The sequence below is a fragment of the Phyllobates terribilis genome, unplaced genomic scaffold (genome assembly GCF_046119375.1).
Source record: "Phyllobates terribilis strain yellow unplaced genomic scaffold, ASM4611937v1 Scaffold_4__5_contigs__length_816908805, whole genome shotgun sequence".
In the NCBI taxonomy this organism is placed as follows: Eukaryota; Metazoa; Chordata; class Amphibia; order Anura; family Dendrobatidae; genus Phyllobates; species Phyllobates terribilis.
Genome location: NW_027362764.1, coordinates 781,495,032 through 781,567,120, shown reverse-complemented (window position 1 = coordinate 781,567,120; position 72,089 = coordinate 781,495,032). Strand labels below are relative to the sequence as shown.

The following is a 72,089-nucleotide window of genomic DNA, read 5'->3' as shown; positions in this document are numbered from 1 at the left end:
CACACACTAATACTATGCCCAAAAGGTTTTATTTGGCTAGGTGCAGTAAAAAATTCGTATTAGATACACAGGTGGTGTAGCTTGCAACACAAGATAGTTTATGCCACTGACTAACACCCTGCAAGAGGCCCAAAAGGATTGGCTTAGCTAGATTTAGCCAAATGCTGTGAAAAACACTTGCACAGCACTAAAACAGACCTGCCTGGCAAGAAGTGCTAGGAAATGCTGTAACCTAGCCCTCAAAAGGGCTGCAATTACAACTAGTCCCTGCTCCCAGCCTTTCTATTTAAGAGCACAGATCTGCCTGGCACAAAGTGATAGGAAATGCTGTAACCTAGCCCTCAAAAGGGCTGCAATTACAACTAGTCCCTACTCCCTAAACCTTTTTTTTGTATTTAAGAGAAAATTCGCTTGCAATTCACAGTTACACAATACAGCGCTAACAGCAGCAGTGGTGCTGTCTAACACTCAGCTGCAGCAGTGAGAAAATGGTGGCGACGTGGAGAATGTCTGGGTCTTATAGGGCAAGGACATGTGACCTACAAAGCCAATGACACATGCCCTTGCTTGTGTGAAAAAAAGCACTTCGCTCCGTGTGTGCGCTGCTGATAGGCTGACAAACTGCACCTCCCCACTGCAAATGCGGGAAAGAGAAAAAAAATGGAGATCGGCATTATTTCTGCAGAGATCCATCCCCTGCTCCTCCTCCCGCCCACTCTACACTGAAACTGTCTATTAACATTGATTAACAGTATTACTGTGAAAAAATCCAGTTACGATTTTGGTGCACGAACAGTTATCGAGCATAACCTCGAACAGCCGGATTTTTTTCAAATCATTTGGGTTCGAACACCGCCAAAACAGCTCGAATTTGAGATTGGCGTACAGTTCGAGTCGAACACCGCTCAACTCTACTTACGATGAATGTGCTGCTCCTCGGTCCTCGTCACTTCACCCCTCACACACTCTGCTTACTTCCGTGGCCACCTGCTGTCAGGACGGAGAAAATGAATATATACAGCCACTGACACTCCACGCTCACTGTGCATGCCTGGAGTGTGAGTGACTGTATTCATTCATTCTCTCTGTCCTGACAGCTGGCGGCCACGGAATTAAGCAGAGAGAGTGTCGGGTGCAGCGCCAAGGACCGTGGAGCAGCCCATCCATTGTAGGTTACGAAAGGTATTGGAAAAAATAAAAAATAAAATAATGAGGTTGTGGTGTTAAATGCAATATTCACTAACACTTTACAGCTTAACTCACCTCTCTTCTGACTCCTTGTGAGGTCATTTCTTTCCTGGGTTAACGGGACAACGCTTTGCTGGCTTCCTGCGACTATTTTATCGCTCTCTGGGATATCCCTTAGCTGGCTCATTGGGACATAATCTGCCTCCATACTGCAGGATGCAGTGGCCTAAAAAAATGAAACACCAAAGAAAGGATAAGGAGGCTGCTGAGTCAATATGGCCTTGAGATTAATGATGAATACTTCTCAAACTTTGTGCAAACTCACACACACACACATATATATATATTTATTTATATATACACTGTGTTCCAAATTATTATGCAAATAATATTTTCTCAGATTTTCCCAAATTACCTATAATTTAAGATGTAGCTGCTGCCCCCAGAGCGCCGGGAGAATAGTGTAAATATTGACGTTCAGCCGTCGATAGTTGTTCCTCCCATGTTCCGCCAGCAGGGGCGCTGCAGGATCAGTCTCGGTGCATCGCTGCGACTTGTAGTTTCTGCTCGGGGCTTTCTTCTCTGCATGTGGGTTATAGGAGAGTGGGGGGTGTGAGTAGCAGATGCAGGAGCCCCTCATTGTACCGACCCCCAGAGTGAAGCTGATAACTGAGGATCCTGCTGATGGGACCCCCGCCTGTCCTTCATCACAGCTGCAGCTCTGTGCTGTGCCCAGTGTAGGGGGAACTTTTAGAGAGGCAGACCCCCACCACCATTAGTGGACAGTACAGGGGCGGAGGATATACACGGCCAACACGGGGAGGAGGATGTACGATTGGCCCACGGGGGGGCGGAGCCAGACCCCCCCAGCGCTGCCAAGAGGGTGCATTTTAGGGGTCGGCCCACTTTGAACCCTAATAACGGAGCTATGACCCCCCCTAAGTGGGCTCCCCTCCCCATTGACTTGAATGGGACGGACTGGCTCAAAAGTATCAAGAACCCTCATACATACCTAATATTTGCAGCACGTTTACCCCATAACTTGGAGAGAAGTGTCCTACAGCTTTGGGGATGGTCTCATGTGAATCAGGGTGAAAAAGCCATGTTGATAAAGTACCCTTTTAGCAGGAAACTTTTGCTTCCTATCGACGACAGGCCCCAAGCATCTGTATAAGTCACACCAGACCTCCTATGTTCTGCTTTTCATGATATTTGATGTGCCAAAAGCTGAAGGATTATTAGCCGAGTTTCATGCAAATAAATTAAGTGTGCTGGGGGCGTAGCCCCCTCAACTAGTGGGAGGAGGGGCATGAGCAGCTTTTGTATTTATTCACAAATGTATTAACATATTTATTGTTTCTCCTACCCAAACGCACACACTGATGCATGCGGGTGGGCGTTTAAACCTGGGGATACTCCAGTAAAAAAAATTCAAACAGAAACCAAGATAACCTTTAACAACCTGGTTATTTTATTTATGCATTTCTTAAACAACGAAGCAATTCAATAGAACTTTGTTGGAAAACTTGCAGAAAGGGTTACATTCATTTTTTTTTCATTATATAGGTTGTGTCAATGAGAGTCCAGCATTACTGTCATTATGTAGCATTGGCGTCTCTGCCCCCTGCCAGGCAGAGATGCCGTCTATCTCACCTCCTCGCTCCCCGCGCGGCGTCCTCCAGCGCACCTCTTCCTGCTGCTGCTGTCGGCGCGCTGCTTCCCGGGCACTGTGCTTAGGGCGCGCGCTCCCTCTCTCTTAAAGGGTTCGCGCGCTCCCTCTCTCTTAAAGGGTTCGCGCGCCCTCCCTCTCTCTTAAAGGGTTCGCGCGCCCTCCCTCTCTCTTAAAGGGTTCGCGCGCCCTCCCTCTCTCTTAAAGGGTTCGCGCGCCCTCCCTCTCTCTTAAAGGGTTCGCGCGCCCTCCCTCTCTCTTAAAGGGTTCGCGCGCCCTCCCTCTCTCTTAAAGGGTTCGCGCGCCCTCCCTCTCTCTTAAAGGGTTCGCGCGCCCTCCCTCTCTCTTAAAGGGTTCGCGCGCCCTCCCTCTCTCTTAAAGGGTTCGCGCGCCCTCCCTCTCTCTTAAAGGGTTCGCGCGCCCTCCCTCTCTCTTAAAGGGTTCGCGCGCCCTCCCTCTCTCTTAAAGGGTTCGCGCGCCCTCCCTCTCTCTTAAAGGGGCCGCGCGCCCTCCCTCTCTCTTAAAGGGGCCGCGCGCCCTCCCTCTCTCTTAAAGGGGCCGCGCGCCCTCCCTCTCTCTTAAAGGGGCCGCGCGCCCTCCCTCTCTCTTAAAGGGGCCGCGCGCCCTCCCTCTCTCTTAAAGGGGCCGCGCGCCCTCCCTTAAAGGGGCCGCGCGCCCTCCCTTAAAGGGGCCGCGCGCCCTCTCTTAAAGGGGCCGCGCGCCCTCCCTCTCTCTTAAAGGGGCCGCGCGCCCTCCCTCTCTCTTAAAGGGGCCGCGCGCCCTCCCTTAAAGGGGCCGCGCGCCCTCCCTTAAAGGGGCCGCGCGCCCTCCCTTAAAGGGGCCGCGCGCCCTCCCTCTCTCTTAAAGGGGCCCCGCGCCCTCCCTCTCTTAAAGGGGCCGCGTGCGCCGTCATAAGGAGTCCCCGGCCAATAGTCGGAGGACCTCCCATATAAAAGGCACCTCCTTCAAAATGGAGGTGCCCGAGCAAAAGTTGATGCACAGTATACCTACCTCTGCTTCAGCCCTCAGGTCCAGTCCGCCAGTCTAACTACTCTCCAGCCCGACAGTCTGCCTTCCGTTCTACCCATCAGTCTGTCTATGGGCAAGTCCGCCTGTTTACCAGAAAGCACCTGCCAGTTGGCTGCCAGCTACCTGCCGTGCCGGCTAGCCCGCTCACCTGGGAGCACTCGCCTGTTACCTGCCTGTTCCTGCCCGTTACCTGCTTGCTACCTGCCGTGCCTGCTAGCCCGCTCACCTGGTAGCATTTGCCTGTTACCTGCCTGTTACCTGATAGCCTACCTGGAGGCTCCTGCTGTCACGTGCCGTGACCACCTGTCTGTTACCTAGAGACTTCTGCCTGCTCTGCCGTCACGTGCCGTGACCACCCGTCAACTATCCAGAGACTTCTGCCTGCCTGTTGTGTCCATCCGCTATACCGGTCAGTCCCAGTCTACTGACCCGTGGGAGCCACCTGCTCTCTTACAAGGTCGTCCCCAGAGTAGCACCTGGTCCCTCTGCTCGGTCCCTCCCTGGTCATGGAGTCGTTAGCCGCCGTACGACCAGGGTCGGTCTGAGTTCATACTTAGTCACGCCCCTCTGGGTCCCTCCTTGCACCACGGCAGAGAGGTTCCTCCACCCAGATCCGTAACACATTACATCACTCATATATAACAAAGCCCAGTACTTTTTACATTTTTTAACGCCTGGAACACACAGTCCGATATTCCCTTCCGAGTTCCGTCAATCTCGGATGGTAATACTTGTCCTGGGCACTGGGGCTGAACTCCGTAGCTCATCTGAGCGCTTCGCAGCTCTGGCCTGACCATGGCTAATTAGAGTCTAAACTGCAAGTGCCAGATTACCTAACGCTCGTAGTTCAGTCCCTGACAGCCGCAGCCAGTGCGGGCTGAGTTACGCAGCTCTGGAGAGTTGCGGAGTTCAGCCCCGGTGAACCGCTCCCAGGACAGGAGAGGTATTCCCGTCCGAGCTTGGATGGAAATATCTGACTGCGTGTTCCAGGTCTAAGTGGATTGTCACAGAGATCACGAGCTCTGTGCTCAGAGAAAAAAAAATGGGCATTGATTAAAAAATCATTCATGTCAATAATGTACTCTGCTTTGCCGAAAATCTGACAGGGCAATGTTATAATAACATGATGCCATCTGAGTATAAAATATACCCTCTTAGTACATGAATGACGAGTTCAATTTTGAGCATGGTATTTCCCTCAAAATAGTGAGAAAAGAAATCCTGTGTCTTCTCATGGCCCAGTCCACTGGGTTGCCATGAATAAATTTGTCCCATTCTTCAAAACTGGATATCCCAAAGACAGAAAAGGGGCAATTCTCTGGAAAGTGAAGCCATGGTGTCAAATTTGTGTTAGAGATTTAATTTTCATTATTTTTAGAAAGAACACACTCTAAATTAATGGAAAAAACTATAGCCACATAAATATTGAGCAGATAGTCTTAAATTCGTTTTGTAAACTTGAATGTTTCTTAATAGGAAAAAAACGCACAAAATTATCTTATTTTGAAACAAGTTCCACCCAATAACTATCAGTTGCATTTAACTCTATGATGAGACACATCAGTTCACTACAAATTGCACACATGAAAGAATGGGTAGTTGCATTCTTGAACACTTGAGACTATACTTTAAATTCCACATTTCATTGTCCCGTGCATCACGCAAAATCTTAATTTTTTCTTCTTGTGCAAATAAAAAGTACATACTGTACAGACCAAAAGTTTGGACACACCTCATTTAAAGATTTTTCTGTATTTTCATGACTACGAAAATTGTACATTCACCCTGAAGGCATCAAAACTATGAATTAACACATGTGGAATTATATACTTAACAAAAAAGTGTGAAACAACTGAAAATATGTCTTATATTCTAGGTTCTTCAAAGTAGCCACCTTTTGCTATGATAACTGCTTTGCACACTCTTGGCATTCTCTTGATGAGCTTCAAGAGGTAGTCACCGGAAATGGTTTTCTCTTCACAGGTGTGCCCTGTGAGGTTTAATAAGTGGGATTTCTTGCCTTATAAATGGGGTTGGGACCATCAGTTGTGTTGTGCAGAAGTCTGGTGGATACAGAGCTGATAGTACTACTGAATAGACTGTTAGAATTTGTATTATGGCAAGAAAAAAGCAGCTAAGTATGGCAAGAAAAAAGCAGCTAAGTAAAGAAAAACGAGTGGCCATCATTACTTTAAGAAATGAAGGTCAGTCAGTCCGAAAAATTGGGCAAACTTAAAAGTGTCCCCAAGTGCAGTTGCAAAAACCATCAAGCGCTACAAAGAAACTGGCTCACATGAGGACCACCCCAGGAAAGGAAGACCAAGAGTCACCTCTGCTTCTGAGGATAAGTTTATCTGAGTCACCAGCCTCAGAAATTGCAGGTTAACAGCAGCTCAGATTAGAGACCAGGTCAATGCTACACAGAGTTCTAGCAGCAGACACATCTCTTCAACAACTGTTAAGAGGAGACTTTGTGCAGCAGGCCTTCATGGTAAAATAGCTTCTAGGAAACCACTGCTAAGGACAGGCAACAAGCAGAAGAGACTTGTTTGGGCTAAAGAACACAAGGAATAGACATTAGACCAGTGGAAATCTGTGCTTTGGCTGATGAGTCCAAATTTGAGATCTTTGGTTCCAACCACCGTGTCTTTGTGCAACGCAGAAAAGGTGAACGGATGGACTCTACATGCCTGGTTCCCACCGTGAAGCATGGAGGAGGAGGTGTGATGATGTGGGGGTGCTTTGCTGGTGATATTGTTGGGGATTTATTCAAAATTGCAGGCATACTGAACCAGCATGGCTACCACAGCATCTTGCAGCGGCATGCTATTCCATCCGGTTTGCGTTTAGTTGGACCATCATTTATTTTTCAACAGGACAATGACCCTAAACACACCTCCAGGCTGTGTAAGGGTTATTTGGCCAAGAAGGAGAGTGATGGGGTGCTACGCCAGATGACCTGGCCTCCACAGTCACCAGACCTGAACTCAATCGAGATGGTTTGGGGTGAGCTGGACCGCAGAGTGAAGGCAAAAGGGCCAACAAGTGCTAAGCATCTCTGGGAACTCCTTCAAGATTGTTTGAGGACCATTTCCGGTGACTACCTCTTGAAGCTCATCAAGAGAATGCCAAGAGTGTGCAAAGCAGTCATCAAAGCAAAAGGTGGCTACTTTGAAGAACGTAGAATATAAGACATATTTTCAGTTGTTTCACACTTTTTTGTTAAGTATATAATTCCACATGTGTTAATTCATAGTTTTGATGCCTTCAGTGTGAATGTACAATTTTCATAGTCATGGAAATACAGAAAAATCTTTAAATGAGAAGGTGTGTCCAAACTTTTGGTCTGTACTGTACATATTATTAAATATTGAAATACACTTTCAAAACAGAGTAATAACTAAGATAATATATTTGAAATAATTCCCATACGGTCCACTGAGAAACACAAAACTATATCATGTGTCCCGTGCATCACGGCACATCAAAGCACATTATCTTCAAACTTGTACTGTCGTCTTGAGTTCACCAGGACTGGAGTTGTTGTTTTCTTTAGAATTTGTCCTACTGAGTAAAGTAACTTATCAGCCTTCACTGGCCATTTCCAGTAGGTAGTTTTACCTGCTTGTACCATGATGGATATCTCATATTCAATCTCTACTCTTCCCGTTATTTCACCAGGATAGAGTTTCCCATCATACTTGACTATGACCCAGTCACCCGTTGTATAGCAGGCTGAACTAGCTGCATTCTTTTCTACTCCAGGGCTAAGAGTATTTTTAAAAGCAAGCAAACATTTATTTGGAGAAGCTTTAAGTATATGTGTTAGGAGGGCGGTTGCAGACAACTTTAATATAATGGAACGCAACCGACCCCGGGGTCCGCGTTGCAGCCTGGTGGACTGCTGCCGAACACTTTCCGGGTGGACTGGAAAGCAACCAACTTAAATGTAAAACCCTTCCGTGTCTCTCCACACTGGAACGGGTATAGCAAATCGCACTATCTCCGTTAACAGCACGAGAGATAGGCGGAGAAAAACTATCTGTAGTCCTGTTGTAGCACAGGGACTACAGTGGCGGCGCTAGGATGAGTGTGCGACTGCGCCAACGGGTACACGTGCCTCCAGCCGGCGTGCTACTGGACTGAAGGGTACTACTCCACGTGGCTGACAGGCGATAGCCGAGGATAGGACGTCTGCAGGCTGCTCAGGGTGTTAGGCGACCCCTTTTGGCAGAGCCAGACTGCCTCCATGGAACTAGCCTGCCTCTATGAAACTAGCCTGCCTAACCGACCTGTGCTAATTAGCCAGTGCAAATTCTGGCATCGGCAGGTCATGGAGCAAACAGCTAGGGAGCACGTGGAACACAGTTGTCCACACAGCAGCTTCACTTGCTCTAATGATCAGAGTGCGCCGCCATGTTTGTTGGCGGGCCTTTTAAAGACTAAGCCCTGCCAATCGACGCACCATTAGTGACGCCAGCCGTGGACCAATTAGGCGGAACCAGGTCACCGGGTCAGGTGGGTGCCAAACCACCAATCACGATCCGCCAGGTCATGGGCATGCTCAGTGCGGTTAATCCTGGACTTAGACTCCAAGCACCCTGTCTCCCTCTGCAACCTATGCTTAACCTTGCTAGGTGCCAATACATGGGAGACAATCTGTACGTCTCGTGGACCAGCTAGGCGTTGGGGCTGACAATGATGCTGAGCAGCATCAGCCCTGGCTGGACCAAAATGGGAGACCACAGAAAGTCCTGGACCCATTTTGAATCCAGCCACCGACCAACACCTAACAATATGCATGGACTTAATCCCTGGAATTGGGACACTTTTCCAATTTCTGTCTTTGGAAATGTCTTGGTCATTTATTAAGAGAAGAGAACTCTTGTCTTTGGCATTAGTTCCTTTACTAATTTTGAAAAGTCTGAAGCATTTTGCACAATTGGTGCTGATGCAGATTTACTCATAACATGACTGCGAACGAGAGATTTGGCTCGGCCACCAACGCTATCTACTATCCCCTTCCCGTGAGCTGTAGCAAAATACTTCCACGCGAATGGCTTTCTGTACTTAAAGAATAATTCTTCTAAAAACTCAGTCATGGATCTGTTTTTGAATTCTCAAGATGGGCCATCAGACCATATGACCTCATCAATGTCTGGAATAGCATCTGGTTTCGGTTCAACAATATCATACAGTGCACTGATGAAGCAAGCAACAGTATTTTTCTCTTTATATTTTCTATCTGAACATATAAGATATGTTTGGCAGTTGCCATTGAAAGTTGTAGCTGCAGTAAACAATGTTACACTCCCTCTACTCTATAGAGCACTCTGAACTTCACTTTGATATTCACAGCTAGAGTTCATTGCAAAATCAATTCGCATTGTACGGACTTGTGGGTTGACTTTGTCTTTAGCAAATTCATTTGCCTGAATACGTTTAGTATTCAAGTGATGAGCCATATACTTGAAACTTTCCTGCGCTAATTCTTGCAGCCCTCTTTAAGAGAGCAATGAATCCTGTTCTCACTTGACTTCTCCCATTCTCTCCACCATACATTTTGAGTGAGATCAAGTTCTGTGTTGAGCTTTACTCCAGAGCTGCATACATCACATAAACCAGTCCAACAATTAGAATTCTCATTAGAGTTGCATAGCGTTTTTTCCCAAAGAGATTTTGAATCATTGGGTATTTTTAAACCTTGCAATTTCAAAAAGAAGTTTTCACAAGTCAGACATTTGCATTGATCAGCTGGTGTATCATGTAGGAGGAGAACATTAGCTGGCCGAAGTTTACAAAATGTAGAAAACCCCTCTTCAATTTCAGTAAAGGTATCACAAAATACTGTATAAGCTTCCCTCAGACTAACAGTCAAGTAGTATTTCCTTTCTTTGGTTTTCTTTCCATTTTTCCAAATAGTCATCTCATCTTTCATTCCTGGTGCAGTGTAAACAATATCTGGTTTGTTATAAAATTGAATAACCGTCCCCTGTACTTCAAGCCTAGAACTAAGTGTTTGTTTCTCTGGTGTTTCCAAATTTAAACCTATGTCTGCAACAAGTTTTGCAAGCACTGCTTTCTTTTTTGAAGTAGATTTAGGTAGTGCATTACTGGTTTTTTTTAAAAGCCTTTCCAAATGCCTGGGGTGAGCGATAAGTTCCACTTGAAGTTGATGGGACTGCAGTGCTGGTAGTATGTTCCCTTACATTATCTGATTTTTTTCTCTTCCTGTATTTAGCCTTCCTTAACCTCTCTAGTTTTCTAGTTTACGTTTTTCTCGCATTCTAAGTTTATTGCTCTCTCGCACTTTATCTGCATTTCTTATCCTGTACTGCTTAGCCCTTTCTTTGTCACTGACATTATTTATTTCCCCCATGCTCTGAAAAATACAAACCAAATAAAACTACTTTTATATTATCTTAAAAAAATTAGAATATTACAGAATACCTTTGGGTTCCCTTACACGCATCAACCATTGGCAGAAATTGGTGCTGCCGGCGATTGATGCGTTATCTGCCTGTTAGTGTGCGCTCACACACCTGGCACTGGGTGATAAGTCGCTCAATCGACTTGTGCTGCTGCTAATCAGTTGTTCTTCGGGGGTGTTGCTATGTTAGCTAGGAGCCAACAAGCCATAGGACCTTTGGTGATGTCACGTGTCATGTGAGCGATTTGATTGGCTCAAAAGGGTCATGTGCCGCTTTCAGCCAATTAACTCGCTCATGTGACCCGTGACATCTCCAGGTCCTCCAGCCTCTTAAGAGCTAAAAGCACGGAGAGTTCTGCTGTCGATTATATCTTCTAAAAAAAAATATCGCCCAACAACCCATCCCATTCATAATGAGATAAGACACACTTGTGATTTTTTGGCTCTGCGTCAATTAAAAGAGAAAAAAAAATCTTCGGCATCTCCTACCTTTCGGCTAGAATCGCTGTCCCTGTAGCTAACACAATTTGAACAATTTACTAAAAAATCACCAGAAAATTGTCAAAACCCAGAGATCGCATGCGATAAAGCGGTGTGAAAATCACAATCACCTGTGTGCATTAACCCTTAGAGCGTGAGTACCTGATATCTTAATTCCACAACTCTGTAACATCGAGACAGCTGCAGCCTGTAAGGGCTAAAACACACATGTATTTTCGGTTCATCCGAAAATCGGGAGCATGTCCGAGTTTAATTAATTCGTCCGAAAATACATTTTGAACTCTGTTTAACCCCATTCAAACACATGGGTTTGAATGGGGAGCTATTCTTCATAGAAATTCGCATGCATTGTTAATTAATGATGCAAAATTCTGACACACACAGGGCAGTGTACAGAATTCGTTTTAGCCCTAACCCCCTTAAAACCCATAGGTTTCAACGGTGTCCGATAGTGCGCCGAAATTCGGTCCGAATTTCTGATCTAAAATTGGAACACACTTCGCCAGTGTGTTTTAGCCCTACGGGGGTGCCCTTAGTTACTTATCCACCTGAAACTTTCCTCTTTGTTCAGATTTCCTCAAAAAAAAAAAAAGTTAATCAGTTGCAATATGGAAAATAAAATAACAATATAAACATATAAGGCAGACGACAACTGATGAAGATAAAATTTCTCATCCATCATACATGAAATGTCTCATGTAGGTAGTGTGACAACTGAAGGGAAAAAAATGTCCCGTTCATCACACACAAAATGTCCCGTGCATCACATTCACAATTAGTCCCGTGCATCACATTCACAATTAGTCATTTTTTAAGTGTATATTTAGGAATTTTTTAAAAAAGGTTCAAGCAATATCAAGAAAAACTATCATTGCAGTCCAAGGCTGAATATGGCTGTGAAAAGCTTCTTCAAATCACAGAAGTAATGAATTAAAGCAAGTAATAAGCTTCTAGCTCATTTCTCTGAGTCCCGTGCATCACGCATATTTTATGTATTTTTTAACATTCCTTTTTTGATATAAGAATTTTTCTTTTCCTTAAAATGGAATAACAGGAAGGTGTAAAAACTAGTAAAAGTGATTAATCAGTAGACATAAAATAATCTAGGATGTCATATTCCTTTAATTACATGTGAATGTCCCGTGCATCACGCAGAGAATCACCCGATAAACAAATCTGAGGCTCCAAAAAATTTTAGGATTAAGATTGCAGATGAGTTTTATTAGGGCTTCAGATGATGATCTGTTATTTAGTAGAAAGCACGATACAGACTCTTTAATTATCATATAGTAGAGAAAATCCGATGAATTAAGTTTAAATGTACTTTTAAGGTCTTGGAATGGGAAGAATTTTTCCCCATCATGAATTTCTTTGATCTTTTTTAAGCTCAATTCTGTCCAATATGGGGGGATTTGTTTGTTGTATAAGGAAGTGATAAAGGAGAGATCGAAGTTATTTATAATATTTGGATTTGTTGTGTTCTTATTTTTAATAGACGCTAGCCTTTTCCAAGCTGAAATGGTTGCTTGAAGGATTGGATGAGACGGTACATAATGTGATTTTTTGAAAAAGCTGTTATAAAGTGTAATACTTGGATGAGTATTATTATTTGAGCATATTTCTTGGTAAAGCCAAGCAGGAGAGATTACCTGATTCAACCAATATTGGCTTTGCTTAATATTAGCCCAATAATATGCGTTAGTATTAGGTAGGCCTAATCCTCCGTTCATTTTATTTTTATATATTATTTTTTTGAGCGTTCTTGGTTTTTTTGTTTTTCCAAACGAAAGAATTAATTACATTTTGTATTTTTATAATATGGGAATCATGGATTATAAGTGGTAAATTCCTGAATATGTATACGTTTTTCGGGAGAGTGATGGTTTTAATTATTAAAGTTCTGCCTATCCATGAAAGGTCTTTATCCTTAAAGAAGAGTAGAACTTTTGTTACAGTTTCAATAATAGATTCCATGTTTCTGGTTATTAGGGTATTAATCTTTTTTGTAATGGTCATTCCTAAATATTTTAGTTCCTCTCCCGTCCATCCAAGTTGTGATTCCTCTTAATTTTTTTTATTTAAACGTCGCTTAGGTTAAACTGCATTATTTTTGATTCATCTTGATTAATTTTAAAATATGAGATTTTAGAGAAATCCTCTAGAATGCGCAAAACCTCCCTAATAGAAGTAACTGGATCTAAGAGAGTGAGAAAAATGTCATCTGCAAATAGGTTGATTTTTAATTGTCGGGGCCCAAAGTCAAATTCTTTTATATTCTGATTATCCCTTATTTTTTGAGCTAAGGGTTCTATTGCTATGGAAAATAGAAGAGGGGATAAAGGGCAGCCCTGTCTAGTCCCGTTAGATATCACAATAGCGCTAGAAAAGTGATTATTTGCATGAATTTTTGCTGTAGGGTTGTAATATAGTGCCTAAATTGTTGATAAAAATTTGTTATTGAAGCCAAATTTGGAAAGTGTAATCATCAGGTATACCCAATTAATCCTGTCAAAAGCCTCGGCATCTAATCTTAAGAATGCCGCAGGAATTTTTGAGGAATTAAATCGTCTTAACTATGTTGATTAGCCTTCTTGTTCCTTCAGTTGGTTGTCTACCCCCAACAAAACCTATCTTGTCATTATTAATTATAGAAGGAAGTATATTTTTGAGTTTATTTGCTATTGCTTTGGCATAAATTTAGACATCTGTATTTATTAATGAAATTGGCCTGTAATTTTTCACACTTTCCAGATCTGCCTTAGGTTTGGGAATCAGGGTGATAGTAGCTTCAAGCATCTCTGCAGGAAAAGTATCTGTAACAGATGCATGATTAAATATTTGAGAAAGATGGGGCGTAAGGATCTGATCAAAATTTTTATATTATTCATTAATTAAACCGTCAGGACCTGGGGATTTATATGATTTAAGCTGTTTGATTGTGTCTAGGATTTCTTTTTCGGAAAAGGAGATGTAATCTCTTTTTGATTTTGTTGGCTAATTTGGGGAAGATTAACGGACGAAAGAAATGACTATATTACCTTTATAAGGTTTAAAGCTAAGGTCTTTCCCATTAATGTTGTAGAGATTATGATAATATTCAGCAAAAGTGTCAACTATATCCTGGGGGGGTGAGATGTAATTATATCATTTCCAGATTTAATCCTATCTATTCTATTGTAAATTCTTTTTTGTTTAATTTGGCGTATCATACATTTTGTGGGTTAATTTAGTGAGGAGTATAATTTGAATTTTGAGTTTTTTATGACGGAGTCGTAAGACGCAAATAACTCTTTTTTAAGATCTTGTCTGAGTTGAGAGATTTCTTGCTTTCATTTTTCTGAAGGGGACTGTGAGTTGGCCTGTATATTGTCTTTAGACTTAATTTGGGTTTGGATACGCAATATTTTCGCTCTGCTCTTCTTTTTGTGTGTGGAGGAGAGTTGTATCATAACTCCACGAATTACAGCTTTGTGCACTTTCCAATAAGTGAACGGTTTGAGCGAGTCGTCTTTATTTTCTTTAAAATAGTTTTTTAGACTGTTTTCAATAATGGCTTTGTATTCTGGGGTATACAGAAGAGTAGAATTGCATTTCCATAAAAAAATATTTTTTAAATTAGGGCCTAATTTAATTACAACAGAAACGGGGAATGGTCTGAAAAGGTTTTAGCGTTAATAGAAAGTGAACTAAATTTTGAGATAGTGAACACATCTGTCAGTATCAGATCAATACGGGAAGCTGATTGATGGGTATCTGAGAAAAAGGGGTATTCTATAGATGTGGTATTAATACACCGAAAGACGTCAAATAGCTTGCTTTTTTCAAGCCAGCCATTTAACGTGGCGTATAGATGTCTTTTAGGAGCTGAAGAGTCCAAGTGCCCATAGGGGACTATATTATAGTCTCCCATGATTATTAGATCTCCCCTTTTCTTTTCTGAAACTTTTTTCATAAGTTTATCTAGGAATTTGGTTTGTCTAAAGTTGGGAACATACACGTCGACTATGGTACCGATTTGGTTATTAAACTCACCAATTAAGATATGAAATTTTCCTTGTATATCACATAATTCTTCTAGTTTAAAGGGGATTGTCTATAGTTGCTACATCTGCTTTTTTCTTTTTATTCATTGATTTGAATATATGGGGGTAATTTTTTATGATTAAATTGTGGTTGCTTATCCGCCGCAAATTTTATTTCTTGTAAGCAGATGATTTCTGCCTTATATTTATTAAGCTCTTTCCAGAGTGTAAATCTTTTGGTGGGCTATTCAGCCCTCTAACATTGTATGTAAGTATGTTAAGACTCATTTCGAGTAATTATAGGGAAATGACTTCCTAAGATTGGTTATAAGTTGGAGCCAATTTTAAAAAAGTGGACTGCTTTATAAATAGACTTGGACTATATGAATTCTAGATTTAGCTATATATTTAGTATTCTAACAATAAAAGATTTAAGTGTCACAAAGAGTAACAATGTATTACAATGTATTAAATGTTAAAATAACATTCAAAATTCTAAATAGTTAAATCAGAGTTCTTGGAAGATCCTACCAAAAGTAAAGATATCTATTATCCGGGGAAAGTTCGTGTGAGAGCCCTTGCGGATAACCCCAGTGCTTGAAGATTCCCTCAATTAAGAGAGCAAAATCAATTAAACAGGAACACATTAAGACAAGATAATAGTACTTATTAAACAAAATTGGCTATCAGTAAAAGTGATGTTATCATTAGTTTTCAACGCTTGGGGAGATGTGTTAAAGAGGATGTTGTCTTGGCACCGCAGCCTTCTTTAAATGCCATTATAAATTTTAGCCCGTCCTCAGGATTTAAGAGAGGAGTTGTTTTCCCCTCATAAAAAACCAATAGCTTCAAAGGAAAACCCCATCTGTATTTAATTCCCTTATTTCTTAAGGTAGTAGTTGTTTCCTTAAAAGCTTTCCTGCCTTCAATAGTCTCTTTAGAGAGATCTGCAAACATTTTCAGTTATCAAATGTCTCTGGGAAGGTTTTATGTTCTTTTAAGAAATTTTGAATCTTTACCTTTGTGTTATAAAAATGAACATGCATTATGGTATCTCTAGGAGAGTCGAGTGAGATGTGGTTCGGACTTGGGAGTCTATGAATTCTATCTATTGTTAGTTCAGAATCGGGAATAGAGGGAAGAATTTTTTTACATAGAGATTTAATGTAGCCCTCCAAATCATTTGGTACAACACTTTCTGGGATTCCACGGATTTTCAGGTTATTCCTGCGATGACGGTCTTCAAGGTCAGATAATTTATTTTTAAGTTTGCTTATTTCTTTTTGCGTGTCATAGTTTATTTGAGAATTTTTACCCACTATTTCTCCTACTCTCAATAGCCTGTTTTCACTCTCTTCCAATCTTTTATTAAAAGACTCAAGAGAAGATTGAATCAAAATCGCTTGTTTTTCAAAATTGAGTTTCATATTCTCATTGATGTCCCTGACCAAATTTCAAATGTATACTTCTGTATCATTTTTTGGTGGGGGAAGATTATTGAGACTCCATGTCTGTTGTCCCTCTGGATCTGAAACTTACGGAGAATTCTCTCTTTTTTGTTTATTTTTCTCTGGGCTAGAATTAGGGGAAGAGTCATCATAATTTGGCTCTAAATCAGATTGCTCTCTTAAACCTGCAACAATTTGGCCCCAGCTACCAGGTTTGGATCTTTTATGTGATGTGGATTAATCCATCTCCACACCGGGCGTGTTGCCGGATGTGGACTGTGTTTTCAAGGTACTTTTTGAATCTGATATTTTCATAGGGTTATTGCTTGGAGTGATTTTATTACTATTAGTAGACGAGTTATTCTTTTTTGGCTCTGTTTTAACTTCCTGACATTTAAGAGGTGATCTTGATTTATTGGGGCTAATCAGATTTGGTGAGTCTTCTAAAGAAGAACTATATGAATGATAATGGGCGGCTTTATCTTTACTGTGTTTATTTTTATGCGAGGAAGAGGATGAAGCATATCCCGCTGAGTTGTTTGAATTTTGGTTGGAACTCATTTTACTTTTAGCTAATTTGACTAAGTGACTTAGTGCCTGTTATATTCTATGTAGAATATAAAAATAGTTGTTTATGTAATCAATAATCTAGCTGTAGAGGAAGTACAATTCTACCTCCAATATTTGGAATAAGAAGGGTAAATAAACAAATAAATCTGATGCTTCAATTACAACAAAAAAGTAATATGTAAATGTAATTACACAGCAAGTAACTATTTAATATTGCAAATAGAATTGAGAATAGCTGTAGATATAATTAACTTGGTTATTTAGATAGGTGTTAGTAATGCAGAATCTAAAAAGATATATAGAGTATCCCACACCAGAATTAAGATTTCGTTCTCCTGAGTTATTTCCTAACCGGTGCCGAAGTGAAGGCTTCCAAGGTCTTAGTATAAGTTCTTTAATGCTGTACACTAGGAATATAGATAACTGTAGATAATGAACGCTTCATACGCTGTATCCTTTATTAGCAGATCTATTATTTCAAATAAGGGGTTTCTTAGCAGTGAAATATGATAACCTCGGCCAAGGTGAAGTTAGTCCCCTTTAGTATGAGAGAATAAGTACTGCGCTTTTATAGAGATTCACCACTCTTTAATTAGCGCTGCATAATATATGCAAAGCGCAAAATCTGAAGAGCTAACAATTTATAGTTGCTGATAAATAGGAAGGTGCTCTCTACTTATTAATAATAGCGCACCTTCTTATTTCCTAAGCAGTGAACCGGTATACTGTGTGTCACGATATTAAATGTTACCGGCCTCCGCTGCGTGTTTCCCCTCCTCCGCTGCGTGTTTCCCCTCCTCCGCTGCGTGTTTCCCCTCCTCCGCTGCGTGTTTCCCCTCCTCCGCTGCGTGTTTCCCCTCCTCCGCTGCGTGTTTCCCCTCCTCCGCTGCGTGTTTCCCCTCCTCCGCTGCGTGTTTCCCCTCCTCCGCTGCGTGTTTCCCCTCCTCCGCTGCGTGTTTCCCCTCCTCCGCTGCGTGTTTCCCCTCCTCCGCTGCGTGTTTCCCCTCCTCCGCTGCGTGTTTCCCCTCCTCCGCTGCGTGTTTCCCCTCCTCCGCTGCGTGTTTCCCCTCCTCCGCTGCGTGTTTCCCCTCCTCCGCTGCGTGTTTCCCCTCCTCCGCTGCGTGTTTCCCCTCCTCCGCTGCGTGTTTCCCCTCCTCCGCTGCGTGTTTTTCCCCTCCTCCGCTGCGTGTTTTTCCCCTCCTCCGCTGCGTGTTTTTCCCCTCCTCCGCTGCGTGTTTTTCCCCGCCTCCGCTCCTTCCCTCCCTCCAGCTTCATCGGCTTTAGTTTAAAAAGCAGACCCCCACTTTGCCTCTCACTAGCATTAACAGAGTTCCCGGTCACCAGGGAGATTGTGGAGCTTGTCACCGGCTCGTCGGAGTCATAGGGGTGATTTACTGAGTTCCTGTGTCGGGAGCAGGCTGGGACAGCACAGGCAGCGTGCACCTGCCTGTTCTCCTCTCTGCCCGCCCCCCTCGCGATCTCCTCAGCCTTCCTGCGGTCTGGTGGCTCCGAGAGCCTCTCGCTTCAACAGTGAGGGTTGATGGCTGTCCTGGGAACCTCAGTCACCTGCCGGAATCACGTCACAGACTTTGCAAGATGGCGCCGATGGGAACACCTCTTCCCATGCACACGGCGCTGTTCTCCTCTCTGCCCAACCCGTGTGCAATCTCCTCTCTGCCCAACCCGTGTGCAATCTCCTCAGCCCTCTTGCGATGTCGGCTGTCCGGTGGCTCCAGGGGTGTCTCGCTTCCACAGCGAGGGCTGGCGACCGTCTTGGGTGCCTCGGATGCCTGCCGGTATTGCGTCACAAATTTTCAAGATGGCGTCGATAGGGACACTTTTTTCTTTTGCACACGGCACTGCAGTGAAAATAACGGTCTCTGGTGATTTAGACCCGCCGGCTTTCACAGCTTATTTCTTCGCCATTATTTGGCCAAATTCTGTGATAGATGTCTCAAAATGTTCCAGAGATTCTCTAGAATATGCCCCAATAAAGATTATGAGGGAAATTTTCTTTAAAATGGGTTTAAAGTTGCTTATAAGGGGTTGCCTATAAAGAGCTCCGAACTTCTGCTTCTTACATGAGCAAAGCTCAGGCCATTCCCCCCAAATAAGCTGTACACAACTCGAGCTGTGTGACGGCGATTTCTAAGGCAGAGTAACTTAAACTGCCTGATTGCGATGAGCCCTGGCTGCGCAATACGGAGGTGGGGGGATTCTCTCTGCACTTTAAAAGGCGTGTCTCATTAAGGCAGAGGTTAAGGATGCAGGAGGAAGCCCTACAAGAAGTGAAGGAGGCAGAAGCAGTGGAGTAAGTGTTCGATTTAGAGGTTTGTCCCGCAAACCTTGGGTGTTCCAAGACTTGTGGAGCAGCCCCCTACCTGCCTGTCACCGCAGCCACCCAAGTCACTCAGTGCCCAGTCAGCGAAATGTAACACCCCTGGTCATGCTTTCTCGTCCAGGTGTCAGTGATAGATTGTTTTTTCAAAGAATGCATTATGTTCTCTACGACATGCTGGTGTAGCGCAGGCACAGCTTTCTTAGAGAAGTAGTTGTGACTGGGCAACTGGTACTGGGAGACTGCGACGGCCATCAGCTTTCTGAAACCGTCTGTATCCACCAGGCAATTTCCGTGGCCAACAAATTGGAGATGGTGAGGTTCAAGCTCTTAGCTTTCGCATATGTAGGAGGAAACAATCTTTTATGTGACCGAGAGAGGTTAACGTCTGGTGACGAGAGTCTGCATTCCGCTCGGACCCTACTTCGTCCGTCCCCTGATCAAACTGAAAATTTTTTTGTCAAATGTTGGTATGACATTGCGCATTACCAGGATTGCAACAGATGTATTTTTTTGGTAGAAAATCAGTAGTGTCACAAGTGTGGGATGGTAGTCTCCACCAACTGCTTCAAAATCACGTAAATGTACTTGCATATATTTTCAAGGAAGTCCCCAACCCCAAAAACAATTAGTCTGTCAGGTGATGTTTGTCATTTTTTTGTGTACCTTGGAGAGTAAGTACAGAGTTGGAATTTTGGGCTCCGGTACTATTAGTGCTTCACATACAAGTAATTTGAAATTATGTTCTTTTCACAAGCTCCATCAAGAATTTTCAGGCGCAAACCACAGTAAAATGGTAATGGATTAAATGTCAATTTACGATAAAATTGTCTATTTTTTAATTGAAGTTTTAATTGAAGTCTAACCTCTAGTTCATACATTTTACACTACCAGATCACCTTTAGTTCATACATTTTACACGGCCAGATCACGATGTTTCCACCCTTGTCTTCATCTATAAACATTCTTTTGTTGGTAATATCCAAGAAGCTGCAGTGGAGAATTGCATTGTTGAAGCAAAAGAACCCGCAGTGGGGAATTGCATTGTTGAAGCAGAAGAACCTCCAGTGGATAATTGCATTGTTGAAGCAGAAGAACCTGCAGTGGACAATTGCAATGTTGAGCCTGAAGAATTTGCAATGGAGAATTGTGCTGTAGTAGCAGAAGAAACTTTAATGGAGAATTGCAATGTAATATCAGAGGAACCTATAATAATAAATAGTTCATCATCAGAAGAATTGATAAATGAAAACATTGTTGAACCAAAGATCCTTGAAGCCTCCTCAAGATAACAGCTTAATTTCGCCGTCTTTTGAAAATGTATATGACAGTATTGAGCAGAATGCTTCTCCTGATATTTGCTTTATAGTAAATACAGGAAGTATAAGTAAAGAACAGTATGATCGCTGGTCTGAAACGTCTCATGACGATAGTGAATACACGTTTATATACAGAACCAAGATTTCCAGGAACATATAATCTGAGCCTCCCAGATTATCAGAGGAATTGAGACATCTTCATGAACTGACTCCTGCAAATAGGACAAAAAAGTCCTTTAGAAAGCACTCTGGTTCAAATAGTGGTCTATATGAAGCTGATGAAAATGTTACGGCATCAAAAGGATCTTGAATACAACAGCAAGAAAAATCATGGTAATGTTACTGTAATTAGAAATATTACCCTGAATGTGCTACAAGAACAATCTGCAGAAATTTCTGGGTCTGACTTGGACCTCGTCCTCTCTGGTAACAGAACATTGTCAGATGATCTTACTCAGAACACTCTTGACATGGAAAATGTAAGGTTTACTTGTAATTTAGAGGAGATTTTGCGAAAGTCGTTGAAAGAAAAGTACATATATGGACCTCGTTTTCAGACTATGTCCGACTCCAGGAGGATTCCTAGCTGTTCACATTCTACATTGAAGTGTAGAAATCCTCTGCTTACCACTCAATGTTGCCCATGCCGCAGGACAGACTTTAGGAGACCTGACAGCAGACACTCAAGCACATATGGGATGAACCGGTTACCTATTCAAGGACTATAAGAAAAGTTAGAACTCGAAGATATTCTCCCTTTCACTTCAGTCGATTAAGGTATGAAACGCAATTGGACAAATCAAATTCTGACATCTTTGTCATTCTTAATGAGTGTGTACAATCCAATCACTTAAAGTTGGGTATTGTTGGCTTGGGTAACGCTGCAGTACATAAATCTAGTCAGTTAGCAGAGGAGGACGGCAAGCGGGCAAGGACATATGTTCCAGTGTCCTCCAAGTCCTAATCTTTTAAGAAAATTATATCAGATCTGTGTACGAGTCTGCACTGAAGGTTACAGTATGTTGCAAGAGAGACTGAGCAAAAAATGTCTTTTTACGTATGCAGTGACTGCAACGGCTGCCTAAATGTAGGAAAAAACCCAAAACCAATATAAAGACACCTAGAGGAGGGCATTCGTAACAGCATGTTCACATTAAAAAGGAGTGGTTCTGCTATACAGTTATTGCGTATGCTGTTTCTACTGTTGCTGCCTACATTTTGGAAATAACCCAATACCAATTTAAAGACACATAGAGGTAGGTCTCATTAACAAAATGTTCCTATTATAATGGGGCGAATCTCCTATACTGTTATTGCCTATGCAGTGACTGCAACTGCTGCCAAAAATTTAGAGGTACTCCAATGCCTCTTGGAAGAGATGTAGAGGAGGGACTCATGAAAAAATTGCTCCCATTATTAGGAAATGGGTCTCCCATACTGTTATTGCCTATGCAGTGAATGCAAGGGCTGCCAAAAATTTGGACGCATCCCAATACCCCTTTGAAGGGTCATAAAAGAGGGTCTCATAAAAAAGAATGTTCCCATTATAATGGAGTGGCTCTCTTATAGTGGTAATGCCCATGCAGTGAATGCAAGGGCTGCCAAAAAATGAAACGCACTCCAATGCCCATTTAAGGAGATATAGAGGAGGGCCTCATGAAGAAAGCGGGTCTCCTGTACTTGTAATGCCGGTGCACTGAGTGCATGGGCTTAAAAGCATTTACCCCTGGGTCTATACATGAATATACTGTATAACAAACATCTCCTACGAGCACCATAAACACCCTTAAAAAAAATTATGTGGGTGTTGCATCACCGTCACCCTGGTGATATGGTGGTGGAGCATGAGAAGGAGGTAGACAACAGAAAATAGACAAAATCAGGAAGCGTATACCCATGTCTGTGTGTGAAGAGGTGCATTGGAATAGACACCCCAACTGGATTTGACTTTTACGCTGCTACCATTCGGTGGTGTTAAGAGGTCTGGCCCAATCTAGCCCTTTTCAGTTGACGGGCCGATGCGCCTATCAGTTATAATTCCCCCAGCGGCAATAAAAACCCACTCTGACAAAACACTAGCGACAGGGCCTCCAAGGTTTAGAGAGCCAGTTCATGTCACGCGTCCAGCTTGAATACTCATTAATTATAAGGCACAAAGGAATCACGGATTACGTTGGTACGGTCGGCAAGGTACTCCTTCAGCATCTTCGTAAAATTATCCCTCCTTGTGACCTTTGAGAGAGTTCCCCTGCCTTTGCTGGATCATATTTGTCTCTCTCGCTTTTACTCCTTGGTGTTCGTCTCTTACTTTTACTCCTTGGTTGTCCAACGAACTGTGGCCTCTGCCGCTAGCGTTTTTAAATGGGATTTTTTTAATAATTCCGCAACAAAAGCCTTCTGGTACTGCAATATTTTACTAAACCTGTCCGCAGCGGGAATGAGAGACAGAAAGTTCTCCTTGTAGTGTGGGTCTAGAAGTGTCACCAACCAGTAATGACTGTCACCCAAAATTTGGACAACGTGAGGGTCACGGGAAAGGCAGCACAGCAAAGTCAGCCACGTGTGCCAGACTGCTAACAGGCAAGACTTCCTTGTCCTCACCAAGAGGATGACTGACCATGCTCTCCTCCTCCTCCCTCTCCTTAGGCCATCCAGCTGAACAGACAGTATGACAGTTGTGCAGGTAGTACCGTCTATAGCGCAGGAAACTAGCTCTAGTTCTTCTTCCTCCTCTTCCTTAGTGTCACCCAATCCACGTTGGGATAAGATGAGGCTGGGCTGTGTGTAATGACCCTATATGGTTCCTTGCTCCATCTCATTGAGCTCCGCCTGCAATGCCTCCTCCTGCAATGCCTCCTCTTTAATTGTGAGCAGCGATCATTTCAGAAAACAGTGATGCGGGATGGTGACATTAATTACTCCTCTTGCAATGCCTCCTCCTGCAATGCCTCCTCCTGCAGTGCCTCCTCCTGCAGTGCCTCCTCCTGCAGTGCCTCCTCCTGCAGTGCCTCCTCCTGCAGTGCCTCCTCCTGCAGTGCCTCCTCCTGCAGTGCCTCCTCCTGCAGTGCCTCCTCCTGCAGTGCCTCCTGCAATGCCTCCTCTTGCAATGCCTCCTCTTGCAATGCCTCCTCTTGCAATGCCTCCTCTTGCAATGCCTCCTCTTGCAATGCCTCCTCTTGCAATGCCTCCTCTTGCAATGCCTCCTCTTGCAATGCCTCCTCCTGCAATGCCTCCTCTTGCAATGCCTCCTCTTGCAATGCCTCCTCCTGCAGTGCCTCCTCTTTAATTGTGAGCAGCGATCATTTCAGAAAACAGTGATGCGGGATGGTGACATTAATTTCTCCTCTTGCAATGCCTCCTCCTGCAATGCCTCCTCTTTAATTGTGAGCAGCGATCATTTCAGAAAACAGTGATGCGGGATGGTGACGTTAATTATGGCGTCAGAGCTGCTCACCATCTTGGTGGAGTCCTCAAAGTTTTGGAGGACGGCACAAATGTCTGACATCCATGCCCACTCCTGAGATCTTATGTGTGGAGGCTGACCTGAATACCAACAGATGTTTTGAAGCTGTTAATCAACAACTGCCCTGTGCTGCTCACATATCCTTTCCAACATATGCAACCTTGAGTTCCAAAGCATGGGGACATCGCACACCAGTCCGTGAGCTGGAAGCTACAAATCCTGCTGAAGCATGGCGAGGGCGGAGGAAGCTGTAGGTGACTTTCGAAAATGGGCACAAGCGCGACTTGCTTTGACAAGCAGCTCAGGCAGATCCGGGTAGGTTTTGAGAAACTGCTGAACCACTAGGTTGAGCACATGGGCCAGGCATGGTACATGTGTGATCTCGCCTCGCTTCAGAGCCGCCACCAGGTTCCGGCCATTGTCACACACGACCATGCCTGGCTGTAGGTTCAGCGGTGTCAGCCACAGATCAGCCTGCTCTTTCAGAGCTGTCCACAACTCTTCAGCAGTGTGCAGTTTGTCACCTAAGCATATGTTGCCGCTTGACCGAGGCAGTGCTGCAGTGCTTCCAGCTTCTGACTGCTAAAAAGCAAACAGAACAGTAAAATGTTGAACTCTCTTACTTTTTTTGAAAAAATAATCAGGATTAAGATAATAAAAAAATTATCTGGGGCTTTGTCTACGGATATCTGTAACAGCAAGAGCAGACAGAACGTGCAATGGACCCTCTTGTACTGTATACACTGCCATAAACCCTGCCTAATTCCTGCTGTCACCACGGAATGTATGCCGCTGGATTAGTTCTCAGCAGGACTGTTAGTTCAGATGGATGTTTCTTAATGTAGAATACCTATATCTAACTATTACACCGCCAATTCTGTCCCTCACACAGCAGCATCTCTCCCAACTCTGCCTTTCTGAAGGTTAGACTGTGACGAGTCTACCGTCACCAGGTCTGATATAGACCTGATGACGATGCCACAACCACCATGGCTGCGGCATTACAGTGTGTGGCAAGTAATCCATGCATGTTCATTGCCTCTCTGAAGAGTGCCAAACATGCAGGGCGGGGACCCGAGCTCCCGCCTGAACATCCTGGAAATACGCACCGAACATGTCAACCAGTAAGATGCTAGTGCGAGTACCAAGCAGTAGTGAGCACCCGCACTCATCACTAATAAATGTAATCACATTTGGTGGCAGCAGCTCCAGCCTCTGTCATAACAATGCTGCACAGACAAATCTACTGGATTTTTAGTCTTTGAATTTGTGCTATTAATTTGTACAGTTCACTTTATCAACAGTTGTAGTTTACATCTTCATACTTATAGCTACCTGGAAATCTCAGGTTTGATCCAATTTCTTGATTTTAAGTGCATAGAGCGACTCTTCACTAATTAGTGTCTGAGGCTCCACCTTATTCTTAATGATATCTGGGGTTACAGTTGGTAAAAGGTCAGAGAATTCACACAGGAGAGAAGTCATTGTTCTTTTAAAAAATGTTATATATTTTTTAAACTGTTATAAAACATGTAAGGCAAACAAACGACTTGGCTGCCTCATAAGGCATAAAACAGATATACCTCAACTTTGGTCGAACATTTAACTTCAAGTAAATATAAAGACACTCAAAAATCTCATCCGTGAGATTACTATTATCAAATGTGCATGATTATGTAAACAAGTCAGTGCAATCATGGATCAACATGAGATTAATCCTCCCGTGTTGGGTCCATCAAACCAAAAGACAAAAATAAAAGGTGGTAGGTTGATGCTCGACTGACCTCAGGCGAAAATGCCATGGTATGGGACTTGGGTCCCCTGGGGGTGAGTTGCATCGAGACCTGTTTATGGACCTCACCAAAGGCAGTTATGTGAGCTTGTGATATGCCCAATTCAGCTCCAAATGCTGGGTTTCTAGCGCCTATCGTCTGTGTGGCCATTTCAGAGCCCAACTTGTAGATGTGGTCACTAGAATGCACATCTTCAACATATCCTGACATTGAGGGCGTTACCACAAATGCATAACTCACGCATAAGCATGTAAGAATTCAAAACTGGGGGTTAAACTTGCTTGCAGATGAGTTCCCAAGGAATTTGATGTAAGGGGCCTCCTCACCCAATAGACTGTAAGCTTTCATTAACCGAGTGAAGTGAACTACTTGCTTTCGACAATTGTTCATTGACAAACCATTTGGAATCCTGTTAGCTCAGCCATCTTCAAGTAAGTGCCATCATGAGCTACAGAAGATGTGACCCCTATAGAGCTGCATCGAATGTCTTCGTTTGCAACCGCAAGGTCGGCAATCGCACTTCAAACCGATATAAGACCTTGTATTTTTTGCAATTATCTCTGCAGCTTTATCTGTAAGGAACCAGTTTTGCAAAATAGGCAAAGAAGTGAACAAAGATGTCATCCTCTTGTGAGCACCGTCTACACACTTAGATTGTGATGTAACTGCTTTAGACGCAATCAATATGAGTCGATACTTGTTGCGTAAGCAGTCTCGGGGAAGGAGTTCACTAGACTAAATAGCTTGTTCTTGGATGATGAACTCATCGCTCTGCCTTGTGGTGTCATAGCTGATGCAAGCTATTACATCCTTTGCATAATTAGTCTTCCCGAAAAGGACTCAATGCTCCATAGTGAGGGGCACCTGCGTAATGAAAATCCCGTGCTGCTTGGAAAAGCTGGTTATCACCCCTGCAAGCCCAGATATCGACCCAAAGAGGAAAGAGATCAGGAAGCCTTGTTTCAGTTCATCACCTAGGACATCTGAAAGCAGAGCAGCATCACACATCAATAGTGCCGTCCACAAATATTGGTCCTTTACTGCTATAATTACTGGACAAAACACCTCAGAAGTTGCACCTCTTAGATTTGATGCTATGGTTGCAGTAACTAGGTCATTATTTCTCATCTCTCCAGATATAACAGCATAAGCTAGCTGATGAATGTACTTTGCGGTTATGACCCTTACTGACTCGGTTACCTACAGAACAGACATCGGGAAAAAAACAGATCCTTTATCTTCGTTTTTGTTTTTTTAATCCTGATACAATATATTCTATGGAGTTTGAGATTTATTTGCAGCCCCAAATCAGGCAGTAGTGAAGCTTACCACACAAGTTTTATTTCACAAAAATTTAAACATTTCACTTTTTTTTTTGCAAAATTGTTCCTCATCTGGCAGCAGCCTTGGTTGATCTATAATTCATCCATACTCTGCAAATCAGGGTCCAAGGAACAATTGATTCTTTGTTTTAAAATGAGATTATGGAGGGTGAAGGAAGCTTTAATCATCGCACCATCACCTGCTTCAGGTTTTAGCTGATCGGGGGCTACTGGATAAACTCAATTGTGCCGTCAAAATTCAAAGCAGCGCTCTGGAGTCAGATGCTTGGCCGTCTGTGGTTAAATCAATTTAACAATTTTCTATCCACATCTGGAAGATTTTATCTCCAACTACAATAAATATCATGAGGCACATCGGCCTGAGAAAAATGCCTTTGGTGCAGATACCGAACACTCCAAAGTACAATACTTCCATATCCAAAACATTAGTTGGAGAACCTGATTAATCTAAATCTTGTTTTTTTTTATTATATATATGTATAACTTTTGTCTAAAGATTTTCCTAAAGCTTTTCAATAAGTGAATAAATTGTGCGGTTTCAAAGGCCAATTTCCATTAATACCACATTGCTCCCTTATCAGAAAGTTTGATGACTTATTTCTTACCTTTCTGTAGTAAATGAAGCGACTTCTGTGGTTTTCAGGTCCTCTGATGGTTCCCTCCATTATTTATAGCTAGAACTGCTGTGTATAATTAATGTTAATCATTGTTGGAGTTTTACTTCTTTTTGGGAAGACCCTTACCATTTTCTTCTCATAACTGAGTTGTCGCTGGGTCATAGACTTGTAGCTTCCACAGTGAACAGACATGGAGATTTCTTTTTTTTTCTTTCCTCAATCGTAAATTTAAATGATTTTTTGTTCAACCTATAGTATCTTAAAATGAGAACTGAAGTGTTAGATTCTAGTTGCATCTGACATATTTTACAGCTATTGGTGCCTTGTAGTGATTGTGTGAAAATGTGTTCATTGTTTTAACCCTTGACTGAATTTTTCAATTCTGATCAGCGTCACTTTATGTAGTAATAACTCTAAGAGACTACAACATATCCCAGTGATTCTGAGATTGTTTTTTCTATTTTTTGTTGACATGTATTTTATAGCAGTAGTACATTTAGTTGAATATTTGCTTTCATTTGTGAAAATATCCAAAATTTTATAAAAAACTTCTAATGGAAGATATCAGTGTATACTACTGTGCTAACACATACAGTATATAGGACATATATTGCAGCCCAACAGTGCAAAGTGACCTGTCCCCGCAATGTGAAATAACGGGAGTAATGTTGGATTCAGGGATCAATAGATCGATAGAGTATCCCCTGATCCACCGCAGGGAGACTAACGGAGTTCAGTTTGTACTAGGTATGTACAGCATCTTTGGTTCAAGTATTGAGATGAGTAAAACACACTGTTCAAGGAATTTTGTTAGCAGTCCTCCAGGCTCCATTCTACAGAAGTAACTATGGCAGGGTTCTATGGCAAGGTGGAAACGTTACTGGTGCGTCCTTCGTGGTGCGTCCTTCCGAATCTGCCTGTGTCCCCGTCTGGGGTGATGTTAAACAGTGGAGTGCTGCGACCGGAAGCGTTGTTGCTGAGCCCTTCTTCCCCAGGACTGTGTCTCCTTCTTAACATGTCGGATTGTGGCCGCATCTAGGACCTGTAGTCACATTGTTCACGCTGCAGTTAAGATATATATAATATACACACAGAAATACAGGCGTGTGTGTAAACACACACACACAAATATAGGTGTGTGTGTAAACACACACACACACACACACCTCTTTTTAGCTTTGGAAGGGCCATGCTTAGTTTCCCAGGCTAACAATACCAGCCCTCAGCTGCCCCAGAAATGGAACTTCATGTTTAAAGCGCAAATTCTGTTACTTCTCCCAATCTCATCAGCCGACGTCTTGACTGCAACTATGGCCATTTGTCGCATGGGTGTTTTTATACACTCTCACACTTACCAGCTCAATTAATCTGCGAACATTGATCCCCATGCGACGATACCATTCCACAGCAGTCGCCATGCTGCCACGATGTTCACTTTTCTCCATCCACTCTACACATAATAGTGGAGTTTCCTTTTCCTCCTGCTGACATCACTGCATTTGACCAATTGCTGCGTTCTTGGGGCCAAAAACGCAGCAAATCCGTAATCATTTTTGCTGTGGATTTGACTGACTCAATTGAAGTCAGTGGGTGGAAAATGCGGAAAAAGCGCACAGAACATTGACATTCTGCAGATCTAAATGCTCAGCAAATCCTGATAAAAACATTCCCGATCATGTGCAAAGCATTTCAGGATTTTCATTTACTTAGCTGGCAGAAGAATTCCCTAGCATTTTTGGCCCAATTCCGCTAGGAAAAAATGCACCGTGTGCACTCAGCCTAAGCTTCCCCATTAAATGGGTTAGGGTCTGATCTACTCAGATGACCCTTTGGGGAAAGTAAACCTCAGGAAATGTGTTGTTGATGCTGAAGTGATCAATGATCGGTCTAACTATGAAAAGTTGCTCAAAGTTGGGGTCATTTCTGGGTGGACACTGTGCATTATCGTTAAAATGCAAAAACGTAAAAATGGCTTCGAAGCGTATTCAGGTCATTGTAACGGGGGCACGGTGGTAGTCAGTGGCAAAAGATGCTATGTTTTCTTCTTCACCCTGTCCCTCTACAGGAAATTGGTCTCTACTCACTGTCATACTCTGTTCCTCTAGGAACAGTAATTCTGAGCCTTCAATAAGAGACTAGACAGTTCTTTAAAAACAACACAGTCCAGTTTACTTTGCCTGCGCGGCCTTGAACACAAGTAGGATTACAGGTACAATGCAAGTAGCATATAACGGCATTTTAAGGTGGTAAAATACAGTCACAGTACCCACACAGTTCTCCTCCTCAGAATCAGAGGTGACTCTTGGTCTTCCTTTCTTTTGGCGGTCCTCATGTGAGCCAGTTTCTTTGTAGCGCTTGATGGTTTTTGCAACTGCACTTGGGGACACTTTCAAAGTTTTCCCAATTTTTCGCACTGACTGACCTTAATTTCTTAAAGTAATGATGGCCACTCGTTTTTCTTTACTTAGCTGCTTTTTTCTTGCCATAATACAAATTCTAACAGTCTATTCAGTAGGACTATCAGCTGTGTATCCACCTGACTTCTGCACAACACAACTGATGGTCCCAATCCCATTTATAAGGCAAGAAATCCCACATTAAACCTGACAGGGCACACCTGTGAAGTTAAAACCATTTCCGGTGACTACCTCTTGAAGCTCATCAAGAGAATGCCAAGAGTGTGCAAAGCAGTCATCATAGCAAAAGGTGGCTACTTTGAAGAACCTAGAATATAAGACATATTTTCAGTTGTTTCACACTTTTTTGTTAAGTATATAATTCCACATGTGGTAATTCATCGTTTTGATGCCTTCAGTGTGAATGTACAATATTCATAGACATGAAAATACAGAAAAATCTTTAAATGAGAAGGCGTGTCCAAACTTTTGGTCTGTACTGTATATATATATACTGTATATATACAGTACAGACCAAAAGTTTGGACACGCCTTCTCATTTAAAGATTTTTCTGTATTTTCATGACTATGAAAATTGTACATTCACACTGAAGGCATCAAAACTATGAATTAACACATGTGGAATTATATACTTAACAAAAAAGGGTGAAACAACTGATAATATGTCTTATATTCTAGGTTCTTCAAAGTAGCCACCTTTTGCTTTGATGACTGCTTTGCACACTCTTGGCATTCTCTTGATGAGCTTCAAGAGGTAGTCACCGGAAATGGTCTTCCAACAATCTTGAAGGAGTTCACAGAGATGCTTAGCACTTGTTGGCCCTTTTGCCTTCACTCTGCGGTCCAGCTCACCCCAAACCATCTCGATTGGGTTCAGGTCTGGTGACTGTGGAGGCCAGGTCATCTGGCGTAGCATCCCATCATTCTCCTTCTTGGTCAAATAGCCCTTACACAGCCTGGAGGTGTGTTTGGGGTCATTGTCCTGTTGAAAAATAAATGATGGTCCAACTAAACGCAAACCAGATGGAATAGCATGCCGCTGTAAGATGCTGTGGTAGACATACTGGTTCAGTATGCCTTCAATTTTGAATAAATCCCCAACAGTGTCACCAGCAAAGCACCCCCACACCATCACACCTCCTCCTCCATGCTTCACGGTGGGAACCAGGCATGTAGAGTTCATCCGTTCACCTTTTCTGCGTCGCACAAAGACACGGTGGTTGGAACCAAAGATCTCAAATTTGGACTCATCAGACCAAAGCACAGATTTCCACTGGTCTAATGTCCATTCCTTGTGTTCTTTAGCCCAAACAAGTCTCTTCTGCTTGTTGCCTGTCCTTAGCAGTGGTTTCCTAGCAGCTATTCTACCATGAAGGCCTGCTGCACAAAGTCTCCTCTTAACAGTTGTTGTAGAGATGTGTCTGCTGCTAGAACTCTGTGTGGCATTGACCTGGTCTCTAATCTGAGCTGCTGTTAACCTGCGATTTCTGAGGCTGGTGACTCGGATAAACTTATTCTCAGAAGCAGAGGTGACTCTTGGTCTTCCTTTCCTGGGGCGGTCCTCATGTGAGCCAGTTTCTTTGTAGCGCTTGATGGTTTTTGCAACTGCACTTGGGGACACTTTCAAAGTTTGCCCAATTTTTCGGACTGACTGACCTTCATTTCTTAAAGTAATGATGGCCACTCGTTTTTCTTTACTTAGCTGCTTTTTTCTTGCCATAATACAAATTCTAATAGTCTATTCAGTAGGACTATCAGCTGTGTATCCACCGGACTTCTGCACAACACAACTGATGGTCCCAACCCCATTTATAAAGCGGGAAATCCCACTTATTAAACCTGACAGGGCACACCTGTGAAGAGAAAACCATTTCTGGTGACTACCTCTTGAAGCTCATCAAGAGAATGCCAAGAGTGTGCAAAGCAGTCATCAAAGCAAAAGGTGGCTACTTTGAAGAACCTAGAATATAAGACATATTTTCAGTTGTTTCACACTTTTTTGTTAAGTATATAATTCCACATGTGTTAATTCATAGTTTTGATGCCTTCAGTGTGAATGTACAATTTTCATAGCCATGAAAATACAGAAAAATCTTTAAATGAGAAGGTGTGTCCAAACTTTTGGTCTGTACTGTATATATATATATATATATATATATATATATATATATATATATATATATATATATACACACATACACACTGCCTTGCAGCTCTATATATACACATACACACTGCCTTGCAGCTCTGGGGTCCTGGGTTCAAATCCCACTAAGGACAACATCTGCAAGGAGTTTGTATGTACTCCCCGTGTTTGCTTGGGTTTCCTCCTGGTTCTCCGGTTTCCTCCCACACTCCAAAGACATACTGATAGGGAATTTAGATTGTGAGCCCCAATGAGTACAGTGCCCATGATTTCTGTAAAGCGCTGTAGATTTAATGGCGCTATATAAGTGAGATAAATAAACACTTGAAATAGAGAGTTTGTAATGAATATATAAAGTGAGTTTCACTTTTTCTATTGAAGAGCTGAAATAAATAAAATTTTTGATATTCTAATTTTGTGAGAAGCACCTGTATGTAAAGTTGAGTAGGGATGAGCGAATATTTCAATATTCCAACTGTCAAATTTGCAATATTTGCCGCTTTATTCATCGATTATTCGCCGAACATAGCCGAACGCCATAAGGGGCAAAACCAAACGCATACAGAACACCTTCAAAACGCATCAAATTAGGGATAGAAACCAGGAAAGTGGCCTCAATTGACCCACAGTTCAAATTTTATAATGGCACAGCAGCAAACAACCGTGGGCCATGCATGAGGTTTCAGGGTCTGGGTCAGCATTTACAGCTTTGAATTGAACTTCAAATTTAGACAAGGTGGGTGAGGGATCGGTGTAGGTCTGCTGTGCTGGGAGTCCTGATACCACATTCAACCGCTCTACTTTCTTTTATGCTCAGCCACACTCAGATGGCAGAAAAATCAGCTTCATATATCAGTATTGGTACAAAAGTTTATGAATAGTAACACGAGTAGTTGATTGAAAGTAAGTGGAGGCCTGCCGGTCTGGGAGGCCTACTGGTCTTGGAGGCCTTTTGTTCTTTGAGGCCTACTGCTACAGGCAACAAACATGAAGGAGACCCCACCTGGAGTCTCCCCATTTCCAATAATTAAAGGCTGACACCACCAAAGTGGCATCAATTTCACCCGAGCAGAAATATTATAGTTAGGACCGACACCTCTTTTGGAAAGTGTTCACATTTCCAAAAAATTGTGTTAACACCTGCAGCAACAGCAGGTATAGAAGCCACGCTAAAGATATCACAGACTGCAATTACGCAAGATCATTGCAGCACACTAAAAACTATAACATTGCCTAGTCTGTACAGTCTGCTATTGGGGTGCGAAAGTCCTTGGAGAACCATGACTGGTTCATCTTGATGAAAGTTAGGCGTTCAACACTTTGATGGGACAGCCGGCTGCTCTTATCCGTCAGGACACCACCAGCAGTGCTGAAGACACGTTCTGAGAGAATGCTGAGTGCCGGTCATGATAAAACCTCCAAGGCGTGACAGGCGAGTTCAGGCCATTCATCCATTTTTGAAGACCAAAATGTAAAAAGGTCCAAGCCCTCCCTGATGGTATTGATATTGAGCTCTGGATACTCCTGCACCATCCTCTCCAGTCGTTCACCACGTGTCAGACTTGTACTCTATTGTGCTGGTGTAAAAAAATATTTGAAAGGACTCAATGAAATTGCTTCTGCCACTTACACTGCTGCTGCTCCTAAGTTTTGGAGTTGATGAATTGACGTACCGGAGGTTGAAAGTCTACAGCTGCGATGCACACTGTGTGCCTCACTGCTGTCTTGGGAAAAACCTCTCTTTAAGGTTGTGTAAAAGGATGTTTCGATACTCCAGCATTCGTGGTTGTTCCCTTTTCAGAGTGGGAAGCATCTGGCAAAATGTACTCTTATAAGGTGGATCTAATAGAGTAGCAACCCAGTAGTCAGCACTATTTCTAATCATAACTATACAGGGATCATGTTGTAGATCCTGATTATCCTCTTCATCTTCTGACTGTTACTTGCCCATTACCTCTTCCTCCTCTACTTGTTCCTCGGCTCTTTCACCTTCACTTGTTCCTCGGCTCTTTCACCTTCACTTGTTCCTCGGCTCTTTGACCTTTACTAACAGTTTGTTTTCTATCAGCAGCCCCCCTCGATCGCAGTAATCCACCCTCCCTTGGCATCCGCCTGTGTAACGACAGACTGGAACTCTTTGAGACTTTCTTATCCCTTCCGCATCCTCCTCTTCTTCTGGGACCATCACCTCCGGCTGCAGGCTATTCAAAGCCTGCTCCAGCATGTAAATGACCGGAATTGTGATGCTGATGATGGCATCGTGAGCGCTTACCATCTTTAGTAGCCATTTCAAAACTGTGCAGAGGTCCTTATTCTGTGCCCACTCCGTAAACGTCATATGCCCCATATTCGTACTGTGTTGGCCCAGGCTGCACGACGTGACATGCTGCGTCAGGGCTCGTTGCTGCTGCCACAGTCGCTGCAGCATGTGCAGAGTTGAATTCCACCGTGTCGGCACATTGCATATCAAACTGTTAACTGGCATGGACAAAGATCTCTATCAATGCAAGTCAAAGACATGAAGAATGCGAACGGCGGAAGTGAGCACACCACATCCGTGCTTTCTGCACCAGCTCATCTAGGCCAGGTTAGTGGTGGAGAAATCACTTTACCACCAGGTTAAGGACGTGAGCCATGAAAGTCTTGTGTGAGCTTGCTTCAGTGTAGGGCCGCCACCACGTTCGCACCATTACCACACACGGCCTTCCCTGGCTCCAGGTTCAGCGGAGACAGCCATTGCTCAAACTCAGCCTGGAGAGCTGCCCACAACTCTTCAGTTGTATGACTGCGTCCTCAAAGTCATATTAATTTTAACACTGCCTGATTGTGGTGAGCCCTGGGTGTGCAGTACGGAGGTGGCGTTGATTCACTCTGCACTGTTGGAATGCGTGTCTCATTAAGGCAGATTTTGGGTGCGCAGGGGGAGGTCCAAGTGGAGGTAAAGGACGCAGAAGCAGAAGATTTCTTATGGAAGCCTTGAGGAGCAGCCCCTTCCCCGCCTGCCCCCACAGCCACCAGAGTCACCCAGTGCCCAGTCAGCGAGATGTAACGCCCCCGGCTATGCTTACTTGTCCAGGTGTCTGTGGTGAAATGCACCCTGGCAGACATAGATTTAGTCAAGGAACAGGTGATGTCTGCTACATGTTGGTGTAGCGCAGGCACAGCTTTCTTAGAGAAGTAGTGGTGACTGGGCAAAGAAGAAACCTACTGTAATGCCAACATCTACATAGACTTCTACACCTGAAAAGAGCAACAAGAAACAGAGTGAGAGTAAAGTAGATCGTAAAGAGAAAAGCAAAACAGCAAATGCCTGAAAAAAAGGAAATAAAGAGTCCAAGGTAGACAAATTCCCTGTTCTTCCTGATATACCATGGCCAACTATCCAGTCACATTATCGAGCTTTTCAGTCTATTGACACTGTTCCCTCCATGCTTCATAAAAGGAAAGATCCACTGTACTCTCAAGAGGAGGATGAAGGTAATGGATTTACTGGACTCAAGATGCAGGTGTATTCTGGGTCTTAATCTGCTTACTTGCCAAAGATGATGTCCCTCTACAAGCAGTGCATCCTAGTCCTAGCTAACAACATCGACTCGATCTATGAGGTAGGAGGTGTACCTTATTCAATGCTTGAGCCAGTTTTGCAGAAATGCACACCAGAGGAGTTGTACCAGAAAGAAGATTGTAATCATGTACTGATTGAGGACTCAGATCAACTCTGGAGAAATCACTGTCAAAGAAATTTCAGAAATGAGATTCCAGATGAGTATGAGAGCTGGAGAGAGCTTTATCTCCGTCTCCACGAAGCTCGAGAGCACAGGCTGGTCATGCAAACTCAGAATATCCGCTGTTCACATGCAAACAAGCCTAAAGTCGGACAAGCCAATGTGGCATTTGTGAATACGGAAGTGAAACCCCCACGTGATGTGCGTAGAAGGCAAGAAAAGTTTGGAACAAGAGCAGCAGTTGTCAGTGAAAAAGCAAGAATTAAACCCTTCATGCCAGTCACTAGCAGTTATAGCAGTGTGCCATCTGAGGAACCCGCTCATTTGACAGACCAAGTACTAGGTGTACAGTGTCCACACCAAGCAGTGTTGTCCAGCCCGGACATGATCCATACCAAGCAGTGTCGTCCAGCCCGGACATGATCCACGTAAACCACAAATGAAAAAGGTCGCTCCCATGATGGCCAAAACAATAAAAGCTTTCAAGAACCGGTTTTCTCGGCGATAAAATGAACCGGTTTTCTCGGTGATAAAATAAGGACGAGAATGGATTTTTTTTGTGATGAGGGGATTATTGCACTGGAAATCATTGATAAAATGGCAGAAAGGACCCATTAATTCCTGAAACAGTGTTGCCCTTCACTTTACCGTTTCCTTTTGCCCAACGTCCTAATATACTCATGTTTTAGCTATGTTTCTTTCATCTCTCAATCCTCTGGCTCTGCAGGATTCCTGTTAATTTGTTGATTTATGTCCCTGGGGCCTTAGAATCACTGTGTCTTTTTACGTCACAGATATGGATCCTGACTGTTGGTGAATAATCATTGTACCACACTAAGATGCTCTCATAACCTAGCGGAGTCCTCATTTACACATCAGGTTTTTACTGATTGAAGACAAATTACAGATAAACTATTTTTGTGCAATTTCCTATGACAGAATTAGATACAATGTTATATTTTTTATGCAAAGTTGAAATAAACCAAGAAAGGAATTTTGCGATTCTCTGGATGCCTCAGCTGCTGATTTGTACTTAGCAGTTCTGATTTGATGTTTTCCTGTTGCAGTGTCATGTAATATTTGTTGTGAATTATTTTGTTCTGTGACATAAAAATTGGTGTCTGTGACCTCCATACACACCTTTCTTCATATCCGGGATCTCTACATTTAAGCTCAATATTCCAATGCGTTAGAATCTGTCATCTGGACTCTCAAAATTCTTATAGGGACACAGTTTATGTAATTTAAGTTTCTTGAATTTTCCATCACTGTAGAAGCAAATTTTTGGTCTGCATAGTAATTTCATGCTCTGCAGTCTCAGACGGTTCTGGATTTTTTTTATTTGGACTACCGGGTAACCTGCTAGCCCAGGTAAAAAAAAAAGTTATAAGTTCCTGTGTGGCGGCTGTCAGTATTTTTGACCATTGCAGATGCGGTTTCTACTCCTTAAGAAGTAAATGGCAATGTTAGACACTTGCTCTTTAGTGTAGGTCTTTTGTGAAATGAGTATATTGTGGATTTTGCAGATTTCTCTTTACCTGTAGCTGCTGGGCAGGGGCTATAAATTTAAGGCCTTTATGTGAGTTTTTTGCTTTATGTAAATAAATTCCTTTTTGTGGTTTCAGGAAGATTAAACATTTTAACTTAGACTTATATTTGCAAATGATTTTATCTGGCTCTTAATAAAATGTGAATAATGTTAAAAAAAAAAAAATAGGCTTGAGTAGGAATACTGTCCTGGACTGGTTTGTCCACTGCACAATGTGCATAAGGTTTCCAAAAATTAGCCCTCTGGGCAGAGTCATGGTTGAAGCAGGAAGCCATCATCACAAGGGCCTCCAATCACAAATGGTAGTTAGGCTGGAGTAGGAATACTGTCCTGGTTTGTCCACTGCATAATGTGCATAGGGTTTCTAAAAATTAGCCCTCTGGGCTGAGTCATGGTTAATAAAGGAAGGAAACTTTTTTTTATGGTAAGGGGGTTGATTTTAACAGCAGTAGCATGAATCTGTATTTTTGGTAAATTTAGATTGGCTTGCTGTCATCTGTAGGGATTACAAACTGTGGAGATGTCCAGTCCTTGTTGGTGAATTTAGATTGGCTTGCTGTCATCTGTAGGGATTACAAACTGTGGAGATATCCAGTCCTTTTTGGTGAATTTAGATTGGCTTGCTGTCATCTGTAGGGATTACAAACTGTGGTGATATCCAGTCCTTGTTGGTGAATTTAGATTGGCTTGCTGTCATCTGTAGGGATTACAAACTGTGGTGATATCCAGTCCTTGTTAAATTTAATTAGAATAAGTCTGTCTGCATTTTCCTTGGAGAGGCATGTGGGCCTATCGGTGATGATTCCCCCAGCAGAACTGAAAACACGCTCAGACACCACACTAGCAGCCGGGCAGGCCAGCACGTCCAAGACATATAAGAAGAGATCGGGCCAAGTGTTCAGCTTAGACACCTAATAATTAAAGGGAACTGAAGCATCAGAAAGGACGCACGTATGATCACTTAAGTACCCCGTGACCATGTTATGCAACTTATCCCTCCTTGGCATTGTTACAGGCACAGATAGCCCTTGCTGTTGTTCTGGTTTTTTGAAAATTGCCCAATTTGTGCACATTTTTCCCCCACCTCTGTTGGAGCTGGTGTTAGTGTCCCTGTTATCCCCTTGGTGTTGAAAAGAGCCGGTACCTCTGCCACCAGCATTGTCTGAGGGTGATGTTTTCAGCAACTGATCTACAACGCTCTTCTTGAACGATTCCATTGTAAAACTCTTTGGTGACTCTAAAAGGAGAGAAGAAAATTTCTCCTTGTACCGTGGATCGAGAAAGGTGGCCGTGGATCGAGAAAGGTGGCCAACCAGTATAGGTTGTTAAATAAAATGTGTATCACGCGAGGGTCTTGCCACAGACACTTATACATCAACTGTGCCATGTGGGTCAAGATGCAAAAAGGCAAATGTTCTGTGTCCCCAACAGTAGAAATATTACCCATCCTCTCCTCATTCTGACTGGCCTCCTCCTCTCCAGCCCATCCAGACTGGACAGACATAAAGCTTGGGTGTCCTCTCTGTAGCATTACGAGTCCCCTCGGTAGCACAGAAAAACAAGTCCTCTTCCTCCTCATCACCCATTGATTCCTCAGAATATTGGTTGGGCTGGGTAAAATCTGGCTACATACCAACATGCTGGGCACTCAAAGTTTCTTCTTTAAGATTCTGCAGTGATTGCTTCAAGAGACAAAGCAACGGGATGGTTACGCTGATGATAGCGTGATAACCACTCACGAGGTTGGTGCAGTACTCAAAAGTTCTCAAGAACCTCACAAATGTCAGCAATCCACACCAACTCGACAGTTGAGTGGTGGCTGACTTTCAGTCTGACGGGCATGCTGAAGCTGGTATTTTGCTACTACCCTATGCTGTTCACTAATCCTCGCCAACATATGATAGGTGAAGTTCCACCGTGTGGGCAGGTCGCAAATGAGTCTGTGACTCGGCAAATTCGAGCGCTTTTGCAGCGCTGTAAGAGCAGCAAAAGCAGTAGAGGAATGGCGTAAATGGGCGCTAATACGACGCACCTTCTCAAGTAGGTATGGCAAGTCGCGGTAAGTTTTTCAGAAATTTCTCAACAACTAGGTTCAGCATGTGAGCCATGCATGGGACGTGTACCAGCTTACTGACCTTTAAAGCCGCCACCAGGTTACGCCCATTATCGCAGACGACCAGACCGGGTTGGAGGTGCAGCGGGCAGAGCCACTGATCGGTCTGTTGTTTTAAAGCTTGCCACAGCTCTGCTGCAGTGTGTGCTTTCTGATCTAAACAGATCAGCTTCAGCAGAGCGTGTTGCCGCTTTGCCGATATGCTGCTGCACAGGTCCCAGCTTAGCAGTGATGGGGAGGGTAATTCAGCAGAGGATCAGGAGGAGGGGAGAGAAGAAGTGGAATATGAAGGGTTCGGAAACCCTGACAGAAGTTGGGCCATTCTTGGCATGGGTAGGATGTGTGTTATTCATTTGCGCCATTGTCCCTCCCTCCACCAGGTTCACCCAGTGTGCCGTGACAGAAATGTATCGTCCCTGTCCACAACAACTTGTCCAGGTGTCTGTTGTGAGGGGGACCTTCCCGGTTACGGCGTTGGTGAGAGCATGGTTCAGATTGTTCAACACGTTGTTGTGTAACGCAGGGACTGCACACCGGGCAAAATAGTGGCAGCTGGGAACACTGCATTGTGGGGCAGCTACAGCCAAGAGATCACGGAAAGACTGTGTTCCCACAAGCCTAAACGGCAACATTTGGCAATCTGCGAGTTTAGTATTTGTGCCTGTGGGTGCGTGGCTGGGTATTTACTCTTTCTTTCCAAGCTCTCTGGCACGGACAATTGGACGCTTTGCTGGGAGAAAAAAATTGATGTGGTTGATGTTTATTGTGCGTGAGCAACCGCAGCTTGTGGGCAGAAGGTACGAGCGCCTGCTTCCTGAACAGCAGATTCTGAAGGACATAGCCCAGACGACACAGCATTGGTTTGACCCGCAGACGCAGATTTGATACCCTGGTGATCCGCCCACCTTCTGGGGTGCTTGACTGCCATGTGGTTTTGCATACTGGTGATGCTTAGGTTGCCTTTGCTCAACTTGGTTTGGCAGATGCTACACACTGCAATGTTTTTCTCTGTAGGACTTTCAGAAAAAAAATTCCACACAGCAGCTGAACGCTCTTTTGCCCTGACTTGGCGCACAGCGGGGCTGCTCTTTGGAACAGTTGATCCAATTCTCACTCTGCACAAACCACGATCCCTTGGTGCCTGTGTTGGTGCTACATATCCATCTTCCTCTGTGTTGCTGTCATGTCTATGCATGCCAACGGTCCAGGTCAGATCAGTGGACTCATCATCGACCACCTCCTCGTCCATCTCCTCGTCCATCTCCTCGTCCATCTCCTCGTCATTCCCATCGTCATTCCCATCGTCATTCCCAGTTGACATTGTAGGCTGACCTAATGGCAACTGTGTCTCATCAACATCAGCCTCCTCCTCTGGAGACAGTAAATGTCGTTCTGACAACCAGTAAATGACGTTCCGCCAAGTTGGTTTCTTTTGGCCGTAGGTCCTCAAATACTTGAGCATCAACGCACACCACCTCCTCTTTTCCCTCTTCAATGCTGCACGGTGATAGGCCAGAGCCAACCAAAGGATACGTACCAAGCAGATCCTCGGAATGGCTAAGCTTGGGGTCATGTGTCCCCTGTGACTGACAATGATGGTAGGAAGGAGAACCAGCTTCAAGATTAGATGGGCCAGCCTTCTGTATATCCACAGTAGACTGTGATCGTGGAAGATTTGTTGCTGCTTGACAAATCTGTAGAGGCCTTGTCTGTTATCCAAGACAGTTGCTCTTCTGGCTTCCACACACTTTTATGTTGCAGACTGGGAATTTTTTCCAGGAACATAGTGGAGGCATCAAGCTTCTTCTGACCTGACACAGACTGAATGGCTTCTTGCGCACCACGGACAACACCACGTCCCTTAGCAGCAGGCTATTTTGGCAATTTGGGTTTTGTTGACAGATTTTCAGATGTTGATGGCACAAGCCAAGCTAGCTGACGCTGCCAAAATAGTGGTTAAAATTGCCTGGTGCGTGCATGTTGTTGCTGCAAAGAAGGCGCCAAGACTGCAGGGTGGGACAACCGAATATAGCGAGACGAGTTCATAAATACTTGCCGAATAGCGATTAACCCGAATACCTTACTATTCGTGAGAATAGTAACAAATACACTTGCTCATCACTAATTACCACCTATCCCACGTATACCTTGAAAACCAAGCCTTTTCCCTCTTCTACCACAACCTTTCTTTTTCCCACTCATGTTGCTCAGGTAGTGTGGTAGAAGCACGCTATTAGCAACAAAAAATTTAATTTTCTACTCTGCACCAGCTCTGCACATACCTGAATTTCAGCGGCACTAAATGGTTATCTTTTTTCATTTGGGATCCAATCTTCTTTGCTGGCCAGGCTTTCCAGTATTTCCACTTCACGGCACCTTCTGTACTCATGAAATAGTCAGTGGAGGTTTCGCGCACCCAAACACCAGAGTTGAATAGCCTTCTCAGAACCAAGTTGACCACTGAAAGTAATTCTTGCAGCTCTGACTCATCTAACTCAGTGCTGAAGTCGAGATCACCGGTGCCGAAGTCGAGATCACCGGTGCCGAAGTCGAGATCACCGGTGCCGAAGTCGAGATCACCGGTGCCGAAGTCGAGATCACCGGTGCCGAAGTCGAGATCACCGGTGCCGAACTCGAGATCACCGGTGCCGAAGTCGAGATCACCGGTGCCGAACTCGAGATCACCGGTGCCGAACTCGAGATCACCGGTGCCGAACTCGAGATCACCGGTGCCGAACTCGAGATCACCGGTGCCGAACTCGAGATCACCGGTGCCGAACTCGAGATCACCGGTGCCGAACTCGAGATCACCGGTGCCGAACTCGAGATCACCGGTGCCGAACTCGAGATCACCGGTGCCGAACTCAAAAGCATAGCTGTGGAGTACACAGCATGCCTTAATGACAGTGTCAACAGTTTCTGTTTCCAACTGGATGGCAGTGTGAAAGATCCTCCACTGACTACACGTGATTCCACAGGTGCATTTCACATATCTACGTGCACGACTCCGCCGATAATTAAAATTCCTCCACCGGGCATTCTGTGCCCTTCGTGGGCATGGGCGCAGCAGGTTGACCTTTAAGGGAAATGCCTCATCCGATACCATGACAAATTGAACTGGATGTGTGGAACCCGGCAAAGGTCTTGGGGCTGGGAGCATCCCGCCATCTTAAAGAATTTGCAGACAAATCTGTGATGATCCCAACACCCGAGAGTTCCCAATACTGCCATAAGCACCAAAGTCAATGGCAACAAATTTGTAATGTGCATCAGCAACTGCCATCAGGACAACAGAAAAAAAACTTATACTTAAAGAAATGTGTTTCTGATCGTGGTGGCTGCTGAACTCTCACATCTTTGCCATCAACATCACCTATGCATTTGGGGAAATTGGCCCCAGTTTGAAAGCCTGCTGCAACCCACAGCCAAGTCCCCTCGGTTGGGGAAGGCATCACGATGGGCTGCAACTTCTGCCAGATGACTTGTGCACCTCACAATTTGGCAAATTGTGGATTTACTAATCCTAAATTGAAGATGCAGTGATACATAGCTCTCCTGTAGCCAGAAATATGCAAAAGAAGTTTAATATTAGAAACGCACCAAAAAAAGGAATGCAAGACAACATTATTAAATTAAAATCATATGTAGATTACCTATTCTTTTTTGTTAAAGATCTCAAAAAAAAAAAAAAAAATGAAATGACTGATAAGTCATCAGATGCAGATAATGGCTGCAGTTAATTGCCGCTGACATGCTGTGATAGCAGGATTTAACATATGGCAGCTGGAAGCGAATTCTTGTAGCATTGGTGCACACATGACGTGATGACGTGGCACCAATGCATTGCCATAACAGTATTTGCGTCATATGATGACACCTGTTGATGTCATCAACACCCTCCTCTAAACATTGGCCGTGGCCGCTATTCAAAGGAGACGTTCACTTCTGCTGTTCACAGCGGAGCTTTTGCCACATTTGAAAAAAAAAAAAAAAGGATATCACTGCATTGACAAAAGCCTGATCAGCAAATTTATTTTTAAAAGAGGTAGTGATAAAATATATATAAATAGATTTTAATTTTTCCTTACCACAAGGTGATGAGCAGCTTTTCCTCATCAGAGATGGCCTTTCTCATTATGGTGTTGGTATAGTCCAGCTGGAGTTTTAAGAGATTCAGCAGCCGGTCAAATGCGTGGACAGGAATTCAACAAAATGAGAGAAATTTTTCCGAATATCTGAAAAAAAAAAAAGACATCCTTAGGTACACACGGATGATAATATACTTTTTTTTTACCTCCTTAGATCTTGATTTAGCACATACAAGTCCCCCTTCTCACATCTCTTCTGCACTATTGGGTGTACCCATAGTTTTTTTGAAAGTCATAGGAAACCTTGCGGTAACCTGGTATTCAACTCACCCTTGGACTGAGGATCTCCTCTGCACGGACGTCTTGTAGTATAGCAAGGAACAATGAAGAGAAAAGGAAGGTACATCTAGCACTGGTTCCTCATAAAAAATTCTTCTTTATTGCAAATCCATAAAAAACTCCAGACAGAGTAATCGCAGACGGGTTTCAGACGGTTACGTCCTCAGTCATTGCATACATACTCTAAACTAAAACTAGACAAACTATATACAGGTCGTGTCCTGGAGGAATGCCGCTCTAATTACTCATTCACTATCTGGTCACGATTTAACACTTTTGGGTGATTTTTTCTCATGATCAAAATCTCTTTAATGTGGAATCACTGCAAACAACATACATATCTATATATATATAGATATATATATCTATATATAAAAGGACATGTATATAGAATTAGATCCAATAAAAATAAATAGAAATATATCTACAATCAAAGAGTCAAATATACAGATCTTACTTATAATGTTGTATAATATCTTGCCGCATGTTCATACCTTGCTGTACCCGTGTTTTTAACACATATATCAACCAAGACTCCCGAATGATAAGTTTCCTTTTATGATCACCCCCACGAGCCGGTCTATGGACTTTTTCAATAGCTACAATTTTAAATGTGCTGGTATCGCCATTGTGGTGGTCAATATAGTGTTTGGAGGCTGCAGAACTTTTAACCCTTAATTTGTTATTGGCGTCAGAGATATGCCTTCTTGTGCGTATTTTAAATGCCCTGGTCGTGCACCCCACATACTGTAGGTTGCGTACCGCACATGTGATCAGATAAACCACAAACGCAGTGTTGCAGTTTATACACGATTTAATGTTATATTCCTTGTTGGTGACTAGGGAGGTGAATTTATCAGTTGTGACTACAAAGTTACAACACGTGCACCTCGTATGGCCGCATTTATGGAAGCCCACGTTTCTTATCCAAGTAGATGTAGGGGATTTATTGGTGGAGAATAATGTAGGAGAGAGCATGTCACCTAGTAGAGGGGCTTTTTTGGCTACATAGTTGATAGGTGTCTTTAACATTTAATTTTTTATCCTGCAACAACATTGGGATATTTCTTTGTATGATGTTTTTAATCTCTTTGAATTCAATGCTATGTTTTGTGCAGCAAATTCCTTCTTTCTGTCCTTTATTATCCTCTCTCATGTCTTCTCTATCTCTATTACCCACTATTGCACTCGCCCGATCCAGCATCCATTTTGGATAATTCTTGCAACGCAATTTATTGCACTTATTCACATATTCCCGCTTCTATAGTGTGGAGTCTGAAGTTTTCCTTTTAACTCTGATCATTTCTCCCACTCGCACATTCCTGACTACGTGAGGGGGATGGCATGACGTCGCCAGTAGTGTTGAGCCACCCCCGTAGTGTTCAGGTTCGGTTCGTCGAACACCGTTAAAACCAATGGCAGCCAAACAAAAACACAGAAACACATAGAAAACACCTTCAAAGGTGTCCAAAAGTTGACAAACTACTCAGAAGACACAACTAACACATGGAAAAGTGACAAGTACATATAGTCATGCGAAAAGAAAAGAGGTGGAGGAGTAAAAGGAGGAGGAGACACAGATATAGGCATGTCATGCCCTACTAAAATCAAGAAAGGCTGGAGTAAAAATCTAAAATCAGCCTACCAACACCCAGACATCGTGACAAGAAAATTAAAAAAAGAAATATCTTTAGGTAGAATGGCTGTTTCATTCAGAACACTTTCCTTACAAGACGTAGTGGTATTTCCGTTGGGAGTCATGCCAAAAACGGAACCCAATACATTCGGACTAATCCACCATTTGTCATATCCAAGGGGCAGGTCAGTAAACGACAACATCGACGCGGAACCAAGTACAGTAGTATATACTGTACCTCCTTTGACAAGGCAATCAGGCGGGTCAAGAAGTTGGGAAGGGGCACCCTAATGGCCAAAACAGACATTGAGGGGGCGTTCCGGTTACTTACTACCTGTGCCTCCGACTAGTGTCTGCCTATTGGGCTGCTTCTGGGAAGGAGCATACTATATAGATCGCTGTTTGCCCATGGGGTGCTCCATATCCTGCTCACTATTTGAGGCGTTTAGTTGCTTCCTCGAATGGGTCATCATGGACTTTTCTAAGGGGGCACATATTATCCATTACCTCGACGACTTCTTATGCCTGGGCCCAAAAGATTCGCCACAGTGTGAATACACTCGGTAGTCCACCTGTGAGGGGAGAGCGGACACCACAGAGCCGAGGGGTTAGATGGATAACTGAAGAAGGAAAGAGGGCGAGGGAGGTAAGGGAGTACGGTGGAAGGCCGACCTGAGCTCCCCCACGTTCCTGCTTTGCGGGGAACAGCCCTGGGAAGAAAAGCCGCTTGTGCATCCCTTTGAGGTTACGGGCGTGAGCGGGCAGAGGGACTATGCTGGAGTGCGAGGCCGACACGGCCAGGCCGTTGCGACCTCCGTGTCGCAACGGCCAGGCCGTTGCGACCTCCGTGTCGCAACGGCCAGGCCGTTGCGACCTCCGTGTCGCCGGGTTTGTGCCAGAGCCGCGGTGGACCCTGATGGCCAGCCCCCCTATCCCAATACTGCCTGTCCGCAGGTGGGTCGAGATCCCCCGCGGTGGAGGCAGGTCTAAGCTCTGTAATTTAAATTGGCTCTGTAATTTGAATGAGTACACTTTAAATCCTTTTACAAGGATGTATTGGAGGGCAAGTCTGGTGCCAGCAGCCATGGTAATTCCAGCTCCAGTAGCGTCCACTAAAGCTGCTGCAGTTAAAAAGCTTTTATAATGATCGAGCTTGTCGGTCCGCCGCAAGCCCCGCTACCGCCAGCCCCGCTACGCTACCGCCAGCCCAGCCCCCGCCAGCTCCTGTGGCCTTGCAAAGGATGGTCTAAAAAATTGGTGAAACGATTCCACAAAATTGCTTACCAGCAGATACGGTGTTGGTGTTACTGTTACGGTTTGAGTGATGAAGATTCAACAGTCCCACGGTTGGCAAGTTAGAACTGTGAGATTCACTACGTGCACCACTGGTGTTTTGGTGAAAAGCAGATGTAAGATTCTGTAACAGCCTCTGCTGACACTCCTGCATGCGTGAATCCCTTTCTATGGCAGGAATTATTTCGGCAAATTTACTTTTGTACCGGGGATCTAAGAGTGTGGCAACCCAGTAGTCGGGATTACTTCGAATTCTGACAATCCGAGGGTCATGTTGCAGGTAGTGCAGCAAGAAGACACTCATGTGTCTTGTGCATCCAGGAGGACCAAGTCCTTGTTGTGTTGGTGGCGAGATTAGAATCATGCTTCCTTCCTCTGCCCTCTCCCCCCAACCTCGCACAGCAGAAATGTGATCAAGGTCTCCCTCATCTGATGAGTCTTCCATGCCCATCGCCAGTTCGTCCTCCTCTTCTTCCTCGGATCCTGCACCTTCCTCAACAGTTTGGCTGCTACCATGCGCCCTGGTTAATCCCTTTCCCCCACCCTCCCATGCCTGCCGCCTTGGTGCTGCCAACCGTCTGGACCTTGGAGATGTTATCCCTTCCGCATACGACTCCTCCTGTACTTCCTCCACCTCCTCTTGTCCCACCACCTGACTTTGAATACTGTTTTCTTTCTTTCAACAAATCTTTTTATTAAATTTCTTGAAAATGATATGTGACTATAAAACATTGCAATTTAACAAAGTTCAAATGATGAATTTTGATAGACTCTCATGTATGAGTCTATCAATTAGTAGCACAATTTAGTAAACATATAAAACAGAATTTAAACAAGGATAGAAACTAAGATAAGGAGAGAGAAGGAAGGGAGGAGGAGGAGGGGGGGGTCTAGTGGTCTTTTTACTAAACTGTCATTTGTTGTCTTTCGTTTGAATTATGGCTGTATCGACTTATAATTGTCTCTGAGTGATATCCAGGGGCACCAGTATTCTGCGAAGGCCTTTTGGGAATGATTGACTTTCTCTGCTATCTCACCTACACGATATAGTTGGTCTATTTTTTCTATTAGTTGGAGCTTTGATGGGATGAGAGGAGACTTCCAGAAGGTGGGAATAAGTACTTTTGCTGCGGCTACAATATTTAGGGCTATAGTTGAAGATTTTTTATGATCTGGCCATATGGGAAAGTTCAGGAGAGCCACCTCTGGGGTTAGAGTAGTCGGACTTCCTGTAATTTCATGGATAGTGTATTCAGTTACTTTCCAAAAGGGGCGCAGAACCGAACATTGCCACCATAAATGAAAGAAGCCCCCATCAACTTCCCCACATCTCCCAACAATTGGTCTGTGAAGTTTAATTCCAGATCTTCGATTGTAGAGGTGAGATATACCATCTGGATACTACTTTATAGGAGTTTTCTTGGATTTTTACACAGCATGTCGGTCCATGAGAGTGTTTGTAGATATAGAAGGTTTGTTCGGGTTTAAGTTGGTATCCCAGATCTTTCTCCCATTTAGTAATGTATGCTCTTTTCAGGCACAAGTCACTTGACAGGATAGATTGGTATATCGTGGAGAGAGGTTTGGTAGGCTTAGAGCTTCTGACACACAGTGCTTCAAATGGGGTTAATTTGCGTGTTATATCTAAGGTATAATGAATTTTTTGGAGAATATTCTTGAGAGTTATATTGGAGAAAGTTAAGATTCGACAGACCAGGGAGCTTTTGCAGATCAGGGACAGAGGAGAGCTCCATCGGTTAAAATCTGGTCAATTGTAATATTGTCTATCTGGGAAGTGCGCTTATCACTTGTCTATGACAGTTGATCCGCTCTCATCAGCACATCCGATAGTTTTAGTAACGGAGATGAGTGTGGAACTAGTAATATGTGAGTTTTTGACCAGATTTTAAGCATCGTGCAGGTTAGAGGATTGGTTTGGGTATGGTTAAGGGTATTCCTTAGAGTAGGTTAATAGTAATGCCCTAAGTGGATGTGAGGACAGAGTATTTTCTATATCAACACATGACTTATTACGGTTATTCCGGATTATATCAACTGACCTTGATAGTACTGCTGCAAAGTATTAAGACTTAATATCTGGAGCTCCCATGCCTCCGCTCTATTTGTGTAACATCAATGTGCGAGCATTTATGTGAGGTTTTGCAGTTTTCCATATATAGGGAAAAAAAAGTGAGTTTACTTTTTTGAGGTAAGAATCTGGTATTTGGACAGGAAGCATAGAAAATAGATATATAAATTTTGGGAGAATTACACTTTTAAGAATATTCTTATGTCCTGTCCAGGAGAGGAAGGCATCCCGCCATGTTTTAATTGTTTTTGTTACTTTATCTATTAATGGAAGATAGTTAAGGGCAAAAAGTTCTTTTTGGGATCTACTCAATTTGATACCTAAACAAGATATTTTGTGTTTGGACCAGTAAAAGGCGTATAGAGATTTCAGTTTGGATAAAGTTTGGGAGGGGATATTCAATATCGCTTCTGACTTTGACATGTTCACCTTGAAGTTAGTTAGTGAGCTATAGTCCTTTAATATCTATATCAATGCCGGGAAGCTTTTAATGGGGTTGGACATAAGGATTAGTAAGTCATTTGCGAAGGCAGCTGTTTTGTGTTCTTTCCCCTACTGTGACACCCGATATTTCCCTGTTGTGTTGTATTGCTGCTAAAAGAGGTTGTATTGTTAGAGTAAATAATATTGGGGATAGTGGGCATCCCTGTCTCGTGCCATTGTGGATGGTGAATGGTTCCATTAAAGAGCCATTGATTCTGATGCATGCTGAGGGGTTTGTATACATACTTAGAATGGCCTTGACTAGTTGAGCTGGGAAGCCAAAGCTAAGGAGTGTTTCTTCCAGATAAGTCCAGTCTACCCTGTCAAAGGCCTTCTCTGCATCAGTCCCCAGTAACACCAGGGGGAGTTTCTGTTTGTTATAGTAATGCATAAGGTGTAAAATTTTATGAGCATAGTCTTTGCCTTCTCTTCCTCCTACAAAGCCTGTCTGGCTTGAAGATATTATTTTAGAAAGAAGTTTTGAGATGCGACCGGCGATCAGGCTAGCGAATAGTTTTAAATCCACGTTTACTAAAGAAATCGGTCGATAGCTACTACACAGTTCCTGATCCTTGCCCTCCCTGTAAATCAAGGATATTCTAGCTTTAATAGCTTGGGCCGGGAACTTGTCTCCATCTAATAATGAATTAAATGAAGCCAGCAAGCGAGGCAAGAGGATCGAAGGGAAAGACTTGTAATATGTGGCTGTAAAGCCGTCTGGACCTGGCGCTTTGCCTGAGGGGCATCTTGACAGGGCGGACCTACACTCGTTTAATTGAAAAGGTCTAGTTAGCTGCAGTTTTTATAGTGTTGTAATTTTTGGCATGTCAAGTTTGGATAAGAAGGATTGGATTTTATGTCTTGTTTCTACTTTTTCCTTAGAGTTTTCGTTAGGTCGTAAATTATACAATTGCTTATAGTAGTTTGGAAATTCCAATTCTATCTGGTCATAATTAGATAAATGGGTCCCTTTGGGGCTTTTAATTGTGTGTATGTAAGTTCGGGGTTGTCTTTGTCTTAATCTTGAGAGCATAAATTTAGATGCTTTATCACCATGTACATACATTCTATTCCGCCAAGACGCATACCATCTTGCAGCTCCAGTGTTTAAAGTATCCTTAAGCTGTTGACTTTTTTGATATAGCTGCCTTAGAGTTTGAGAATCCATGTGCTTCTTATGTTTTTCAAGGTCTGCAATTTCCATATATAATGTATTTGTTCTATGTTGCTTTTGCTTGTTAATGAATGTATTAATAGATATCAGTTCTCCTCTCATCGCGGATGTGAGCTTCCCATAGAATCCGCGCCGAAACCTCACCATTGTCATTCTGCTCAAAGTACTGATTCAGTGCCTTGGTGTTGCGATCATGGGTATTAGGTAGGTTCAACATCGATTCATTGAGCCGCCACGATCTGAGTGGGGTAGGGTTTTTCTAAGGTTACTATAGAGTGGTCGGAATACACATTAGGAAGAATTGAGGATTTTTTAATCATGGGGAAAGTATTTTTTGGAGCAATTAAATAGTCAATTCTATGGTAGGATTTGTGCGGATGAGAGTAGAAGGTGTAATCACGATCATTGGGGTGCATGTACCTCCACACGTCAATCACTTGTAGTGACTGAATATGTGATTTGATTCTATTTAAATTCCTCTGAGAGAACTTTTCTTGTTTGTGGTGTCTATTAGAGGTTTCAAAGCTACGTTGAGGTCACCTTCTCTAATAAGAACTCCTCTGAATTTGTTAATTTTCCTCAAGGTCGATATTAGCCATTTCAGAAGCTTTTTATTGGGGGCGTATAGACTGCATATTGTTACCAGATTTCCTGCTAATAGTCCTTTTATGAAAATGAAGCGTCCATTCGCATCTACAGTTATATGAAAAAGTTTGGGCACCCCTTTTAATCTTAAGCTTAATGTTTTATAAAAATTGGTGTTTCTGCAACAGCTGTTTCAGTTTGATATATGTAATAACTGTTGGACACAGTAATGTTTCTGCCTTGAAATGAGGTTTATTGTACTAACAGAAAATGTGCAATCTGCAGTCAAACAAAATTTGACAGGTGCATAAGTATGGGCACCTCACCAGAAAAGTGACATTAATATTTAGTAGATCCCCCTATTGCAAAAATAACAGCCTCTAGTCGCTTCCTGTAGCTTTTAATGATTTCCTGGATCCTGGATGAAGGTATTTTTGACCATTCCTCTTTACAAAACAATTCCAGTTCAGTTAAGTTTGATGGTCGCCGAGCATGGACAGCCCTCTTCAAATGATCCCACAGATGTTCAATGATATTCAGGTCTGGGGACTGGGATGGCCATTCCAGAACATTGTAATTGTTCCTCTGCATGAATGCCTGAGTAGATTTGGAGCGGTGTTTTGGATCATTGTCTTGCTGAAAGATCCATCCCCTGCGTAACTTCAACTTTGTCACTGATTCTTGAACTTTATTGTCAAGAATCTGCTGATACTGAGTGGAATCCATGCGTCCCTCAACTTTAACAAGATTCCCGGTGCCGGCATTGGCCACACAGCCCCAAAGCATGATGGAACCTCCACCAAATTTTACTGTGGGTAGCATGTGTTTTTCTTGGAATGCTGTGTTTTTTTGCCGCCATGCATAACGCCATTTTGTATGACCAAACAACTCAATCTTGGTTTCATCAGTCCACAGGACCTTCTTCCAAAAAGAAATTGGCTTCTCCAAATGTGCTTTTGCATACCTCAGCCGACTCTGTTTGTGACGTGCTTGCAGAAACGGCTTCTTTTGCATCACTCTCCCATACAGCTTCTCCTTGTGCAAAGTGCGTTGTATAGTTGACCGATGCACAGTGACACCATCTGTAGCAAGTTGATGCTGCAGCTCTCTGGGGGTGGTCTGAGGATTGTCCCTGATTGATCTCACCATTCTTCTTCTCTGCCTTTCTGATGTTTTTCTTGGCCTGCCACTTCTGGCCTTAACAAGAACTGTCCCTGTGTTCTTCCATTTCCTTACTATGTTCCTCACAGTGGAAACTGACAGGTTAAATCTCTGAGACAGCTTTTTGTATCCTTCCCCTGAACAACTATGTTGAATAATCTTTGTTTTCAGGTCATTTGACAGTTGTTTTGAGGAGCCCATGATGGCACTCTTCAGAGGAGATTCAAACAGGAGAACAACTTGCAAGTGGCCACTTTAAGTAGCTTTTCTCATGATTGCATACACCTGGCTCTGAAGTTCAAAGCTCAATGAGGTGACAAAACCAAAAAAAGTGCTTTAGTAAGTCAGTAAAAAGTAGGTAGGCGTATTTAAAACAAGAAAATGATAAGGGTGCCCATACTTATGCACCTGTCAAATTTTGTTTGAATGCAGATTGCACATTTTCTGTTAGTACAATAAACCTCATTTCAAGGCAGAAACATTACTGTGTCCAACAGTTATTACATATATCAAACTGAAATAGCTGTTGCAAAAACACCAATTTTTATAAAACATTAAGCTTAAGATTAATAGGGGTGCCCAAACTTTTTCATATAACTGTATAAGGGTTTCTCTGATCTGGAAGGGTATTCCTTTCGCGATTGCTATTGAGACGCCTCTCGACCCTGTTTGTGTAGAGGTGGCATGAAACCATGTGTCATAATGTGTTTGTTCAAAGTTAGGGAGTTTGGAGAGTTTGAAGTGTGTTTCCTGAATTAACAGGATGTCCGCTTTCTGTTTCTTAAGTAGATTTAATGTGTGTCGTCTATTTACTGGAGAATTTTGCCCCTTAGCGTTGAGAGTTGCGATGGTGTATACCTTATCTTGCAAGTCAATCATTGTGCTGGATGTAACGGTAGGACTGGCGACTGGATTGTTGACCACCTAGGGGTGGTAGGTAGTAGTCAAAAGGTATGGGTTGGAGAGGAAGAGGAAGGGGGGGGGGTTAGATGTGAAAGAGAAAACATTACTATTAATAACCAGTATAACATAACACGGTCCTATAGATTTGAACGATGTCTCCCAATTTCTGTAGGCTCTTACTATTAAGATCTTGTATCTCCCTATCATTAAAAGAGTAATAACATTTTCTTAAGGGTTGGGTTGGGGAGGCGGTATGGGGGGTATGGTAGAGGGAGGGGTGGGAGGGAAGAGTGGGGGAGGTAGAGGGGGGTAAAGGGCGGAGAAAGTGAAGGATTGGTTAAGATAAGGGAAGGGATGGGGGCGGGATGGGAAGGAGAAGGGGGGGTATTATTACATAGGGAATCAAGACTGAATTGTTAAATATCAAGCAGGTTTTAAACCATAGAAAAAAAACAGAACTAGTAAAGATATTGGCTCGAGGAACTAAAGGTTTTTAGCTCATGTTACATCGGTTCCCTCGTTGGATGGTGTTCTTCTGGCTGATTTCTTTTTTAGTCTCTGAGATTTGGGAGATCCAACTTGTTGCCATTCAAATGGGTTCTGCAGAGGTTAATGTAGTGATGCAGAATGGAATTCTTCCAAGTCTGGGTAGGTTGGTAGTGTAATATCCAGTTGTTTACAAGCCTCTTATATTTCAGCGGAGGATCTGACAAATTTTTTTATCTCCTGCCATGACGAGCAGACCAAAGCGAAACAGCCATCTGAAACGGTGACCTTTTTGTAGAAGGGCTCCAGTAAAAGGTTTTAACTTCCATCTCTTCTTTAAGGTTGTAGCCGATAAATCTTGAAAGAGTTTTAGTTGGGCCTCTTCATATGTTATCTCCTCTATTTCTCAAGCTCTGCGTAGAATGAGGTCCTTTGTTCTATAGTCTAAGAATCGGCATAGAACGCCTCGCGGAGGTTCATTTTGTTTTGGTCTGGGACTTAAAGACCTATGTACTCTAATCAGTTCTATGTCTTTAGGGTCTTCTTCAAGTAATAGTTTACTGAAAATGTATTTTGTTGCTGAGTTTAATGCTTCTGGGGCGATCGATTCCGGTAGGCCCTTAATGCAAATGTTGTTTCTTCGTTCTTGGTTCTCATGATCCTCTATTGTGGATAGTATGTTCTGAAGCTGAGTTTCATGTGAGATGAGGCAATCCAGTAGGTTATTGGAATGGTGTGTCATTGTTGCTTGATTGTGTTCTACTGTTTCCAATCTGTGGCCTTGTTGTATTAGGTCGTGTTTGATCTCCACAAGTTCCTTGCAGATGGATTCTAACGATTTGGACAAAATTCTCTTTATAAATGAGCGGGTTACTGTGTTGTCTCTCATGTCCCCCCCAATATCTGAATCACTTTCTGGAAGAGAGTCTGAGTCCTCCTCTTGATGTGATTCATTGCATTTAGAGGACTTATCAAAGTCAGGCATTCCTGCTTGTTTTTTCAAGAATGTGTCCACGTCTGCTTGGGTTGACAGCTTTGGTTGGTTTAGAAGACATTCGAGGAGTTTTAACTCCTGATTTCCCCATGTTTAATGATTGTGTGATAGGATTTGTTAGGAAAAAAAAAGAAAGCTACGATTGAATCTCCTTCTGCCTACATGTGGAGACTTAATTGGATCGGATCACTGTCTATTCGGGAATTGTTAGATAAGTTGGGACTGATTATTTCCTTATTTAATGGTGGCTCCTAGATTCTTCTTTAGCCCTTAGATGGCAGTAAAGCTCTGTCTCAGATATTGGTTGTTACAGATATAAGAATCTTGTTATTTTCCATACTGAGGCTGTAAGGTATTTACAATGGCCAGTGGTATTTGTAGAGAGTGTAATCCTGTATACTGAAAAAGACAGGAGGGGATATCTTTATTTCTAATACTTTTGATTACTCTCTCCTTCCAAATGCATTTAGTGTCTGTCCCAAATATACTCACTGGCACACCAGTGTCTTCCTGTCAATAAAAATGTTGTTTGCAGGTGAATTGGAGTTATTTATAAGATTGAGAGCTGGGGGGAAGGAGTGTAACAGCTGTGGTGAAGTGCTGGAGATTCCTATAGGCGCAGGTAAGCCTCTGCCAATACCTCAGGGGTTCTTCCGACTCCTTCCTCTTGTCACCCACCGGTGTTCACTGGGAGAGCTTCTCCTGCATGCAGAGCCGGCCAGCACCGGTCCTCCTGGAGGGTCCTGCAGAGCGCAGAACCGGGGGGTACACGTGGAATAGCAGTGCGGTGCTAATGCCTTCTAGGTCCCATGCACTGGTTCAAACCCCAGTTGATGGCGTGGTTGGTGGTGCGTATGGCCTGGAAGGGGGAGGGGACGAGAACGACGCGGGCCGACAGTCGGTCGCAGCTCCGACTGCCTCTGCTCAACTCACTCCTCCTCCCGCTCCCCACGGCCTCAGGGTGATACCCGCCGGGCTGTGTCCGCGGCGATGCGGCGGCGATGGTGATACGGCTGCGTCTCCCCTCAGCGGTCCCATGAGCTGCACGGGTGGGTACAGGCTTGAGTCCACAGGAAGGCCTCTATATGGCTTTAGGCCGCAAGGCTCAGGTGCTTTCTAATGTAAGACAGACCAAACAGGAGGATGTCTAGGCTGCACAGCTTCTTTCCAGGGACATCCAGGTGCTGGTTATTATGTTAATACTGCTTATTTGCAGAGATGTTAGCAGATTACTGGAGGAGCTCTTAACCATGCGTCCTGCTCTTTCCCCTGCTAGCCACGCCCCGACTCCGAATACTGTTTAAAGTGTGCTCCAGCATGTAAATGACCGGAATAGTCATGCTGTTAATGGCATCGTCAGCACTAAAAAAACATGTGTGACTGCTGTCCCCCCAGTCACAGAGGATGAAGAGGCCACGGATGCACAAGATGGGGCAGACGGTGGTTGGCCCGGCCCTCTAGGTCGCATAAGATGGGGCAGACGGTGGTTGGCCCGGCCCTCTAGGTCGCATTGTAGCACACTGAGCTTCCCACTGCAACTTATGCTTCATATCCATGTGCCGGTTCATGCATGAAGTACTCAAACTATGGATTTTTTGGCCTCTACATAGTTTTTGGTGACAAATATTACAGATAACATGAGTTGGGTCATCCTTTGCGATCTCAAAAAATGCCCAGGCTATGCAAGGCTTAGAGCCCATGCGACCTGAAGAGCCACGCAAAGTTGTGGTTAAGGTTATTATGCTAATACTGCTTATTTGCAGAGATGTTAGCAGATTACTGGAGGAGCTCTTAACCATGCGTCCTGCTCTTTCCCCTGCTAGCCACGCCCCGACTCCGAATACTGTTTAAAGTGTGCTCCAGCATGTAAATGACCGGAATAGTCATGCTGTTAATGGCATCGTCAGCACTAAACATCTTCGTCGCCATTTCAAAACTGTGCAGAAGGGTGCATAGGTCCCTGATCTGAGACCACTCCTGCAGTGTGATTTGCCCCACCTCTGGATCTCGTTGGCCCAGGCTGTACATCATAACGTATTGCACCAGGGGTCGTCGGTGCTGCCACAGTCGCTGCAGCATGTGCAGAGTTGAATTCAATCGTGTCGGCACATCGTATTTCAGCCGGTGAACTGGCAGGCCCAACGACTTCTGGAGAGATGTAAGTCGCTGAGATCCGGGATGCGAATGGCGGAAGTGCCCTCTGCAGAAGGCCATCTAGTCCGGGATAGTGGGCTAAAAATTGCTGGACAACCAGGTTCAACACGTGAGCCATACAAGGCACGTGTGTGACATTGCCCCGGCGAAGGGCTGCACCCAGGTTTGCAGCATTGTCGCACCCAGGTTTGCAGCATTGTCGCACACGGCCTTCCCTGGCTGCAGGTTCAGGTTTGCAGCATTGTCGCACACGGCCTTCCCTGGCTGCAGGTTCAGGTTTGCAGCATTGTCGCACACGGCCTTCCCTGGCTGCAGGTTCAGTGGAGACAACCATTCATGAAACTCGGTCTCCAGAGCTGACCACAACTCCTCAGCTGTGTGACTCACATTTCCCAGATATTTCAAAGTAAACACCGCCTGATGCCGTTGAGCCCTTCTGCCGTTGAGCCCTTCTGCCGTTGAGCCCTTCTGCCGTTGAGCCCTTCTGCCGTTGAGCCCTTCTGCCGTTGAGCCCTGCTGCCGTTGAGCCCTGCTGCCGTTGCGCCCTGCTGCCGTTGCGCCCTGCTGCCGTTGCGCCCTGCTGCCGTTGCGCCCTGCTGCCGTTGCGCCCTGCTGCCGTTGCGCCCTGCTGCCGTTGCGCCCTGCTGCCGTTGAGCCCTGCTGCCAGCAAAGTAAGGAGGTGTGCAGGATTCCTTCTGCGCAGTTACAATGCGGGTGGCATTACCAGACAGGCTTTGGGTGCAGGTGGAGGACCTAGAGGAGGTTGAGGAGGCAGAAACAGTGGAGGAACTTCTAGATAAAGAGGATTGATGCGCAACTCGTGGGGACGGCAAGACTTGGACAGCAGCCCCTTGTCCTGCTGTCACCATAGTTACCCAGTGCCCAGTCAGCGACATGTAACGCCCCTCTCCATGCCTACTCGTCCAAGTGTCTGTGGTGAAATGCACCCTGTCACACACAGTTTCTCAAGGAAGCGGTGATGTTGTGTGCAACATGCTGGTGTAGCGCAGGCACAGCTTTCTTTGAGAAGTAGTGGCGACTGGGCATCTGGTACTGGGGCACTGCGACGGACATAAGGGCTCAAATAACCTCTGTGTCCACGAGGCGGAAAGGCAGCATTTCTGCAGCCAACAGCTTGCAGATGGTGAAATTCAACCTCTTAGCTTTGTCATGGCTAGGAGGAAATGGTCTTTTACTTGTCCACATCTGAGGGACCGAGGGCTGGCTTTTGTGCTTACACGGGGTTGAGTAGGGTGTCCCCGGCAAACTGCCGGTCTGTGAGGAAGATGCAGGCGGACATGTTAGGTTGCCTTGATCCAAAGGTGGTGCTCTCAATGTTGGAGAGTACTCAACACCACCAGGTGTTTCCACTTCCAAATGAACTGACGATCTGCCAATCACACTGGCTGTTGCGGGTAAAGAGGTGGCAGGTCTGCGTCCAAAAACATGTGTGACTGCTGTCCCCCCAGTCACAGAGGATGAAGAGGCCACGGATGCACAATATGGGGCAGACGGTGGTTGGCCCAGCCCTCTAGGTCGCATTGTAGCACAGTGAGCTTCCCACTGCAACTTATGCTATATATCCATGTGCCGGTTCATGCATGAAGTACTCAAACTATGGATTTTTTGGCCTCTACATAGCTTTTGGTGACAAATATTACAGATAACATGAGTTGGGTCATCCTTTGCGATCTCAAAAAATGCCCAGGCTATGCAAGGCTTAGAGCCCATGCGACCTGAAGAGCCACGCAAAGTTGTGGTTGAGGATGCAGTTGTTGACGTGCTTCCAGTTCTCCGTCTCTGTCTGGGAAGGCGCAACCTAACCTCTTCATCACGAGCATCTTACGCCACCTCCTCTGCTGACCTCATCGACTGGCTTACTGTGGGTTGACAGTAAGTGGGAACTCCAACCTCGTCATAATCACCGTCTGTGTTCTCACACCCTTCGTCCTCAGAGCCAACCTCTTCCTGCTCTGACCAAAAAGTCAAGTTGTCGCTCCAATCAGGTATCTGAGTCTCATCATCGTCTTCCTCATTGTCTCCACCAACAGGAGTTACAGTTTGGGAACGAGGGTCTACATTATGCTCAGAACCTTCTTCGTCTGGGCCTAGATCCGACTCATAAACATTCTGGGCATCAGTGCAGATCATTTCCTCGTCTGGATTCACAAAAGCTCTGGAGCAGACCTCTAATTCCCAGGCTATAGTATGAGTAAACAGCTCTGCAGACTTAACCATCTGTGTTACCCCATACTCAGACTGGCAGCTGGAGACTTGGGAGCTGTGATTAAGAAAGTGTGATTGGGGTGACACCTCTGAGGACTAAAGTATTTGTGATGTTGAAGTTGAGGTGGAGGAGAGCCCACTTGAAGGAGCACTTGATAACCGTTGAAGCACCTGCTGTTTTTGTGCCTCATCTGGAATTTGTAGCGATGGGCGTGTCTAAGAAAGGGATCATATCACATTGTCCACGAAAAGTAGACATCTTAGTTTGGCTGGAACATGGTCTTTCTTCTGCAGATGTTACTGTTGCTTTACCACCTACCGCACTGACACAACCTTTTTTTCCCCTTTCCAACACGCCTATTCCCCTTTCCACCAGCAGCAGGCCTTTTGACACTCATTTTGGTGGTTAACTAATTGGCAACTCTGTAGTTGTTTGCACAAAAAACGATGGATGGAAACCGAGCAGAGCTGAGTGGCCAAACTGTGGCGCTAGCCCAAAAGGATTGGCTGGTTTAGATGCAGTAAAACAATTTTATTAGATACACAGGTGGTGTAGCTTGCTTCACAGTTGGGCTACTCCGCTGACTACCAGACACTGCTAAAAGGCCCAAAAAGATTTCCTGGGTTAGATGCAGTAAAAAATTTGAATTGGATGCACAGGCGGTGTAGCTTCCTTCACAGGTGGGCTACTCTGCTGACTACGAGACACTGCTACTATGCCCAGAAGAATTTCCTGGGTTAGATGCAGTAAAAAATTAGAATTAGATACACAGGTGGTGTAGCTTCCTTCACAGGTGGGCTACTCCGCTGACTGAGACACTACTACTATGCCCAAAAGGATTTACTGAGTTAGATGCAGTAAAAAATTGTTATTAGATACACAGGTAGTATAGCTTGCTTCAGATGGGCTACTCCACTGACTACCAGACACTGCTACTAGGCCCAAAAGTATTTCCTGGGTTGGATGCAGTAAAAAATTAGAATTAAATACACAGGCGGTGTAGCTTCCTTCACAGGTGGGCTACTCCGCTGACTACGAGACACTGCTACTAGGCCCAAAAAGATTTTCTGGGTTAGATGCAGTAATAAATTAGAATTAGATACACAGGCGGTGTAGCTTCCTTCACAGGTGGGCTACTCCACTGACTATCAGACACTGCTACAGGCCCAAAAGGATTGGCTGGCTTAGATTCAGTAAAAAATTGGTATTAGATACTCAGGTGGTGTAGCTTGCAACACAGATAGGCTACTCCAATGGCTAACAGACACTTCTACAGGCCCAAAAGGATTGGCTGAGCTAAATTTCGCCAAATGCTGTGTTAGACCTGTCTGGCAAAAAGTGCTATGAACTGCTGAAACCTAGCCCTCAAAAAGGGCTGCAATTAGGTTTAGGGAGTAGGGACTAGTTTTATCTCTATGTAACTGGAAATTCGCTCGCAATTCTCGCAGTTATACTATAACGCGCCCACAGTAGCAGCGGTACCGTCTAACACTCAGCTGCATCAGTGAGAAAATGGTGGCGACGAAGAAAATGGCGGCGACGAAGAAAATGGCTGCGTCTTATAGGGCAAAGACATGTGACATACACAGCCAATGACACATGCCCTTGTTTGTGTGAAAAAAAGCACTCCGCTGCGTGTGTGCGCTGCTGATAGACTGACAGACTGCACCGCCCCACTGTAAATGCGGGAAAGAAAAAAAAAAAAGGAGATCAGCATTATTTCTGCAGAGATCCATCCCCTGCCCCTCCCCCCACCCACTCTACACTGAAACTGTGTATTAATATTGATTAACAGTATTACTGTGAAAAAATCCAGTTACTCTTTTGGTGCACGAACAGTTATCGAACATAACCTCGAACAGCCAAATTTTTTACAAATAGTTCGAGTTCGTCGAACGGCTCGAACACCTCCCAAAACCTCCCAAAACAGCTCAAATTTGAGATTGGCGAACAAGGTGGGGTCAGTATTTTTGGTTTATGGGATCGCTGCAACATTGCTATAAAAGGCGATCAAAACAGAGCATCCACCCAAATTCGGTATCATTAGAATTGTCAGCTCAAGACGCAAAAAATAAGCCATCACACAGCCCCAGATCCGGAAAAATGAGGACGCTATGGGTTGCAGAACATGGAGCAAAAAGTGTTTTTTTTTTCACCACTTACAACAGAGACAACATTTTTCTAATTTTGGTTCTAGACATTACCACATTGAATTTTAAACAAAACAAATCAGATGCAGTTGAAGTTCAGACTTTCAGCTTTCATTTGAAGGTATCCACATTAAAATTGGATGAAGGGTTTAGGAGTTTCAGCTCCTTAACCCTAGAACGCATGACCATAAAAATCTACTTTTTCACATACCTGGGGCCTCTTAGGCCCGTGTGCAAATAGCATGGAATAACTCAAACAAAAATGACAAACAACTATATACTGTACCTGAGGAATACCTAGAGTTTCAAAATTCTAACTAAAGTAATCTTGCAGAAAATAGAAAACAATTAACAGGGCGGGCCTGCGAGGCCACAGGTATGCGTTCTAGTGTTAACATGTGCCACCCTGTTTTTAAAGGGACGAAAAGTAATTGGACAATTGACTCCAAGGCTATTTCATGGACAGGTGTGGGCAATCCCTTCATTATTTCATTCTTAATTAAGCAGATAAAAGGCCTGGAGTTGATTTGAGGTGTGGTGCTTGCATTTGGAAGGTTTTGCTGTGAAGTAAACATGCGGTCAAAGGAGCTCTCCATGCAGGTGAAACAAGCCATCCTTAAGCTGCAAAAACAGAAAAAACCCATCCGAGAAATTGCCACAATATTAGGAGTGGCAGAATCTACAGTTTGGTACATCCTGAGAAAGAAAGAAAGCACTGGTGAACTCATCAATGCAAAAAGACCTGGGCGCCCACAGAAGACAACAGTGGTGGATGATCGCAGAATAATCTCCATGGTGAAGAGAAACCCCTTCACAACAGCCAACCAAGTGAACAACACTCTCCAGGAGGTAGGCGTATCAATATCCAAATCTACCATAAAGAGAAGACTGCATGAAAGTAACTACAGAGGGTTCACTGCACGGTGCAAGCCACTCATAAGCATCAAGAAGAAAAAGGCTAGACTGGACTTTGCTAAAAAACATCTAAAAAAGCCAGCACAGTTCTGGAAGAACATTCTTTGGACAGATGAAACCAAGATCAACCTCTACCAGAATGATGGAAAGAGAAAAGTATGGCGAAGGCGTGGTACAGCTCATGATCCAAAGCATACCACATCATCTGTAAAACATGGCGGAGGCAGTGTGATGGCTTAGGCATGCATGGCTGCCAGTGGCACTGGGTCACTAGTGTTTATTGATGATGTGACACAGGACAGAAGCAGCCGAATGAATTCTGATGTATTCAGAGCCATACAGTTTGCTCAGATCCAGCCAAATGCAGCCAAACTGATTGGTCTTCGTTTCATGCTACGGATGGACAATGACCCAAAACATAAAGCCAAGGCAATCCAGGAGTTTATTAAAGCAAAGATGTGGAATATTATTGAATGGCCAAGTCAGTCACCTGATCTCAACCCAATTGAGCATGCATTTCACTTGTTAAAGACTAAACTTCAGACAGAAAGGCCCACAAACAAACAGCAACTGAAAGCCGTAGTGAAGGCCTGGCAGAACATCAAAAAGGAGGAAACCCAGCGTCTGGTGATGTCCATGAGTTCAAGACTTCAGGCAGTCATTGCCAACAAAGGGTTTTCAACCAAGTACTAGAAATGAACATTTTATTTACAATTATTTCATCTGTCCAATTACTTTTGGTCCCTTTAAATCAGGGTGGCACATGTTAAGGAGCTGAAACTCCTAAACCCTTCATCCAATTTTAATGTGGATACCCTCAAATGAAAGCTGAAAGTCTGAACTTCAACTGCATCTGAATTGTTTTGTATAAAATTCATTGTGGTAATGTCTAGAGCCAAAATTAGAAAAATGTTGTCTCTGTCCAAATATATATGGACCTATCTGTAGGCACATGTAAAAGTATACTATGTACGAACTCTTACCGACCTAAGGCATCACACTGTCATGTCGGTTTTACCATATAGTGAACATGGCAACTAAAAAACCCAAAAAACAAACGTGTATTTGAACTTTTTTTGCAATTTCACTGCATTTGCAATTTTTTTGCCATTTCCCTGTACACTATATGGTAAACTAAATGATTGCATCTGAAAGTCAACTCGTCCCACAAAAAAACAAGCCGTCATATGTCTATATTGATGGAAAAATGAAAAAGTTATGGCTCTTGGAAGCAGGGGAGCAAAAAACGTAAAATGGCCAGCTAATGAAGGGGTTAAACAGCGAAATAGTGTACATTTGCAAATGTCAATGAAAGAATAGGGTATTCTTTGTTTGCGAATTTATTTGCAAATTTATTTAGGTCTTTTTTTTGTGAGCGCACATGGGAACGCAATGACATTCCACTTGAGGGATAATCTGTCAGAGACTGGACTCCACTCCCCTCTCCTCTCCAGAATAAACAACCAGATCATGGGCGGTTTTCTACCGGTACACCTTATCGGCAATTTCATTTGTGTGTGCCAGGTAGCGCGCGAACAGGCGCTTTTGGAGGTCTGAATAATTTGACAGAGTCCACGTCTCGCACACTCGTCGCACCGTCTGGCTGTTGACGGGCGGCAGGCCATACCTGTGGAGGAAGACATGAAAGTGTCATGACCCATTCATACATTTGGCATACCAGGTTGGGATGACAAGAGGGGGATGAGGAGCTTACCTTAAGTGGTAGTATCTGAGTGCTTGGGACGGGTTGCTGATGACTACCGGTAAATGTGACAAAGTAGGTACGGGCGGTCCTTTTGCTGTAGAGGAGAGTGTGCCTGACATATTCTACATACACGTTAAACCACTGGAAAAAAAAAAAATTTCACCCAAAGAATTGTGGGCCAAAAATTCGTGGCAAAATTACCCCAGATACCTATACATGTGACCTATATAGGCCCCCAAGCTTGGGCAAAAAGGATCTAAGGGGGCCGAGAAATTTGCAAATATACCCTATTCTTCTATTGACTTAAATGGCAGAACAGTGTACGTTTGCAAATTCATTTCTTGGCCCACTGAGTTCCTATTTGCCTTACCTGGGGTGGGGGGGATGGTAAATATTGTGTTCATCAATAGGTATCTGGGGTAATTTTGCCAGAAATTTTTGGCCCACAATTCTTGGGGTGAAATTGTTTTGGGTTTAGGCATTGCCCCCCCCTCCCGCTACCTGTTTGCGCAACAAATTCGTGGGGCGCGCATTAGGGTGAAATTAACTCACCGATTCTTCTTCCTCTGTTAGGACAAAAGAGGCCACCTGGGAGGATGAGACTTTGTGTTATCACGCCAGCGAGTACCTTGCGACGGCCTTTGTGTACATGCTGCACCCTCTTGCTCCACTTTTCAACCTGCGTGTGTGTGAGGCAAATACAAAAAAAGTAAGATGGCACAGTGAGAGAAAACGACAGAGCAGGACGTGATAACGTACTGTCATGTTAGCCACTACACCCGGCCTTTGTAGATGCTTAAGAATGAGCAGGGCCTGAAGGTAGAATAAGATGTCTGCGGCGGCATAAGGTTTCCTTTTCTGGACAATTTTTATGGTCTTTAGGAAATCCGACTTGGCAGCCTCCGAAACTCTGCAGGCCTCTCAGAGGGGCGCATCAGTATGTCATACCTGCAGAGCAATGATGAACACACACGCACGAGAAGGGGGAAGAAGAAAAAAAACACACACACACCACATTAAACATACATTTACCCATCCCCTTGGTGCTGTGAACTATATGTCTCCTGCTCTGTGTACCTCTTGCTGACCACTTCTCTAGAGATCTCCCTGTTGAGCTTCTTTTGAGCGTCCTGTAAAAAATGCAGGAAGGCTTTACAGGATTTGTAAAGCCTGGACTTCTGGAAGATAAACGGGGAGGCTCTCATCTGGTACAATGTGAACCTGCGGACATGCTTCAGACACTGAGAGTGGTCCGTTTTGGACAGTGGAAGGTTGGATATCTGCTGAAAAAATTGCCTTGCCTTTTCGGGCTTCCACAGGTAGTCGATGGTAACTTGTCATGGGTTAACAAAAAACAGAAATCTTGCCACATCCGTCACATACTCCACAGGTAGCAGGAAACCCTTTTTAATGTGGGATGATCGACTGAATGGCGTTTGTATAAACCCTTGTTGCGTTGCTTGGTTTCTGACTCCAATGGGTATGTTTTATATGTACACTGCTGCCATCCTGGTGGTCGTCATTGTTGTCTTCCTCTACCTCCTCACCCCCATCCTCGTGGTGGTGTTGTTCCTCCTCATACTCCTGATCCTCAGGTGTGCCAACAGAAGCCCGGGATCAGAAGTAGTGTCTCCTCCACGGCGATACTCCTGATCCTCAGGTGTGCCAACAGAAGCCCGGGATCAGAAGTAGAGTCTCCTCCACGGCGTGCCCGTCAAGGACGTGCTGGCTTGTCCTTGTTTAAAAATCTGCGTCCTTCCATAAAGGCAAGAAACTTCTCCTGAGACTGGAGTGGCTGGAGGTCCCTGTACCAAAGAGTTGTCTCTTTGCTCGCAATATTGATAAGTATTTGCCTTGCAAAGCCACAGCTTCTTGAAACTGTACTTTAGTCTTGTATCGCATGCACACTCTGTTCAAATGGGTGGAGATGTACTTGGTCACAGAATGGCACACTGGGCAAGTGAAAGGTATGCGTTGTGGTCTAGGGAGTAAAGGGGAGAGAGAAAAGGGACATGTCACCTGGATTGGTAGACTTTAGGCTATGTTCACACACACACACATAAAATGCGATTTTGTTGTGCTCCATTTTTACCATGGTGTTAAGCTAATCAGAGCAGGGCTACAAATGACAAAAACGACAGGCCAAACGTAAGTGCAGGGAGGTTGGAAAAAATGTCGCTTTTCCTCTGTTTGTTCCACTCCTGGTTTTGGCTACAAAACCCGATGAGCAAAAAGAGACCAAAAATGCACAGTATGAATGTAGCCTTAATATTAATTACTCAACTTTGGTCTTCTTGGAACTACGCCAAGGCATGGTGGTGGGTTTGTGGGCTTATTTCTTGGAGCACAAACTCTTGGCAATGATATATGCTGCTCCAGGAGACCACTTTATAACTGTTGTCATCACCTGTGGGGGTTAATCACCTTGTGTGCTGATATTTCATGACTTTAAATTGCATCATCACTGCACCTGATTCAAACACACAGACAGATTAGAAAAAAACACATTCATCCATCCATGTCTCTGTTTTCAAGAGCTGGCTGGCTGAGCATCCCGAGTGCTGTCACCATCTCCGCTGTCGATTACGTGTCCATGTCCAAAAAAACCTTAATTTTGGCGTTTGGACCTTTTTTTCCGTTTGGACCTTTTTTTCCGTTTCGTAGTTTACGGCTTCAATTAATATCATATTTTGATCGAGCTATTCTGAACGCGGCGATACCAAACGTTTTTTTTTTTTAAATACTTTTATTGTATACGGTGAGTGGTTGGCAACGCTTGCCAACCACTCACTGGAAATGCTCTGTGACAGCTTCCAGGGACAAGCCAGGACCTCGGGCTGTCATGTGAGCGCTGGAGATCTCCCGATATTATTGCGGGATCTCCGATGCAGGCGGGGAAATCGCGATCCCTGCCGCGGCACCTTTGTCAGGAATTGACAGCGGGATCCAAAGGGTTAAAAGCACCGATCGGATCCCAGATCCGATCGGTGCTGGAAGCCCAACATCTCAGCTGATGAGATCAACTGAGATGTCGGTTGTTTGATGTGAGCTTCACATCAAACACTGTGACCGACCTGTGACGTTGTATTACGTCACAGGTCGTGAAGGGGTTAAGTCAATAGAGGAATAGGGTATATTTGCAAATTTATTTCTCGGTCCCCTGAGGTCCTATCTTGGGGGTCTATATAGGGCACATCTATAGGTGTCTAGGGTAATTTTGCCACAAATTTGTGACGAAAACTGGTAGTCGGGGGCAATGTTCCACCCTGATGGGCAGAATGAGTATTATTTTTCCTCCCTGTCCTCACTCTGCTCATCAGCTGTGGCAACAACAGCCCAGGCCACAAGATGAACCTCTGCCCCAGTGCACGGGTAATGGTTGCCCCACTTTGAACCCCCATATCTCTGTCGGGTTACAAGATAAGAGGTCGCGGATGGATGCATCAGGTTAGACATACTCAAATTGGGCTCAGAAATGCAGTCTATTAACAAAATCAATTTTATTGCGTACAAACAACATAATTTAAAAGTATTTACAACTTCCATATCATCTGTGTGTCAAAGACTGTGCTTCAGCGACTTGCTTTAGCCGTTCTTTCTTGAAGGACGGTGATCCCTGGACCACGTACAAACAACACAATTTAAAAGTATTTACAACTTCCATATCAACACCATTTTTCGTCACCTCCATGTTTATTGTCGTCGCCTGGTCCATCTTTGTCACAACCTCTTTTGAAGGACGGTGATCCCTGGACCGCTTTACCAGAAGTACCTGGGTGGAAAGTATACAGTAGTAGTTATATTCTTGTAGATAGGATGCAGTATTATAGGAGTTGTATACCAGCAGATTGATGTGCTGCTTTTGGGCTAAAACACAGAGCAGTAAACGTTTTCTATAATGCCCGGAGGGGAGTATAGCTGGCATTCAACCCCTATAACTCCCAAGGGAAGCGTCTGCGCACAATAACTGTGAATACTACTCGCTAATCACTAATTCTTACAATTCTTTCTTCTTTTTTTTTCCAGATACTTCAACAACTTGCATTGTTCTTGGTCTCAGTTTCTTGAACGGTGATACCAGGGTCGCTTCATCAATAGTAGCTAGGTGGAAAGTATAGTAGTTATATTCTTGTACATAGGACGCAGTATTATGGGAGTTATGTTCTATACAAGAAGATTACCCCCTAAGATAGGGCAAATAGGATCCCATGGAGCCGAGAAATAAAGTTGCAAATGTACCCTGTTCTTCTGTTGACTTGAATATCGGAATAGTGTACATTTGCGAATTTATTTCTCGGCCCCCTGAGATCCTATTTGCCCTATCTTGGGGGGCTATATAGGAAACTGATATCTTGGGGTGCCTGTAACCGTGAATACTACTCGCTCATCACTAGTTCTTACCATGCATCCTTTTTCTTCGTTTTTTCGCAGATGCTTCAGTGACTTGCTTTGCTCTTGCTTTGCTCTTGCTTTCTCTTTTATCTCTTTCTTCAAGGACAGTGGTCCCTGATCTGCTTCTACAGTAGTACCTAGGTGGAAAGCATAGTAGTTATATACTTGTACATAGGATGCAGTATTATAGGAGTTATGTTCTATACAAGCAGATTGATGTGGGCGTACATACGCACCAGTCAAAAAGTTCTCATAACTATTACAATTGTGGTCGAGTTTCTGTGGAACTCATCCAAATAACGAGTATTTTACTACTCGCTCATCACTAGTTCTTACCATGCTCAGTCGGCCTTTTGTTTAGAGTTGCTGTAGATGTCTGTGTTCTCTTTTCTGGACTCCACGTAGAATGGACAGGAGCAGTTGTTACAATTTGGTTCGTTCTTACACTATATGTGTTCTTTATGGGGATTTCACACACATGAGATGAGGTGGAACCTGGCATTATGGCAATGACGAAGGGAGAAGCAATGAGACAGCAGGTGGCAAAGACGAAACTGGTAGTGACAAAAATGGACCAGGCGACGACGGAGGTTGAGGGTGCGACGACAAACGTGGAGACGACGAAAGAGCTTGTGACGACACTAAACATGAAGACGACAGAGCAGGTGATGACAATGAATTTAGAGATGACGGAGGTTGAGGTTGAAAAGATGGAAACGACAAAACTACAGGTGGTGACGACGAGGGTGTATTGATGAAGCCGACAAGGGAGAAGATGAGACAAACAGGAGACTAGGCACCCGTAGATCAGGCACTGGTAGATCAGGCAGCAGTTTTGACATGCTATACTTGCTCGTCAAAGCGTACATCCGTTTTGCTCCTTTCCCCGTAATATGTGTAAATATATTTTTAGATGATGCTTTTTTAATGGCAGCATTAATTAAGTGTCCCTTTTTTTCTACTTTTAAATTAGGATATTCATTGAATAAATATCTTTTTATCATAATGGCTGATGCCCGATTCCTATGTGACATCCTATGGATGCGCCATTTCTCGAGTACTAAGATGCTCGGGCGAGTACCGAGCATGCTCGCTCATCACTACTGGTAATGTCACCGTATATACCATCGTTTATACCCCAGTTAATGGTGATTATTGTGCCTAGAGCATCGCAGGTGATGTCACCGCAAATGGTGATCAGTGTGCAGAGCATCTGAGATGATGCAGAGCGGTAACTCAACATTTTTAATTTTGCAATTAAACACATCAGTATTGTTAGACAGCCGTTTTAATTTTGCCTAAAAGTTTTTTTTTTCTTCCAAACCAAAAAACACATAACAAAGTATTGTTAGGCCATCCTTTTTTTTTCTTTTACGGCAGAATGCTCCTCCCGCAGTTACTGGCCACAGCAGTTCTCTGCGCCATCTGGACCACATCAGACATGAAAGCATCCGATAGGCTTTCCGTGAATAATTATACTGGATTTCTTCTATCACCCGTCTCCAGGCACGAGCGGCCGCTGGATGTCACGACCACTTCTTCTGGAGAGATATCCATGTGCCCTGTGGAGACCCACATATGGTCGAAATAAGAAACTAAACGTTCACATCACACCCCCCCCCCCAAAAAAAATTAAATAAAATGAGCATAAAAACGTAGATTGTGCGAACAGACCAAAAACATATTTTTCAAAACAAAAAAAAACACATCTAAAAAAAAAAAAAAACAAATTGACTCCAACATTAAACGAGGGTGTTCGTGATAGTGATGGGCAGTCCGGCTCTTTTTGGTGATCCGGCTCATTCGGCTCCAGTCACCAAAAAGAGCCGGCTCTTTTTGGCTGAATAAACGGCTCTTCTTGCAAATAGTGTTTCTTTTCCCATGGTTATCACTCCAGTCATTTCACTATAAAGCCTGTGCCCCATTATTCACCTGTATAGGTGTCCAGTGAAGCATTAAAGACTGCTTTTTATTATTGCCATTTTCTCAGATTGTAAGCTCCTGTGAACAGGAACTCCCCCTAGTCGGTATTGCTGACTTGTGTTATTTTCTAATATCTGATATTTCGGCGTTCCTCGGTGCTGTGACTTCTGCCGGTGTTGGAGAAGATTTGAATTCTTAAAAGTAAATCCTTGGAGACCTGTTACCGGCTCTTACAGAGTAACTATGATATCTGCACCGCACACATACAGATTAGTATGGAAGCAAAGATTATTAAATAGTAAAATAAGTTTATTTCAACGTGAAACAAAAATGTCTAAATGCTACAAACTTTTCCTGCCGGTTGTGCACAGCACTACAATTCCCAGCAACTCAAACAATATAGCTGCAACACTGGTTACATACTAACTTTAGTTACAGTAATAATCATTGAAGTAGTATTGCATGTAGAACTGGTTTATAGAGGTGTCAACGACTTTAACATTGATAGCCTTAGGATCAATGTCTGTTCTGTGGTGACGCGAAACCTGGCACCCGATCAGCTGTTCTGTGTTGGCGATGACCAAAACTGACCCGTTACAGAGCTGCTCTGTCTACTGTATAGTGGCTGTGGTCAGGTATAACACATCTGCCTGCTATTCAAATCAATAAGAGGCCGATATGCAATACCTGGCCATGGCCACTATACAATACCTGGCCATGGCCACTATACAATACCTGGCCATGGCCACTATACAATACCTGGCCATGGCCACTATACAGTACCTGGCCATGGCCACTATGCAATACCTGGCCATGGCCACTATGCAATACCTGGCCATGGCCACTATGCAGTACCTGGCCATGGCCACTATGCAATACCTGGCCATGGCCACTATGCAATACCTGGCCATGGCCACTATACAATACCTGGCCATGGCCACTATGCAGTACCTGGCCATGGCCACTATGCAGTACCTGGCCATGGCCACTATACAATACCTGGCCATGGCCACTATGCAGTACCTGGCCATGGCCACTATACAATACCTGGCCATGGCCACTATGCAGTACCTGGCCATGGCCACTATACAATACCTGGCCATGGCCACTATGCAGTACCTGGCCATGGCCACTATGCAATACCTGGCCATGGCCACTATGCAGTACCTGGCCATGGCCACTATGCAATACCTGGCCATGGCCACTATGCAATACCTGGCCATGGACACTATACAATACCTGGCCATGGCCACTATGCAATACCTGGCCATGGCCACTATACAATACCTGGCCATGGCCACTATGCAATACCTGGCCATGGCCACTATACAATACCTGGCCATGGCCACTATGCAGTACCTGGCCATGGCCACTATGCAATACCTGGCCATGGCCACTATACAATACCTGGCCATGGCCACTATGCAATACCTGGCCATGGCCACTATACAATACCTGGCCATGGCCACTATGCAGTACCTGGCCATGGCCACTATGCAATACCTGGCCATGGCCACTATGCAATACCTGGCCATGGCCACTATGCAATACCTGGCCATGGCCACTATGCAATACCTGGCCATGGCCACTATACAATAGACTTAGCAGCCGAGTAACTCAGCAGTTACAGTGACCATCGACACAGAACAGCTGATCAGTGAATGTGCTGATTGTTGCACCAACAATGATCAGACATTGATCACCTATCCTAA

General features: G+C 43.9%; 1 pseudogene; it reads left to right on the top strand.

Moving 5' to 3' along the window:
* The first annotated feature begins 20,783 nt into the window (after positions 1–20,783).
* On the top strand, positions 20,784–36,526 carry LOC141264718 (elongin-A-like; annotated as a pseudogene).
* Positions 36,527–72,089: the final 35,563 nt, after the last annotated feature.